At 35.2% G+C, this 72,089-nt stretch overlaps 5 protein-coding genes and 2 long non-coding RNA genes across 7 annotated transcripts; 1 reads left to right on the forward strand and 6 right to left on the reverse strand.

Annotated features, from left to right (window-relative positions):
* Positions 1–3,640: 3,640 nt before the first annotated feature.
* LOC113774378 (F-box protein At5g07610-like) lies at positions 3,641–4,707 on the forward strand. Its single transcript, XM_027318922.1, has 2 exons — positions 3,641–3,795; positions 3,897–4,707. The coding sequence occupies exons 1-2, from the start codon at positions 3,641–3,643 to the stop codon at positions 4,705–4,707; spliced, it is 966 nt and encodes a 321-aa protein (XP_027174723.1).
* A 3,913-nt stretch (positions 4,708–8,620) lies between these two features.
* Positions 8,621–10,872, reverse strand: LOC113776052 (NADPH-dependent oxidoreductase 2-alkenal reductase-like). The gene is made up of 5 exons (XM_027321122.1): positions 10,381–10,872; positions 10,059–10,257; positions 9,760–9,926; positions 9,368–9,450; positions 8,621–9,194 (listed from the first exon to the last, which is right to left on the reverse strand). The coding sequence occupies exons 1-5, from the start codon at positions 10,612–10,614 to the stop codon at positions 8,810–8,812; spliced, it is 1,068 nt and encodes a 355-aa protein (XP_027176923.1). The 5' UTR covers positions 10,615–10,872; the 3' UTR covers positions 8,621–8,809.
* A 1,062-nt stretch (positions 10,873–11,934) lies between these two features.
* Positions 11,935–20,311, reverse strand: LOC113773140. Its single transcript, XR_003468755.1, has 5 exons — positions 19,913–20,311; positions 16,513–16,627; positions 15,437–15,483; positions 13,573–13,627; positions 11,935–13,490 (listed from the first exon to the last, which is right to left on the reverse strand). It is a non-coding gene; the product is annotated as an uncharacterized LOC113773140 (long non-coding RNA).
* A 5,405-nt stretch (positions 20,312–25,716) lies between these two features.
* LOC113775294 (F-box protein At5g07610-like) lies at positions 25,717–27,362 on the reverse strand. Its single transcript, XM_027320108.1, has one exon. It carries the CDS (start codon positions 27,309–27,311, stop codon positions 25,926–25,928), a length of 1,386 nt encoding a protein of 461 aa, XP_027175909.1. The 5' UTR covers positions 27,312–27,362; the 3' UTR covers positions 25,717–25,925.
* A 9,117-nt stretch (positions 27,363–36,479) lies between these two features.
* On the reverse strand, positions 36,480–37,835 carry LOC113774379 (F-box protein At5g07610-like). The gene has a single exon (XM_027318923.1). It carries the CDS (start codon positions 37,833–37,835, stop codon positions 36,480–36,482), a length of 1,356 nt encoding a protein of 451 aa, XP_027174724.1.
* A 2,475-nt stretch (positions 37,836–40,310) lies between these two features.
* Positions 40,311–43,772, reverse strand: LOC113773085. Its single transcript, XR_003468746.1, has 3 exons — positions 43,609–43,772; positions 41,824–41,882; positions 40,311–41,715 (listed from the first exon to the last, which is right to left on the reverse strand). It is a non-coding gene; the product is annotated as an uncharacterized LOC113773085 (long non-coding RNA).
* Positions 43,773–50,310: 6,538 nt separating this feature from the next.
* On the reverse strand, positions 50,311–51,891 carry LOC113775377 (F-box protein At5g07610-like). The gene has a single exon (XM_027320220.1). It carries the CDS (start codon positions 51,868–51,870, stop codon positions 50,503–50,505), a length of 1,368 nt encoding a protein of 455 aa, XP_027176021.1. The 5' UTR covers positions 51,871–51,891; the 3' UTR covers positions 50,311–50,502.
* Between the last annotated feature and the right edge of the window lie 20,198 nt (positions 51,892–72,089).

The following is a 72,089-nucleotide window of genomic DNA, read 5'->3' on the forward strand; positions in this document are numbered from 1 at the left end:
CCATGTGTTTTTATCAAGAAAAATGGATCAAATTTTGTGATTATTGCTATATATGTTGATGATTTCAATTTGACTAGAACTCCTGAAGAGATCCAAAAGGCTGTCGAATATTTGAAGAAAGAATTTGAAATCAAAGATTTTGGAAAGACAAAATTCTGCCTTGGTTTACAAATTGAGCATTTAGAAAGTGAAATTTTTATCCACCAAACTGCTTATACCCACAAGGTATTAAAGCGGTTCTATATGGATAAAGCACATATATTAAGTACCCCAATGGTCATCAGATCATTAGACCCGAATAAGGATCCTTTTAGGCCACGAGAGAAACATGAAGAGATACTTGGTCCTGAAATACTATATCTCAGTGCAATCGGTGCGCTAATGTATCTTGGTAATTGTACAAGGCCAAATATATCATTTATTGTGAATTTATTAGCAAGATTTAGTTTCTCGCCTACAAGACGACATTGGAATAGTATTAAACACATTTTTCGCTATCTCCAAGAAACAATTGATCTTGGTTTGTTTTATTCAAATAAATATAAACCTGAGTTGCTTGGATATGTTGATACTAGATATTTATCTGACCCACATAAAGCATGATCTCGGTACAACCATTTCTTGGCGTTCTACAAAACAATTCTTAACTGCCATTTCATCAAATCATGCTGAAATAATAGCAATTCATGAGGCCAGTTGAGAATGCGTTTGGTTAAGATCAATGACCCACTACATCCGGAAGAGTTGTGGGTTATTCTCCTAGAAGAAAAATCCTCTAACAATTTTATATGAAAATAATGCAGCTTGTATAGTTCAATTAAAAGGAGGATATATTAAAGGAAATAGGACGAAACTCGATTTGTAGAAAAATAGTAAGATTAATGTGCTACAAATCCGATTAGATAATAATTTGATAGATTTATTTACCAAGGCATTGCCGACTGCTATATTTAGAAAACTGGTGAAGAATATTGGAATGCATCGGCTAAAAGATCACATATAATGTTTGCATCAGTGGGAGAAATTATTACACAAGAATAGTGTACTCTTTTTCCTTCACTAGGGTTTTTGTCCCACTGGATTTTTCTCGAGTAAGATTTTAATGAGACATATTCTTTGTCTAATGGACATCCAAAGAGGAGTGTTATAAAATAATTATAAGATGTGGATGTCCGTTTATATTCTCAAGAAGATAGATACATATATTCTCCCTAGATTCATTGGTACATTGAATGAACCCATTTATGGATGTACTTGGAGTACTAAATTCATGTATTAGTATTTAATAGGGTTCATGTACCTTTGATCTTGGATCATCTATATATAGGGGTGAATCCTAGTTGATTTGTAATCGAGAAGTATTTTGAACAGTAAATAGAATAATATTATAGTTCTTCTTTCTCTCCGCTTTTCACAATACTATTTCAATCCCTACTGTTAGTAGTTTATTTTATTAGGGGGCGTTTGGTAAGAGGGTATCGGAATGGGGTTATGGAATAAACCCCATAACTCATGTTTGGTTTACTGGTATTGGAATTGAAATATTGGAATGATATCTAAAAATATGTCATTTCTCCATTCCTGACTAAGTTCGTGGGTTTTGTCCAAAACCCAAATCTTATTCCCGGTCCCTCTTCTTCCTCTCTTTTTCATTATTTCCGTCGCCTTTCTCCCCCCAATTCTCTGCCCTAATTACCCCTTAAAAACACGACAAGCTGGAGCTTTTGCCGTGGGAAGAAGAAAAAAAACGAATGAAAACCACATCTGTGCTACTAGAGAGGTACGCAAGTTTTCTTCTGTTTGTTTTCTTGTTCCAAGTTCTCTATTCTCCAAGTCCATAAACAAGAATAATTTGTGCAATAGTGGATCTTCTTCTGCTGATTCTCAATCTTCCATTTCCCTTGTAGATTGCTCCTTAAAAGGTTTGTATCTCTAGTTTCTTTAGATTTTTTGCTCTTGGGAGCAGTACGTACTATGCTTTCTGTACGGTCCGGCAAATCTGCACACTTTTCTTATTTTGTTTTCTCTTCTGATATTAGCAGTTAGCAGATCTTCATGATTCTTGAGCTTTAGTGCTTCTTTTTTGTGGGTTCTGGCTCTTTTTTGTTTTGTCTTCCGCTATTGACTTTGTGGGGTCAAAATGAAAATCATAGTTTATTCCATCATCTTCTTGAATGCTGATCTCAAATGCAACCCAAAAAATGCAAAAGAATCCAAAACCAATAAGCATCAGATTTGTATCAATAGGATGAAGTACGGATCTGCATCATATCACCAAAGGTTCCCCACTCGCAAATCGAATTGGAATTTAGGCGTTACTCAAACCATTGATTTTGTGAGTTGAGTTATCACTTGAAACCCACCTACTTCATATTGGTGCAAGATTAGAAGTGCAGACCGTGGAATATTATAAATTTGTTAAATAGCCTGAAACCCGCTTGCGGGTTTCCCCCTTATGTAAAATGACTAAAAGCTGCGTTTCTGTTCTATTTATATCAAACACATACTCTCAAACCCTCACCTGAAGGGTGAGGATGAGAGGGGAGGTTTGCTGGGCATCCTAGGGCCCTCCGATGGGCATGTGCAACTCAACGCAGCTTGCATGTAAAATTTTTTTTTTTTTAAGTAATTTGTTAAATAGCCTGCCTGAAACCCGCTTGCGGGTTTCCCCCTTATTTTCGTCTATTCACTCAGCTCCGTCTGTTTTGACGATTTTCGTCCACTTTTCAGGTTAATTCAAACCACGGGGTATCGACTGGTATGATATGAAACCACAGGGGGTTTTTATGTATGATTGCTTAACCACAGGGGGATTTTTTGTTGTTTACCCTTAAAAATACAAAAACCTGCATAACTCTCCCCAACATATGACAAGATTATTAATAAGATTTATGTAATTTTTCTTTTGAAACTCTAAGACAAGGTTTATTGTCAATTTTACAGGTAAGGTTAAAATTGGAAATTTATTAGATTCCATTCCGAAAGAACCAACGAACCAAACATCAAGTATAGTAATGATACCCATTTCAGATACTTGAACCAAACAGATGTATTGGAATGAAAGGTCTCATTCCAAACCCAGGATATCCGATTCCAAATCCGAATCCGATTCCAAGCTGCGAACCAAACGCCCCCTTAGTTTTACTACAGGAATAACGGATGTCAAGATTGTATAAAAGGACGGAGCACTCATAGAAAGCTTATTGAATGACTGAGAAGCCCAAAGCACATTCAATAAAATGCAGAGTTTTCCTCCACCGTGGAAGTTATATAGCTGGTTACACACAGAGAGCTTTCCGGCCGGTGGCACCACCCAAAATTTCGTCGCGGCAAAACCCCAAGGCCCAATGATCAGACACACATTTAAACCCAGAGAAATCTCTCTCTCCTCCCCTGCTTCACCCACCAGCTCCACCTCCCATACACCCTCCAAACCAAACACTCCTCAAGAACAAGAACAGGAACAAGAACAAGATCAAACCCTTCCCAAGAGCCCATGTCACGGCTCCTCCTCCTCCACTTTACCATCATCTTTATCAGAAGCAGCAATTGTTATAGCCAACAATGAAGATCTCTTAACTCAAATTTTACTTTGTTTGCCCCCAAAATCCCTACTCTGTTTCCAATCTGTTTCCAAATGATGGCTCTCAACCATTTCCAACCCCCAGTTTCCGCCGTCTCCACTCGCTGGTTTACCCCACCAGCGCTGCCTCCTGCTCCCCCGCCTCGCTGCTTTTGCTTCGCCGGGATCGCTCTCCCCTTGTTTTCGATATCATTGCATTCCGCCCGGAGGAGGTAAATTCGATGGCCAGCATTGTATCTCACTTGAATGCTTTCTTATACGGTCGCATTTCAGCTTTTCATTCTTGCAATGGTTTATTAGCTATGGTGTTCAGCTTTTCTTGTTCTCGGGTTAAAGAATTTGTGGTGTATAATCCTACTACTCGGGAGTTTAAGCTTATTCCAACGATCGATACTGTAGATTGCTATAAAGTTCTGAATATTGTGTTTGACCCTGTAAAGTCTGATCACTACAAGCTTATTTGCATATGCTGGGATCGCTCTGAAAGTTCTGTTTATAGATTCTCTGTATACTCATCTGAAATTGGGGTTTGGAAGAATACTGGAGAAATGGAGATCGAAGAATTGATTTGTGAACGGGGAGTGTTATCGAATGGTGGTCTTCATTGGATTAGTCACTGGAATTACAGCGTATGCTTTGATGTTGATAATGAGTGCAGTGGGCCGCATAGGTACGCCATAAGGGAGCCCGGGAAACATGCAGATGTTGGGTATTTTGGGGAGTCAGGGGGCAGTCTGTTTTATATTGATGTAAATGAACCCCAAGGGATGCTGTTTGATGTTTTCGAGTTGGAGTTGAAGAGGAACTGCCTGTATTGGAGTGTCAAGTATCAACTTGATCTTGCGCCCTTGACTACTCTGTATCCGCAGATGTTAAACGAGAATTGTTCTCTCTCATTTGAGGAGCGATTTGAATTCTATACAACTAGTTTTCTTGTGGATGAGAAAAAAAAGAAAGCGAGCCTTGTCATATCACTTGCTGGTAAAATTATTTCTTATGATATTAACAAGCTGACTATATTGGAGCTTGCCAATGTAGAGGTGGATGCATATTATGGTCCCAGGAGAGGTTTCTACAGATGGGATTGGGCTTCCCAACATGTCAAGACATTAGTTTGTCTTTAATGGGTCTGATCTTGTTTTGATGTGAAGCGACTTAGCGGTCCCTGCATTTTCCTTCTGATCAATAGTAAGGTTGGTAAAGGTTGGGCAATCGTGTTCTTTTCTTAGACAAGGTTGGGTGGTGGTGATAGTTCTCCTACTGATCCATAGTCATGTTGCTTAGACTAATGTATCTTAGCGGCTTCTAGGTTTCATATTTTTTGGTAAATTGCTAATATGGCTCTTGAGTCTTGAAAATCTAATGATAGATGCTTCAAGCTTTATATGCCTTGTAGTAGATTTCTTAGTTTTATTTTGATTCAACTGACAGAAGCCTGTTAAGCTAAGTTGTGAAAAGCCATCTCGAAATGCCTTTGAGAATGTGGTGTTTAAAAATTAAGGGGAAAAATGTATTCATTGAGCATGTAAATAGTTTTTGGTGCTGTAGTAACTACTAACTGAGTTGCTCTATAGAACATAACTATTGTTGAGATTTCTTGAATTCTTCAATTGAAATGATTGAACATGTTAACTATTGTTGAGTCTATAACAGCTGTCAGGTTAAAAATCGATTGAACATGTTAAAATGATTCTATTTGTTGTTTCATACTCTGTAAAGCATTCTTTACAAGAGAAAGTGAATGGTGAAATTTTGCGGTGATACTTGTATGCTTGGATGACTGATCCTTGGGAGTAACAAGAGCTGTCAATACTTGAGAAAGAGAAACTAGTGTGAATTGAAGAATTTGGATGAATTTGTATTTCAAATCCGCTTTTCAAATGCTTGGCAAACTTAATAGGGAGTTCATATTGAAGTACAATCAGGAGGGATTTTGGCTGTTAAAAGTAGTGAATTTGAAATCCAGCAAATTACTTGTCATCTCAAATGACGCTTTTAGCAGCCAAATCCTCTTCATTTCCTCCCTCAACTTCCCATCTTCGCCGCCCCTACCGTATAATGCAAGAAACTAGAAAAAAACAGCCATGTTTGGTGGTTCTTTAGTTGTGCCCAACTCTTCTTTGTCAATTTTTTTCCATCTTGTGATGACCCTCAGCCAGACGAAGTAGTCCACTAAAGGAAGCTCTAGATTCTTTTCCTCCCAAATACACTTATTTCAAATCGTTCTTTCGATCCAAATATTGCACCTGATATAATTTGGAGATCGTAAGCAGATCTTAATTGCATGATCCATCAGCTGTGAGACTTCATACTCCTCCCCAGCTGATCAAGAACCCTGAAACTAAGTCAATCTTGAAATTCTGGATTTCTAGAAGCAACAACTCTCTCCCCCTATGCCGTAACCATTGATTTTCTGTTGACAAGAAGTATTACTTCTCGTCAGCATTATTATTTTATGCATTTCTTGGTGAATTTTCCATCAAATGGCAATCTTGCTTGAAGCCACATGAGCTCTTCATGGGGTTCAATTGATGAGGATCTCAATTGATTAGTAAAGATTTTTGACAATCAACTCATTTTTTCCGGGCTCAATTGATAAAGAAATAGCTTCAGTCCTGAGCTCAAAATCAGACTCTAGTGGTGCTTCATCAATATTGTGTTTGATCATTAAAATTGCAACTTAACCATTAAAACAAATTGATTCCTTATCTTTGACATTTTAACTGAAATATTGGTCACTAAGTATAAAAATGTTTCATTTGAAAGTACGCACTTCGAGCACATAAAAACTTTAGACGGCTTGATTGCTATTCTTCTATTTTTCTTTTTGGGCTATTTAAATGAATAATGTACTTTTTTTTATTGACAATTAAAAGATGTCACTATCTAGTTTTATTGGTCTTCTCAAGACAGGGAAATTTAACTTTAAAATTCAATTTGCCAAAATCAACCTCAATGAAATTTCAAATAACAAAATCATCCTGGCAAAATAACAATAGAGATGGATTCTAGAAAAAATGGAATTCAAAATTAATTTTTCAATCTTCCATGGGGCAAGCATGTGTGTGTGTGTGTGTGTGTTTTTTTTTTTTCCTCTAATGTTTTTGTTAAGGGTCTAAAGTTGGGAATTTTGGAGGGCTTTTGAGAGTATTGATATATTGCACGGTAGGATTCAGAAATCTTCCAAATTGGGGACGGATTAGGTTGGATTGTAAGGTGAAAGGGGTTATAAATATACTCAAAAAAAAGTATTGATGCAAAATATCAGCCAAAATAGTTGAGTTTACACTTTACAAAATCAGATGGATCAATCCACCAAAGAACAGAGTTAGTAATACATTTAGCATATTATGCAAATTCACGAGTTACCCTATTACAACATTTTCTAGCCCAAACAAAACAAGTCATTATTATTATTATTATTTTGTTTTAACACAATGCAACACAAAGCACAAGTAACAATAATGTTCAACAGGGACACATCTAATTTCTTCTACTGATCCTTTTTTTCCCTGGCGCTTAGAGTAAAACATTACAGTGAATAGTTGCTACAATGGTACATTCGTGTTTTGTTAATACTTCCACTGCAAAATGAGGACTTTTTTTTTTTTGTGCAAAACTAAATATGGTTAGGACCCTATGTTTTCTGGTATATTCTTGTTTTGTTAACACCTCTTCTACTGCAAAATTGAGGACATTGTTCATGAGCAAAATTAAAGATGTTTATGACCCAAATGGACAACTTTAGAATTGTTCTGGAAATTTGATGTCTATACTTATGAGAGACTTCAACTTCTGTACAAAGCTCAAGTGCAATTCTGAACTTCCCCTACTTAATGCCATTGCAAATTTGCACTTGCCACTACTTGTTTCAGACTTTAAGTTAATGTTGAATTTGATAGACTAAGCTCTAGTCATCATGCTGGACCTGCTGTACATAAACCAAATTCAAGAACAAGAACAAAATCAAACCATAAAAAATCCATGTTGTCCATCAGTTCTAAGAGTTCCCAGAGTTCAATTGTTATCAAAAATTTCTGGATGATATTTGATAATCACAAATGAAAGAATCCTCCAATTTTAACTCATTAGCATAAAGTTGAATGATTACATATTAGAAATCCAACATCTGAAACAAGTGTAAAACAAATTCAGCGAGGACGTTTAAATATTGAAACCTCTCGCTTAACCACTAGACCAAGGCCTTCTCGGCAACTCATTGTAGTTTGAGTCTAAACTATGGTTTTAATTTATTGGTGAGGAAACTCCGAATCCCACAAACGTGAAGGCCCAAAAGTAAAAGTATTTAGAATTGAACCAAAAATCACTAGTTACTTAACTAATGTCTTTTATTAGGAGTTGACTCTTGAGGACTTGTTAACTAAATAAGAACGTCGAACTGGGGCTATTTATGTGAGTTGTAAACATGAATCATTTGTCACGACTATTGGGCTTTCATAAGTGTATTTTTGGTGGTTTCCTTTGATGGGCTTTAGGAGATGCGTGAACTAATGGGCTTTTAGGAAGCATTTCCATGATATGACAGCTATGATCTCCGCTGGGTTTTCAGACCTGAAACCCAGTAAATAAATGGGTTTACCAGAACGAATTTCTTTTAATCTGTAGCCTTCAAAACCTGCAGTCCTAGCCCAAATGATAGTTGTTATTGTTCCTTTCACTATTTTGATGTTCATTTTGAGTTAGAAATAATCAGTTACATCAAAAGATATAATCAATATAATTAGAATCATCTTCTCATAGAATTATTCTACTTAAAGTTTATAACAAATTGTTGTGTACAAAAAAATTTTTATTTTGCATGGTTTTTTATCATCCCTCCACAACTATGATATTTTCGTCCAATCATTATATAAATCTACCCATAATCTTTGCATTTCTTGAGCTCTCTAATTATCTAATTATTAATTATCAAACCTTCTGCTTCCCCAATTCAAAGATTGCAACAATTGTGATGATTGTTATTTTGAAATACATCATGTGTAAGAAAGTTATACAAGATTCTACAAAATTTACAACTAATCAAAGGAAAAGATGATTGGTTCATGATCCCAAAGAGGGCATAGTGATTACGAGAATAGTTACAAGACAATGGAAGCCTTGAGATGTAGAATCCTTTTTTTTTTTTTTAATTATTTACCTCCCAACTTATTAATCTTGCTTTACTTACTTTGCTCAAATATAATGCAACCAAACTGTTTTAAGTATTTAATCATCAGCAAGCAGCTCAACCATCTTTTTCCCAACATTATCACCTCGAAAAAGTCCTGCAAAAGCAGATGGTAAGCTTTCCACACCATGTGAAATGTCTTCAAGAACATGCAACCTCCCGCCATAAAGGTGCTCAAGTGTGGTTGAAAGGAAATCCTTATAGACTTTCTTGTAATGATCAGCAGCTAGAAATCCTTGAATTGTGATCCTTTTGTACACAACATTCACCATGTTTGGAGCTGCCCTTCTCCCTTTGTCAGTATATTCGGAAATAGCACCACAAACAGCAACTCTTCCAAAAGGGTTCATGTTTTCAATTGCTGCTTCTAGCATCTCTCCTCCCACATTGTCAAAATATATGTCAATCCCATCAGGGAAGTACCTAGAGTAACAACATTCAGAAATTAGAGAATTCTATCTTATACTGGCATCTTCATTTAAAGAAATCTGAACCCATGTTTAGAAAGGTTGCACTTTAGGTGAAATTTTTGAAGTACATAGCTAAAAAGCTCACTGGTATTCTTGACATTCAAGAAAAGGGAAGGGCTGAGTTACCTTTTAAGAGCCGACTTAAGATCAGTTTCTTCTTTGTAGTTGAATGCTTCATCGAAACCAAGCTTCTCCTTGAGCAAGTCTACCTATAGTATTCTCAAGGTAACATAGAATTTTATTATTGTAACCATTACTACTATTGTTCAAGTCTGAAAGGGATAAAAAGGACCAAACAGTATAGTCAACAAGACAATATAGAACCAAAGACAACAGGAAATTGAAGTAACCTGACCCTTTTCCCAGGACAGCATATTTATTTTGTTCAATTTTAAATAATTTGTTCCAACCTTACCAAGAATCTCTAGCGTGGCTGGGCTTAATTCTTCCAAAATAATCAATTAAAACAAAATGACAGGAAAAAAAAAACTCGAAATGTATACGAGTCCATCTCTGACCTTTCTTTGGCTACCAGCACAGCCCACAACATAGCACCCAAAGAGCTTTGCATACTGCCCCACTAAACTTCCCACTGATCCTGAAGCACCAGAGACAAATAGTTTTTCTCCTTTCTTAGGTTTGCACACCTCAAAAAACCCAGCATAAGCTGTTATCCCGCTCAATGCTGCATTATTCATGAGACCAAATAAAAATAAAGGGGTGCCATGTTCAAAAAATACAATGTTAATCATGTCTTAAAAGCAAAATTATAACATATTGACATGCTTATGATGATAAAAGGATGATAAAGGCTTACATAGAAGGGCTACATGGTAAGAAAGTGGAAATTCCATCATCTCTATCTTCCTTAACTTGGCCCCTTCCATTTTGCTGGGGCTCATTTTTATGATACTGTACTCTCCCCAGCTCATGCAGTACCACGAGACCAAGTCACCCTCTTTAAATTCAGGACTGCCAGAAGCGACAACTCTCCCGATGCCATCACCATTAATTTTCTGTTAACAAGACTTAGTTAACTCTTGTCATCATTGCTGTGTTTGCATCTCTTCATAAAACTTCAATACAATCAAGATGTCATCAATCAACAATGAGTAGCCAGTTAGTAAGCTGCAACTTACCTGGCCAGGGTTTATGGCGCCTGCAAAGTTCATATCCTGCTGAAAGCAACCCGGGCTCTTCATGCGGTTCAGTTGGTAAGGATCAACTGATAAGTACAGATTCTTCACGATCACATCATATTTTCCGGGCTCAATCCATAAAGAAAGAGCTTCTGTCCTGAGCTCAAAATCAGACTCCAGTGGTGCCCCATCAATGTTATGTTTGATCACTACGTACCTGTTTGTTACTTCCATTGAAAGTTCTTATTATTAAGCCTCAAAGCTTCAGAATTCTGCAGTGAATGAAGAAGGCAATAGCTCCTCCCAGTCCCAGAGGTGGAATCGGGCCAAAAATCCTCTCTCTTACAGCCAAAGCAGCAAATGATTCTTGTTAAAGTCGTTGGACTTGTTGTTTGTTATGCCTACTAACCTTTGCTAAGAGATGCGGTGGGTAGAATAGGATTTGGGGTCCTACAACTTTGAGTTTCTTTTGTCTAGTTCAAGCGAGTTATGTAATTCTGACAAAATGTGACGTAAACATGCATAGTTTCAAAACAATCGTGATTTTTTCCGCCGACTCAGCCGGTTATGTAATTCTAAATTTTTAGACAACAACTCAACTTGTGAAGTCCTGGATCCGAATAGAGAATATGAGGACATCAAGAGGTAGTTCAATGAGGTTTATCAAAAGTACTCTTAAAGATTAATTAAAGATACAAAATGCGAATAGTCGTTTTAATTAGTTAGGGTGTTCACTAGCATACCAGAACCCAACTACCACTACCAAAGAGCAAACGTAGTTTATGTAATGTCAGGAATTAGAAGGAAAGTCACAATTTCAAGGAGGTTAGCATGACGACATGCTTTCAAGAATATGGTTTATCTGATTGGTGGTATTCAATGATCTTTTCGCAGCATTTAACAATATATAATTTATAGTCATAATCATGCTAAAACTTTCATGAAGAGTCACAAAACCATGTTAAGATTACCGAAAGTTTACCTGGCTTCATGCATCTAGTTTGAAAATGTACACCCTGGAAATGAAGGGCTGTGTGTAATGCTGAAACATATAGATGGTCTCATAATAAGGCTACTCTTGACTGAATTTTCCTTTACATCTGGACACCCATTCTTAGTATCTAGTCTGTCTTCTATTTTAAGAACAGCCAAACAGGCTTCAAATGAGGATGCTAGTTTGCTTTCAAACCTACAAGACACAATAATTCAAGAACATTCCAACTTGAATGAATGTATGTTATACTGTGCCAGACCTGTGTAGCAGTTAATAGTTTAGCACAAGCTAGGAATTCCTCATACCATCAGGTAAAAAGTGGTAAACACTAATGTGAAAACATCATAAGGAATCATTCGAATATACTCTGGTTGCTATATTTGTTGCCTAATGGAAAGGGGCACATCTGAACTCCTTGTGATGCATAGCAACAATACTTTTTACTTGTCTAATTACCAAGGAATCAAGTTTTGAAGAAAGAAAAGAATAATCCTCAAGAACATGTGCTATAATGCTAGAGTCACCAATAGAAACTATTTCACAGTTAAGAGCAATATCAATGAAACAAGGAAACGAAAGCAACCTGTAAGATGCAAGATTCAAGCAATTCACAATATTCATACTCCCCAGCATTCTGCAACCATAACTTAAATCCCACATTTAATTTTGTGAAAAATATCATGCAAATTTACAAATCTTAAAATATTCAAATGGGAGAGTGATCTTAAGTACATCAAGCCAGCCCCTTCAACATGTAGGAGCATGCTACAGGAAGGAATCAAACATTAGCAAGCATCTGCATGAACTGGTAGGCTTCTGTCCAGTCAAAATAGTTATTCCAGCCACGATCAATATCATTGGTCCCTGCTTCAACTAGCTCCTTAGCATCCTCATCCTTAATGTCGTACAAAATTACCTTACCCGGCAGAGAGATCACAAGCCTCGGTTTCTTTTCTTTCTCATCCTCAAGAAAACAACACATGTAAAATCTACATAGATCCTGATCAAACGGACCAAGGACTTCGCCCACCATTGAAGGATACAAAATCGACAGAGGATAAGGTCTATGTGGTACTTCAAAGCCCATTCAGAATATTCCCTTTTCATCTCAAAAATGTCAAACAACAGAGATTGATGATTATTAACCTCAATAAAATACAAACAGCCTCCAGACACTCCAAAGTACCAAAAATACACATCCCTATGGCGCATATGAGGAGATGGCATGGTCAAATTCAGGCATTCTTTATCTAAATCAAAGCACAGAGTGTCCCTCCAACCACTTATCTAATGAAGATTACCATTCCATAACACTCCATTCGTGAAATAAATATACACTTTCTCCCTCTCATATGTGACCTCACTGTCCCTCCAAATCCCAGTTTCAGATAAATGTATAGAAAATCCATATCTCCCTAGAGGGGCTTGACTCAATTCATACCTTTCCATGCAACATTCCTCTGACCATACACAGACAAGATTGTAGTGATGAGATTTTACAGGATCAAACACAATGTTCAAAGCAAAAAAGCGAAGGTCCCTTTCCATTAGATTTGAGCCTTGGAATACGCCTATGCTCACGGGTAGTAGGGTTATACACAAACTTTTTTTGACCATAAAGTTTTGACCCAAAGACGAGCTAATAACCCATTGCAACGATGTAATTTCTCCAAGTACACATCTTGAAAGAAACTGAAATTGCTCAAGTCGGATATAATGGTACCCAATGGACTTGCATTTTCTTGGTGGTAGAAGATGAAATTAAGCTTGCCCTGCCCATGATGGACGAAAATAAGGGTAGTGGTGCTGGGATAAAGCCGAGAATGCAGACATCTAAAAGGGGATGAAAATAATTGAGAACCATTGCTTGGAGACAGACTGAAACTGGAGGAGGGATTTTGGGGGTAGGTGAACTAAAAGATGAGTTAAGATTTCCTCATTGTTGCCTATAATACGTGCAGCAAAATCAATAAGAGGAAGAGAAGGAGAAGGTTCCATGACTAAGATTCTGAGGCTGAGTAATTTATTTTTGGGCAATCAGCTAGGTTTCAGCTACAGCAGAGGAGCTGGGTTCTGGCTGTTGATTTTACTTTTGGGGCTGAAGAATCATCAAAACCTTTAAAAAAAAAGGAGAAAAAATCACATAAGAGAAATTAGGAAATAAAGAGTTGACAGAAACTGATGAATTAGCAGCGTACCTCCTCTGACTATTTTCTAAAGACACACAGATCAAGAAATTATGGTAACCTGTACCTAAATCCAGAGAATTAAAAAAAAGATGGTGAGGCTGCTATTCCTTCTACACCATGCGTCCGGAAAAGTAGTGCAAGTAAAGTAAAGCAATGAGAACATGGATGGTCCATTATCATCCACGAAAAATAACAAGCAATGGCATTGTCATGTAAAGCACATGGTGTATTCAATAGTTTTCTCTACGTGAATTCACTATACAAACCTCCACCAACACGCAAAATGTAAACCGAAGGCAAGAATGGGCAAAAGGTTTTAATGAGGGGTATGTTAATTGCTAGTCCAATCCTAATCGACCGACTCGATAGAAAAATGTCTCCAAACCAGTCCCTGTATCACACACACTTGTTTCTGCCACTTGAATTTCCCCATATTTGCTATCAAATTTATATTGTCTCTCTCTATATGGGAAAAAAAAAGTGCATTCCATACACTATTTGATGGAGTACGATGTACATCATGAACTAATCAGGGTCTCTATGTGCATTGAAATTCTAAGGGTGAAAAAAACTGAAACACTTCAGAAGTTCCAGGAAGAGTTGAGTGAGCAAAAGCATTTTGAACCAACAAGAGATTTCCATGGTTTCTTTAAGCAAGCTGTTGAAAGCTGTTTGGTGCACAATAATTAAACATGCCAAATTGATGGTATGGATTCGACAAACATGGTACTAATAAAGTATAACTTAACAGAGAAAGTGCTGTGATACTTGAATGTATTCATATTATTGAGCCTTAGATTGAGACTGAGCTGTTGATACAGGGCAAGCACTGATAGAAATTGAAGACTGCATAATAAACTTAGATGCATCACATAGTTCTTGAGTCTTCGTTGTTCTTAATTGTTTCCTAAATCTTGATCTACACAAGAAACATGTGAACTAGTCCAGCTCCAATGATGGAGTAACATAAAGTTCAAAGATGATGCCCAGTCAAACAACTTAATCTCTTGAGAATGGCTAGATTGAGTTTTGTTTCAGTTTGGTTCAAATCATGAAGCCAAAACTCGAAGATCAAGTTTTAAGCTCATTAAAAAACTAAACCAAGCTTATAACGTACTCACTCAACTGCCCTGCTTGTTTAATATGTACATATTGGACAGAAATATAAGAGCACGAATCCACTGGATTTCTGTAAAACGATCCATGGTGAAAGGTCTCCAGAAAGGAAATTCTAACCATCGATGAGGAATATGCAAATTGCAAGCACTTCCTCTCTGAATCTATAGACTTCAAGTTATGATAAATGCTTTTTATAATTCCAAATGCATCCTATTACTTATACATGGAACGTTATAACAGTAAATTAATGAAAAAGAAATTTGAAAAAGCTGGCAAAGTTTATTTAATCATAAAATCAAAAGGGAAGTCCCTGCAATTAAAAATACTAGGCGATTTTGCCTCATGCAACCCTGGGCATAATCACATATAGATTACAGTCGCATAATTATGTTGGTTGTATGCTTTGATAGTTGACGAAAGGTTGATGTCAGAACTTAGAAAGCTTAGGCTAAAGTAATTTACCTAGAGTGATAGCAAAAGCATTTTAGTATCTGTAGGATCAGTTACAGATTACACAAGTTTGGATAGGTTAAGGGAAGACTAAGCATATTTACAAACCATAGGATATGTCAAGGAAGTACTGGCAAGTGAGGTGTCTGGAGAAGGCAAAGATGCAATGATGTTGTTCCTTGGAACTGTACTCATTTATTAATTAAGGAAAGGTCTAGCTGGAAATAGAGCCGAGTACTTTGAAATAAATATAACTCATTGATCTATGTAGACAAACAATAATTCAAGGGTTGATATTATATACCAAAGAAATGAGCAGAAGTCTAGCTGATACGCCAATACTTGGTTTCTCTGCATTAAAAACCAAATTGGAAAGTTAAATTAGACCAAAATCATTCGACAACAGGGAAGGAAAACAGAAAAATGAGCAAAGTTTTATAACCATCAGGATCGCTATGAAAAGGATAAAATATTATTAGTAAAAGTTTTGTACTAGCCTATCAATATTATAAGAATTCAATGTCCAAGTAATAGTTATTGAACCAGCGTTAAAATAAGGGAAAACCATGGCAAAATGGCCTACATATTACCGCTTGGCAATATAAACAATTGAAATGATGAGAATAAGTAAACTCTAACAACAGTAATTTCCAGGTGGAAGGAGCCAAGAAAATGCTATGAATAGCTCTTATGATTCACTTTGTCCTGCAATTCCTTTCATACAGAAGCGATTCTCTTGTGAATCCAACACTCACTCAAATAAAAAAAAAAATCCTCAACAGATAATTTCATCATTAAAAACCAATAACTATGTACAGTCAACTGAACAATAGCTTAAAATTAGCTTCTATAACTCAGAACTAATCGGACACATTTAGGTCTATAGAAAAGATGCTTCACTATTCACCTGGGTAAAAAAATCCTAATGCTGCTTGGTGCAGCATTCTAAGATCATGCAATCAGCAATACACAAAACATTGAACAGGCCTGACATCTTTAAATTTGGATAGCACATCTAAATATACTAAACCTGCATATATCAGATTAGCATGTTGTATGATTTCACGGGAGCTCCTTCAGATATGTGATTTACCCAATTACTACATCTACTGAGTGTTCGAGCCATAAAAATATGCCAACTTAAGCAAATTCAGTCAAGCCTAGCACCGCAAAAAAGCTTCTTTTAAAGCAGCACTGCAGGATAGTTCTCAAAATTTCTCTGTAGGTGAGTAGCACCATATATATTGTGATGTAACTTATCTACTTACAAACAAGTGTAGAAAAAACAAAGTATTTACTTTTGCAAGTTCATTTTTTAAAGGAAAACAATATCAAACATTATACTGGAATATTAAAATAGAATAATTAGTGGTTACATACCACTGTCATTGAAAAACCCCTCGATTGCATGCATCCCTCTTACAGCACTGTAGGGTACAGCATTTAGATTCAGAGCGACACCAGCTTTTAATCAGAGAGGTTCACACAAATTAACCTGCAACAGTCATTTAGGAAATATAAGATCAATAAACAGGAACAAAAACAAAAGCAATACAAAATTCTAGACTTGTAGAGTATGCAATAAACAGAAAGGGAAACTACATAGCCTTTAATGGAGAAGGGTATTCGTGTTTGAAGTTGTTTCATGGACCCTAGAGCAAAACATCTTGAGAGAAAAAGTTTAAATCAAATTCCTTCTGACAACAAATAATAGATAGTAGAAGTTGCAACAGAACACAAAGTTGAGGCAGTAGAAAAATTTTAACCATAGATGTCTAAATAATTCCAATATTATCTTTTCAATTACCCTTACTTTTAAGCATGCAGATAGGGTAGGATGCAGTATACCTTAACGAGCAATGGAATAGTCAAGATGATACCAAAAGCTGTAATGTACTTCACAAAGGACATGACCAAAGAAAAAGAGTACAACAAACACAATGCAACCTTAGGACCTCCTGAACTAAAGTACTATATATGAAAAGGAAACAATCTAAAAAATAATCACATTCACTAATAAGAAGAGATCCATCTGTAGGTAACAGGGATATTGTCAATTAAATGGAATTACAGTGTACATCTTACATTTAATAGCATAATGATAACCACACAGCAGCAACAAAGCTAAATTCAGAAAGAAATCATTTTATATGTAACATGCAACCAAAAACATCCAGGCGATGACTATAACAATTAAATTCTTACGTAATCCTTAAAACACTCAGGATAGAAATAGCTTGGTAGATATTTGAAAAGTTACAGCAGAACTGAGGGAAAACTTACATGCAATACATGAATTGTACAAATTCCTGCTTCTTGTTTTATTGTGTTAAAAAATAAAAATAAAATAAAATTCAGAAAGTGCTCCAAATAGAGGTGATTATCCATTTAATAAATAGCAAGAGAAGTTATTAAGGATTTCAATCAAATACACCACAATAAAACAAAATAATTCATCGCCACACCCTTTCCACCAAAACAGTAAAGAAATTCAACCAAAAAAGAGAGAAAATTTCTTAAAGACCTACAACTTCTGAGCCACATTAATTATTTAAACAATGGAAGGCACAAATGGAACATTAGAACTATAGAACAAAATAAATAGCAAAAATTTGAACCGTTAATTACCATAAAAATACCAAAGCTAAGCAAACTCAAAGGCTTGATGCACTAAATCAAGTCAGCACCTCAAAAGCTGCAAAATTTACTGCTTTCACTAGTAAGACAGAGGAAATTGGATGGTGGAGACAACGGAGGTTGAGAAGAGATAAATTGGGAGGTGTATGTAGGTGGGCTTCATGTAGATTTTTCTGTAGCAGGATGATGGGGGAGGCCAAGGAGAAATAAATTAGGGCTGCGTGGGTGAATAAGGTATTGGGAATTGAAGAGATGTTTAAATGATGGAAAGTGAAGGCGTCATTGCCTCATTGGGGTCTAATTCTCAGGTAGGCGACACCACAAGAATAAGATGAACAGACAATTATAACCCCAAAAAGTAACAAAAAGCAACAAAATTACCAAAATGCGTAGCAGACTAAAAGTACTGCAGAAAAGCATTGGCCTTTTTTATATAGTTAGGATTTAGAAAAGGTTAGTATGATGTCCTTTCAAGAATATCATTTTTTTGATTCATGGCAGCCACAGATCTTTCACAACATTTAACATTAAAATTTGGTTAGATTCATGCCATAACTTCCATTGAGAGTTGAGAACTCATACCTTAATCAACCAAAATTAGCCTGTAACCAAAATGGTAAAAATGGCTTCGCATTTCTAGTTTAAAGTTGTAAATCCTGGACATAAGCACTTTGCATAATGCTGAAACATATAGATAACCTCACAATGAGGCTAATCATGGAGATCTTGTACTTAACATCTGGACACCTATTCTTAGTATACCTATAATCTAGTGCATGTTCCGTGTGAACATGATCAATCAAACTTACTTCGGTGAACAAACACCGATGATGAAGGCAGTTTGCTTTGAAAGCTATTAATCCAGAAAAATTCAAGCAGATTCCAACTTGAACGTGTCACAGTTGTGCCAAACACATTTAGCAGTCAATGTTTAGACCCTAGATATCAAACACAGTAATGAGAGCACCAATCTACCGGATTTGTGTAAAACGATCCATGGGAAAACACTCCAGAAAAGTAAGTCAAAACATCAATAAGGAATATGCAAATTGCAAATACAAAGATACAGCAACTATGAATTTTAATGAACTTTTTTGATATTAAATCTTGGTTTTACATCAGAAGCTTATAGCCTTATTAACTAAAAATCATAGAAATGTTTATATTCAATTCTTATACTCACAGATTCAGGTCACAGATGTATTCTCTTTTGATAACTCGGCTTTTGAAACTTGTTGGACAAACAACTGATAAATTGTGAAACACATTTACATTCAATATGTAAACACTAACACCAATTTTAAATAGATTTGTTCATAAGGGCAAAGGTAAATTATGGTAATCTCCATTAACTCTGTAGTAAAAGCATTTCCTCTCTAAAGCTAGAATTTGCAGTGACTTCAAGTTACGATAAATGCTTTGTGTAATTCCAAATATGTCCTATTATTCATACGTGGAAGGTTATAACAATAACTGAATGAAAAAGAAACAATATTTCAAAAATCTGGCAGAGTTTATGTAATCTTAAGATCAAAAGGGAAGTCCCTACAATTAAAAGATATTAAGGGAGGTAGTATGATGTCCTTCCAACAATGTGGTTAATTTGATTCACTGGAATCACAAACCTTTCACAACATTTAACATTAATATTTTGTATATTTATGTTCTTTCAACCAATATTTGCGTCCAACAAAGTAGGTAAAAGTGGCTTTCACACTTCGAGCTTAAAAGTTGTAAATCCTGGACATAAAGCACTTTGCAACAATGCTGAAACGCACAGGTGATCTCACAAGACGACTAACCATATATAAGTTTTACATAACATCTGGACGCCTTTTTTAGCATCTAGTACATTCCTGGGGAACATCCAAAACATTATCCAAGTGAACGTGACTAATGAGACAAACTTCAATGAACAAATACAGAGGATGAAGGCACTTTGATTTCAGACCTATAAGAATAATTCAAGCAACTTCCAACTTGAATACGTCACAGGTGTGCCAGACCTGTTTAGCAGCCAGTAGTTTAGCAGCAAACAAAAAATCTATCGGGTCCTTTGATAATACCCATTGCTATAATTTAACCCATGAACCTGCCGACCTTCAAAGAAACTGAAATTGTTCAAGTCAGAAACACTATATACCCGCTGAACATGCATAGTCTTGGAGGAAGGAGATGAAATTCAGCCTGTCCCTTTCGAGTTCAACGAAAACGAACGCAGCATCTTTACAGGAGGAACAAGTTGCGGTGGTGGTGGTGGAGGAATAAAATCCAGAATGGAGACTGGCTGAAAATGGGGCTGCAAATGATTGAGAGCCATTGCTTGGAGACTGACCGAAATCGAAGGAGGAAGTAAAGTAAAAGATGTGTTCAGATATCTTCATTGTTGCCTATAATACTTGCTGCAAAATGATGAACAGGAGGAGAAGAAGATCGCATGACCTGAGGTTCCGAGGCTGAATCTTGATTTTCCGGCAGTCAGGTGGGTTGCTGCTGCCGCAGCAGCGGAGCAGAGGGGCATTTTTGTGGCTGTTACTTTTGATTTGGGGCTGAAGAAGTCGTCAAGGAGTAAAAGAAAAACCCAGAAAACAGAATCCAAAGCCCAGAGAATCAGCCCAAGCCTTATGCCCAAATGGGGCCATATCTTTTTATTTACTTTTTATCATTAGTATTATTATTACTCACTCGTCCCTCTTTGACGGTATTATTTTTTTTCGTCTTTCTCAAATTATAGTTCACCTTTTAATTCAAGAATATAGTTAATCTTAACTTCTCTAACATGCCTTTATTTAATATATTTCGGAATAAGTAAATATAGCCTACCTTATTTAATGTAGTCAACTTTTCTACTCAAATTGTGTTAATATATGTTTTGAATGGTGCAATATGATATCATATTATTGTTGTTGTAATTAATATAAAGATACAATAATTAGTGATACTTCTAATATTAATATAAAGGTATTTTTTGAAAGCATTAGGCTACATTTACTTTTTAAACTTATTTTTCTTAAACTATATGAGAAAGAAAAATCGAAACAAAAATTGAAACTATCAAAGTGGGACGGACAACTATTTCCTTGTTTGGTACCAATAATTTGCCCAACTATAGTGTGTTTGGATTGTAAGTTATTTGCCCAAATATATTTGCTTACATCACCATTACAATTTCCAATACACCTTTTTATCTTTTCAATTACCTTTTTATCTCACATACATCACATCACAAAAAGTGCTACAGTAAAAATATCTCAAATAACTTACAATCCAAACACAAAAATGTTCCTTTCTTACAATTACTGCTAACTTGTGGGGAAAGGGGACAAACCCAATTGCACCATTATCAAGTATCAAGTTAGGCTCAATCTTAATTTGACTTTTAATTTAAAAAAAAAAAAAGAAAAATCGTTCAAAACGTCCCTCACATTTTATAAAATGACTTTTTGCGTCCCTCATTTTTAAAAGTATAATTTTACGTCCCTTATAAATTCACATTTACCAAATTTGGTCCCTACCTAGGTTCTCAACTAATTTTTGGTCGAAATCCACCACGTGACTTGCATGTGATCATTTTTTAAGGGCAAAATTGTCAAATCAAATTTTTACATAATCTGATTCATAATCCCTCACATTTCATAAAATGAATTTTTTCGGCTTTAACATTTTACAAAATGAATTGTTTCGTTCCTCACATTTCAAAAAATGAATTTTTCCATCCCTTATTGATCATGTGTGTCAATAACTTTTTTTCTATAAACCCACGTATATGTCTATTTGATTTTACCTGAAAAGTACGAATAACATGTAATTTATCTCTATTGGATTTCATCTAAACATGCTAATCGTAGTTATACACATGCTATTCAATAGATATATATATAGGGGTTTTAACCTAATAATTTTGTTTGAAACCCATGAATATATTTATATGATTTTACCATTTGAACCTATTCAATATTTGTGACCTTTCTCTTTTGGTAATAATTTATTTATTGAGTTGTATAATAAGGTCATTTAATTAATGGGTCCTAACTTGAATTCTATAATTGTGCTAACAAATTTCAGTTTAAATCTGAATTTCTACTCGACGCTTTTAAGACCAACAGTTGAATTACTTGCTTTGTGATTGTTTTAAAATTTGAAAGTGCCAATCACTTATTTCTTTTTGTCATACTTTTCTTCTGTCCAAATTTAATTCGATATAAACACTCGATAATATTTAAGATTAAATGTCTTCTTTATTTTCAAATTTTGAGTAAAAGAAAATGAATATAAGTGAAAAACTAACAATTTTTTTAAACTCATATGTATATCTATTTGATTTCACTTGAACAGTATGAATAGTATGTAATATATCTCAATTTGATTTCACATGCTATTCGTACTGTTCAAGTGAAATCAAATATATATATACATAGATTTAAAAAAATTATTCACACACATGATCAATAAAAGATAAAAAAATTCATTTTGAAAAATGTGAAGGATGCAAAAATTCATTTTGTGAAATGTAAGGAACGAAAAAATTTATTTTATGAAATGTGAGGGATTATAAATCGAATTATATCAAATTTGATTTGATAATTTTGCCCTTAAAATATGATCACATACAAGGCATGTGGTGAATTCTGACCAAAAACTAGTCGAAAACCTAAGTAGGGACAAATTTGACCAATGCGAATTTGTAAGGGACGTAAAATTATATTTTTAAAAGCAAGAGACGAAAAAATTATTTTACAAAATGTGATGGACGTTTTGAACGATTTTCCCTTAAAAAAATGCTCAATTTGAATAGTTCTTGTTTTTCTTTTTTTATTTTTGATGAAAGGGTCAGTTCAATGTCACGTCACATCCAGTTAGGGCTGCAAACGAATCGAGCCGCTCGCGAGCGGCTCGAGTCAAACTCGAGCTAGAACTCGAGCTCAGAATATTAAGCTCGTTAGGCTCGCGAGCTTCAGTATATATATATATATATATATATATATATATTATTTTTATTTAATAATAAAATTACGTATATTATATTTTTATTTTTTATTTTTTATTTTCATAGTAAAATTACGTATATATCCTTAATATTTTATTATTTATTAAGAAAAAAATATTATTTTATTTATTTTTTAAAAAATAAAATAATTATTTTTTATTTTTTTCGAGCTCGAGCTTGAAAATTGCCGACTCGTCGAGTTCGAGCTTGGTAAAATTTAGTCGAGACTCGGCTCGATTAGCTCAAAACTCGATTCGGCTCGACTCGTTTGCAGCCCTACATCCGGTTCAGTCTGAATCATTAATTGTTCTGCAATTGAAAGGCAAAAAAAATGAGAAACAAAGTACTATGTGAAATTTATAGGGAAAAAAAGAGGAAGAAAAAAAATTTCCATTAATAAGTTGCAAATGAGAAAGAAAAAAATTTCATTAACAGCTCTGTTTGGATTTTTCAGTTTTTTAAAAATTAGTTTTTCAAATACTAAAAATTTTTAAAAAGTAATTTAAAAGGTACTCTAAAAAATAGTTTAAATTTTTTTTAATATTTAACAAATATCTCAAAACATATTCTAAAAACTCTTCTAATCTTAAATATTCCAAAATATTTTTTAAAAATATCTCAAAATATACTCTAAAAACTCTGCTACAGTAAAATTTTCCAAAAACACCCCAAAAAATAGCTAATCCAATTATGATTCCATGACTGTTCATGCCCACCATATACCTATGACTGTCTGCCATGCAGTCAGTGTACAAAAGTTTTAACCTCAATCAGGTCTGTTTGGAAAGCAACTTCTTATTTTCTTAAGCTTGGCTAACTTGAACCTTGTTTGAGTTGGATTTGAATTATAAAGCCAAAACTGAAGATCAAGTTTTGAACTCATTAAGGAATAAGGTCAATCTTGAATAATGTACTTATTCAACTGCCTTGCTAGCTTAAACCATAGACATTAAACAGAAAAGTGCAAAGCACTGAATTTGTGTGAAACAAGCCAAGAGGTAAAGATTTCCAGATTGAGAATGCAGACTATTCAAATTATATAGTCACAACATCAAATAAGGAATATGCAGATTGCAAAAACACATCACCCAAGAATTTCAGTAAACTGTTTTGACATCAATGGTTTGCTTGCTTTCCATCATAAAGCTTATGAGCCTCATGGAAGAATACATAGTCAACTCTTATCCTGGAAAATTTCATATGAGGATGTATTGTATTTTGATAACTCTGCTTCTGTAACTTGTTACAAAAACAAATATATTTTCCTCATGTTTACTGGCAAGATCGAAGGTAAAGCATAGTAACCTCCGAAAAATCTGTATTACAATCACTTCCCTCTCTAATTTAGAAGTTTCAGCAACTTCAAATCATAATTCATGCTATGTTTAATTCCAAAAAAAAAAGTCAATAATTAAATAATTATAAAGAGATGTAATCTTAACAATCAGCAGTTTGAAGAAATATTAGGGTAAAGTTTGAAACTTGTAGGTAAGTAGGTTCATGCTTCTGGTTCAAAGACATGCATCCTGGACATAATGCACTTTGTGCAGTGCAGAAACAAGTAACTGATCTCAAAAGGAGGCTAATCATGGATACTTTTTCCTCAAGATCTGGACAACTCTCTTTAGTATCTAGTACATATTCAGTGTGAACATGATCAATAAAACAAACTTCAATGAACTAAGTGGCAATTGGCATTCAGGAATATGGCAAATTACACTAACCTCTACCGAGATTTATTAGTAAAAAAGACCCCCCTTTTTGTTATTCGAGTTACAACTACTCCCTCAAGAACTTTGACACACGTACATGCTCACGTTAGCAGAGAATTTATTCACAACATAACACTAGGGATGCAACTACTCAGAATAAGTATGGGGCTGGAACAACTTGCAGCACTATCATGCAACAACTCATAGGAGAATTGTAAACTTGTGTGAAGATACAACAAATAATTTGGTTTAAGGAAATAATCAAACATCTGGTTTAAGAAACTAGTCAAGAACAACTTACTGCTTCTAGTTTAATATCCCTTATGGACATGCATACCTTCAGCATGAATTTGACACATACAGCTGATGCCAAAAGGAGGCTAACCATGAATATGTTTTCCCAAAAATCATGAAAACACCCACTAATAAGAAATAGAATTCCATTCGCGCTTATCATCCACATTCAGCTGCACTCACCGAAATTATTGAACCAAAGGCAGTTTCTTTTAAAGCTAGATTTTTAAGAACCTCAACCAGCTTAACTCAAATACATTAAAGGTGAACATTACATGTTTAAATGTAAAATGTTTGTCGAAATCTAAAACTGTGTCAAGTTATTGGTCCATAATAGGATGAGAAGGTAAAAACTTCACTAAGATCACTAATAAACTACTAGAGTGAAATATTTTCTGCCTAAATTGAATGGAGAAAACCCTCTCAAATCCTTGTAATATACACAAAATTTATAATTGTAAGGTATCTGTAGCTAAAATCCAGTTGCAAAAATTTTTCCACTCAAAAGAAGAAGCACAACAGTTGAATCTCAGAACAAGGCCACAAGACCCATTTAACTCATTATAATGATTCTTAAAGCACTTTGGAACCAAACTTACCGCCATCCAATTTATGAAAAATTGCATGCATAACTAAAATTCCTCAAGTTATTATCTGAAACAGGTGAATTATAAGGTTAAAACTTCATGAGGAAATCATCAAGAAGCTAGTAAGATGCAATACTTGTTGCCAAGACCAAAATCCATGAATGCACACTAACAGACTTTCCATATATCGAATTTCTAAACCATCCAGTGCTACACATGCTTTCAAAAATATATTTCAATCATCAGGAAGCAAAAGAAGAACATTTAATAGAAAACCAGATAAAGCTAAAGGGCACCTGTTCCAAAATTTTGGCATTCAGATGAGTAATAACTATAACAATGAAATTACAACTAAAACATCTGGAAATTAAACTGCAAGACTAATTTAGTTCACAAAATTCATCCTTAAAGCATTCTACAACCGTACCAAGTTTACATCAATCCATAATAAATGCCAACATTTGCAAACCAAGTAATGGTTCCATACTGTTAAAGTGTTCAAGTGGTAGGCAGGCAAAAAGAAAGTACATAAAGCTACTTAGTAGTTAGTACATGCAGGAACGTTTGAAAAACAAGTCAAACATAGGTGAGCATCTTCATAACAGGGTAGGCATCCTTCCACTGATACAAGTTATCTCTACCGTCATCATCAGTATCTGTTGGCCCTACTTCAGCGAGCTCCTTAACGACAATGCCATTGATGTCATACAAAATTACTTTGCCCAGAAGAGATATCACTAGCCTCGCCTTCTTTTCATTCTCATCCTCAACAAAATAAGTTAAACAAAATCTAAATCGCCAATCATCAGAGTGATCGAACTCTTCATCCACCATTGAGGGGTATAAAGTAGTTAGAGGAGCAAGATTAAGATGGTGCTTCAGAACCCACTCAGAACATCCACTTGCCAACTCAAAAATATCAAACAACATTTCTCCAGGGTTGTTAATATCAATAAAGTACATACATCCACCAGACTCGCCAAAGTACCAAATTCCAGAGTGCTCCATTGAGGCAGGAGGAGAAGGCAATGTGAAGTTAATGTCTTCTTTATCTAAATCAAAACAAACAATAGCCTTCCAATCAGTAATCCAATGGAGACAGCCATTCCATAACACACCGTTCCTGAAAAACGTATGTAAAGGAGTATAATCTATCTCAAAAATGTCCCCACTGTCCCTCCAAGTCCCAGTTTCTGATTCATATATAGAGAATCCATAACTAATATTCATGATTCCCATCGCGAATCTATCCGTGATAGCGGGGGATCCCCACCAAACACACACCAATTTATAGTGATCAGATTTTAAAGGATCAAATGCAATATTCAGAGCCACAAATGGATGCCTTTTTTCCAAAAGATTGAGCTGTGGGATAAGCCTCTGCTGACTAGTTGAGGGGTTGTACACAGAAAATTCTCGACTACCATCCCTTAATTTTAACACAACAGCTACTAACCCATTACAAGAATGTAAATCCGTAATTTCACCATCAGTAAAGAAATTACTGCTTAAGCGGGAGACGGCAGTTTCCATTGAACTTACATACTCGTCGGAGAAAGAGATGAAATTCAGCTCCGGATTTTTCCGCCATTTTTTGCGGAACAAAAAGAGGGCTCGAGTGTTGCTGCTGCAGCAGTAGAGACGGCGGAAAGAGGGGTTGGAAATGATCGAGAGCCATCCTCTGGAGACACATTGGAAGCGAATGAGGGATTTTGGGGGTAAACAAAGTAAAATTTGTGTCAAGAGATCTTCATTGTGGGCTACGACGATCCCTGCTGCTGATATATAAGAGCAATCTTGAGGTGGGTTTTTGAGGGTGTTTGAGGAATCCGGTGAGAGGCTGAATCTTGATTTACCGGCAAGCGGCCAAGCAGTAGAGGGGCGGAGGAGGGTTTCTTCAGCTTTAAATATGTGCCTAATCAACGGGCCTGTGGCGGGAGAACCGCCCCCGTCGCGAAGCATTGCTCCCAATTACTGTTTCTATCGTGCAAAGGTAGAATTGGGGATACGGAAACAAGGAAGAACTGAAATTTTGATTTAGAAACTAGCACAGCTAATGGGTTTTGGTTTACTACTATTTGAGAATGATGTGACTTGAAAAGTGATAGGGTGTTAATTGTTAGCAATTTTATTGTTAATTTTCCTTTTTATCCTTGCCAAATATTGTTTTAATTATTAATATTTACTTATATTTGGTGTTGGACCCAATTTCAGGGATTGAAGCAGAAAACTACAAAAAAGGAGGGACTTTTGGAGATAATTGAGACTTCAAATAAGCCACAGACTTGGCCCACATGGTGATATACGCGGACTGCATTTCTTCTGCTAATTGGGAGTGTCTTGAGTACTTAAGAGTCCTAAGAGCAATGAAAGACGAAAAAGAGGAGGAGACATCAAGAGGCCTTGCCTTTTGTACTTTGATTTGGAATCTGCGGCGGGGACCACAGAAAAGCATTAGTCATTGGACTTTGGAAGGAAAGAAACGTAGGAAGCTTTGAGAGTTGTTTTTGTTCCTTATTTGTGGGGACCACTGGATGGATAGCTGGGGTCATCTTCCTTTTGGCTATAAAAAGACAATTGTAAGAAAGGCTACAGGGACAGTTTTTAGCATAGTTTTAGTTTTCTTTTCTTAGCTCTTTCGCATGGTTGTTCTCCATTAATGGAGGACTAACCTCTTAATTCTAGTCAAGGGGACAACTGAAGACTTGGTTCAACAATTACTGTGAGATCTAATTTATTTTAATTGCTTCCTTAATTTATTGGTATTTATATGTTTCCTGCTTTTAACTGCTATAACTCGTGTGAGTGATTGAATAGATGCGCAATATTTAATTATTCACATAGGCTATTTTGCTAAATAGGGATAATTGAATCCGTAATTGTTCGTTATCTCTATCTTAGTAGCAACTGGCGTAATTGGGTTTATGTCAGGGGAGCATACGATCTAGTTTAAATAAACCCTCGTAGCGTGTTTGTTAGTTAGGATTGGGCCTTTCTAATTATTAATGCAATCTAGAAATTAAATCCTACGGTCGTACCTAGGGTTGTTTTTGGGTTAGAGAAATAGCTAACGGTCGTACCTTAGCTATCGAGAAATTAAGGAAGGGTTGGTTGTTTATCGCGTGCATGACAACTATAACTAATCTATTACTAAATGTTGGAATTATTTCTGCATCAATGATCAGTGCATGAACCATTTCTGAAGTGTACCCTTGGCTAGAGTTTTCCCTTAATTATTCCTCTTAATCAATTATTTTCTGCAGTTAATTTATTTAGTTAGCATTTAATCCAAAACCCCCCATACTTTGGACTCTAGAAGAAACGAATTATCCCCAGTCCCTGTGGATTCGACCCTACTCACCGCTATATACAAAATCTGTATTTTTCTCGAGTAGGTATTTATTATTGCACAGGTTCGGCACCTGTCAATTTTTGGCGCCGTTGCCGGGGACTGGTGTCAGATTAATTTGTTTCTTTTTTTAGTTCACCTTGTTTTCATTTTCAATTTATTTATTTTTTTTTATGGCTGCTAACATTCCATATTTTGATAATAGACTGGACTTTGTTCCTGAATGGGGTTATGAGACTCACGTGTTTCCTAATGATCAATGGGATAGTGCAAATTGTGGAACTTATTTTGACTCAGGTTATTCAACTGACACATGCCCCGCATTTCAAGATAATCTAAGTGCTCCAATTGATACTTTTGGAGATTTTCCACCCCAATATCAAATGCAGTATGACCCTTATTCAAACGGGTATGATCAAGGATGGTGGGATAATTCCAATTTTGATTATGCGACCGGGCCAATGGATTTTCAACAGCAAGAGTCTCAACAACCATCGTCCTTGTCAGGTATGTCTTTTCAGGAATTGGGTGAATTATTTATTAATACATACCGATTCCAACAGGAGACACAAATGAGGAATGAGATGATGAAGAATCCAATGAGTTATCTGGCAGATCAACTATGTCTATTGATATCCAAAATGAATCGATTGGCTTCTCAAATGGAAGAATTGTTCTCGGAAATCATTGTTGATTTTGAAGAAAATGAGAGTGCAATTTGCTTGACTAGTGATGAGGAGATGCAAGAGTGTCAAAATGAAAAATCTACAGATGCAGTTGAAAAAGAAGTCGAAAAGGAAGAATCCCAACCGCAACCCATTCAAGTGAATGAATCCAATGAACAATCTCCAAATGCGGTGACATCTTCTCCACTCCTTAATCAATATTTTCCTGACTCCTATTCTTCAATTCCTGTTACTGAAATTGATTTTATTATACCAGAAAATTTGAAATTTCATGACAGGAATAAATTAAGAGTGGCAATGGAAAAATATCTTGAACCGAAGAATGCATGTGATGGAGGAGTGAATGGAGAATGCAAATTATCGTTGACTTGTTTAGCACCATTTACTAGTCCATGGAAGCCCGCAATTCGTGTGCTCAAGGATTACTCCATCTATGAGGGTTACCAGGATCACATTGAAGATGAACCATTGAAGCGAGCCACAAGATTTTATCCTCCATGAACAATCATAGCATGTCTAGCCAAAGACATTAAAGAAAGACGCTTTTTGGGAGGCAACCCAAATATTGATTTTATTATTTTTCGTTGTTCATTTCTTTCGTTTTTCGTTTCTCGATTGAGTAGTAATCGGTCTTCATGTTTTTCTCCACAGTGGCAGGAAGTGCAATCTTGGCGTGCCCACGCGGTGTTTGTGTCTCTTGAGGTCAGAGGACGAAGGCTAATCTTGGCGTGCCCACGCGGTGTTTGACGACCCAAACCATGAGTTAAAAAAAATTTTTTTTTTTTCATTTCCAGTTTTGGTATTCAAAAATCGAATTTTCCAATTTCAATTCAATTTAAAAAAAAAAAAAAAAAAAAAAAAAAAAAATTCTTTCTTTTCTTCTTTCTTCCTTCCTTCTTCCCCGCTTCCCCTGCTTTCCCCTTTTCCTTCTTTTCCTCCGACCGAAGCCCTACCGCCGCTGACCCAGCTCCACCGCTGCCTCCAGTTCGCTCCTCTCTCACTCTCGCGACCACCAGCCCTTCAGCACTCCATCCGCCGCCGCCCAAACCCAACGCTGCCGCGCCCTCGCGCGCAGCCTCCCCTAGCTCTCCTCCACTCTGCCCGAGCGCCGCTCCTCCCTCGCGAGCCCTTCAGCAGCCATCGCGCAGTCCTCGCGTGCAGCCCTCTCGATCTGCTCCAGCTTGCAGCCCGCCGTCTTCATCAGCCGCACGGCCGCAGCTGCGCCACCAACTCTCCACCAGCTCGGGCGCCGCCAGGAGCTGCCGCGAGTTATCCCTACCGCTCACCAGCCTCTCTCCACTTCACCCACAGCCCATGGCCATGCCTGCCTCCCTACTGCGCGCCTCCACCTCAGGCCGTTCACCCACAGCTCGCCGAGCTCCACCTGGCGCGATCTTCTCTCTCTCCCATCCTCAGCTCACGCCGCCGCCAGATTTACTCTCTCCACCACCACACGAGAGCTCTTCCTGCTTCACTCCTGAACAGTAGCGCCGCCACAGCCCTCGGCCAGACCCTCCAGCGTGCGAACTAACTAGCTAGCAACTCCCAGCTCTTCTTCCAGCGCCGCCACAGCTGCCGACAGAGACCAAGGGTGCCGCCCCTCCAGCGCTCGACTGTCTACCCTTCGCCCGTGACTTCGCCGCTGCTGCCTGAAGCTCCAACAGCCCTTCACCTGCGCGCTCCAGCCCACCAGTTCGCCCCAGCTGCCGCCAAGAGCTCTGCCGATCTGTTCCACCTGCGCGCGCCACCACCATCCCTTCAAGTCCACGAAGCCCACAGCCCACGGCCTGCAGTCAAGCGCGTGCAACCTCAGCCTGCGCCGCCAAAGCCAGGGCCAAATCTTCACTCGCGCGGCCTTCTCCCTTTCCCTGCCTCCCCTCGCGGTCACCACCAACTCCATTGCCGCACGTCGCCACCTGTCATCAATTGACAGGTGGAGGTATTGTTTGCCCTTCCCCCTTCGCAATTTCTAGAAACTAATTGCTAGAATTGATTCGCAATTGGGATAATTTTCTTGATTTATCATCTGCTGATTTATTTGGGGTTTCTCCTGCACATTTTGGGGTTGGTTTTCTGTGAGGGCGTTTCGAGCAGTTAAGTTCATTGGGTAATTTATGCGGAATCAGTTTGGACGGAATTAAGTTTGATTGTTGCTATCTGTGGGGGTGTTTTCTGCTATTTATTGAATTGATGGGCTGACTTGTTGTTGTGCTTGACTACGTTGGGACCCTAATTGCTTAGTGCCTATAATTGATGCTTTGTTGAGACGTTTGTCTCAACCTTGGGTGCCTACAGTGTGCATTTTGATTGGTTGGGTTTGTTATTGAATTTAATTTTTTCCCTGTGACTCACCAGTGGTACTGGTTGAGATCTTTTACCCATTGTTATTGCTGCTGTTGCTGGCCGTTTGATTTCATCCCTTCTTGTATATGCACCAGTGGTACTGGTCGCGGTGATTGCTTGAAATTCTTGAAATTTGATCAAATAATGTTCGGTTGTTGCTAGAATTTAAATTGGGTCATTGGCTGTCAATTTGAAACCAGTTGTTGAGATCTTGGCTGAATTTGTGTCCAATTGGTGCAATTTGTTATTTTAATTAGCACTAGCACCACTCTTAGTTGTTCGGTTTGTTGTTTTGGTGCATTGTTGGGAGCTGTGTTCTGGTATTGTGGGGTACCTACATCTTTGGAGCAGTTGTTGCACTTTGGACGGCCTTAATTCTGAATTTGACTACATGGGGTCCTTAAGTACTAATTGATTGCATTTGCTATAAGTGTTGGGGTCTGATTTAATCTGTGGGTGATTGAATTGTGCATTTTGTTCATGGGGTTGGCTTTTCAATTCTTATTGCTTTGAATTTCCTGTTTCCATTATTTGTTGGCCATTGTTCTCTCTTGTCAAGTGGAGTGATCTTTAGAACCAATGGTGAGGCCATGGTCATCTTCTAGGTCTAGGACACCTAGAACCTCACATGGCGCAGAATTTGGTAGCATCTATGCACCATGCAGGTCTTGCTCCTCAGTTCCCGCCCGATCCGCCCCTATTTTGACGACTTCAGGGAAGTTCCGTTGCCCTTCGCCTTGCTATTACTATTTATTTATCACATTGAGGGCAATGAGTGAATTAGGTGTGGGGGGGGATCGTTGTGGTGCTAGTATTTTTGTTTTTAGTTTCTAGGGGCTTTTCCTTTATTTTTAGTTAGTTTTTGCCTATCTTTCATTTATTTTCTTTTCTTTTTCTTTCTAGTGATTAGTTTCATATGAATACCAAGTTTTGATGCCGGATTGTTGTCTCTAATTCTACTATTGCCCAATTTGTTAATAAAAAGGTATCAAGTTGATGTGGTTGAGTTTAGGAACATCTCTTTGGTGAATATCAATAATTGCTTAACTTTTCCAATTTTTGGTTAACTTTTCTAGGGGAATGATTGTTGGCATTTTTCATGTGAATTGGTCCATTTATTAATTTTAGTTCTCTATGTCTGGAAATTTGAGGCTGGCTGCTGTTAATCTTGTGTTGCTTTTAGATATCGTGCTATATGGTTGTAAATAAGAGTTGACTGTACTCCGCTAGTAGTTACTATTGAGTAACCGGGGATCTTCACCTAAAGTGTTGATTTTCGCGTCAAAAGATAGTAATTGCTATGAGTGCGTGGTCCCGTAGCAATTAGAGCTGAGTAACCGGGCTCCTCCATCTATCAAATGTTGGAGTTCGCGTCAAAAGGCTCTAAGGGCTATAGACTAAGTCTTTTGTTACTCAAAAAAAAAAAATGAAAAAAATGAAAAAAAATAAAGATTGTGTTAGTATGTGAATAAGTCAGCTTGCCGGTTTGTGATCTTAATGTCGAGATTTTGGTTAATAGTTGGACCATTTGCTGATAAATGTGAGCAACCATTCCTTTTTCTTAGATTAGTTTGCTTTAAATTGGAGAAGTTGGTGGTTGAGAAGCTAACCGGAGTGGATTTTTCTTGGATCTTAACTGTGATGCTTGATATATGTTTTTCTGGGTATCTTGGCAATATGATAGTTAGAGCAATAGCCATTGTCAAAATTTTGGTGTTCAATTGCTGTTCTTATGCTTGAGGGCAAGCATGATTTAGGTGTGGGGGGAATTGATAGGGTGTTAATTGTTAGCAATTTTATTGTTAATTTTCCTTTTTATCCTTGCCAAATATTGTTTTAATTATTAATATTTACTTATATTTGGTATTGGACCCAATTTCAGGGATTGAAGCAGAAAACTACAAAAAAGGAGGGACTTTTGGAGATAATTGAGACTTCAAATAAGCCACAGACTTGGCCCACATGGTGATATACGCGGACTGCATTTCTTCTGCTAATTGGGAGTGTCTTGAGTACTTAAGAGTCCTAAGAGCAATGAAAGACGAAAAAGAGGAGGAGACATCAAGAGGCCTTGCCTTTTGTACTTTGATTTGGAATCTGCGGCGGGGACCACAGAAAAGCATTAGTCATTGGACTTTGGAAGGAAAGAAACGTAGGAAGCTTTGAGAGTTGTTTTTGTTCCTTATTTGTGGGGACCACTGGATGGATAGCTGGGGTCATCTTCCTTTTGGCTATAAAAAGACAATTGTAAGAAAGGCTACAGGGACAGTTTTTAGCATAGTTTTAGTTTTCTTTTCTTAGCTCTTTCGCATGGTTGTTCTCCATTAATGGAGGACTAACCTCTTAATTCTAGTCAAGGGGACAACTGAAGACTTGGTTCAACAATTACTGTGAGATCTAATTTATTTTAATTGCTTCCTTAATTTATTGGTATTTATATGTTTCCTGCTTTTAACTGCTATAACTCGTGTGAGTGATTGAATAGATGCGCAATATTTAATTATTCACATAGGCTATTTTGCTAAATAGGGATAATTGAATCCGTAATTGTTCGTTATCTCTATCTTAGTAGCAACTGGCGTAATTGGGTTTATGTCAGGGGAGCATACGATCTAGTTTAAATAAACCCTCGTAGCGTGTTTGTTAGTTAGGATTGGGCCTTTCTAATTATTAATGCAATCTAGAAATTAAATCCTACGGTCGTACCTAGGATTGTTTTTGGGTTAGAGAAATAGCTAACGGTCGTACCTTAGCTATCGAGAAATTAAGGAAGGGTTGGTTGTTTATCGCGTGCATGACAACTATAACTAATCTATTAATAAATGTGGAATTATCTGTGAATCAATGATCAGTGCCTGAACCATTTCTGAAGTGTACCCTTGGTTAGAGTTTTCCCCAATCATTTCTTTTAATTAATTATTTTCTGCAGTTAATTTATTTAGTTAGCATTTAATCCAAAACGCCCCCATACTTTGGACTCTAGAAGAAACAAATTATCCCCAGTCCCTGTGGATTCGACCCTACTCACCGCTATATACAAAATCTGTATTTTTCTCGAGTAGGTATTTATTATTGTACAGGTTCGGCACCTGTCAAAAGCTTCTTGAGAAGCATTCAAATGTAATATTCTAAGGGTATACATTTTAAAATTTTTATTGGATTGATATTTTTGACAATGATAATTAGCATGCATTGCACAAATGACAATTATAAAAAATTTAATTTTGAATTCATATTTGATAATGGATATACTGTCAGTTTATGTAAAATTTACTTATTTTTAATTAGTTCAAAAAGTAACACAAATTCATAAATAGTTTTGGTATCACCATATGCAAATGTTTATGGTATCATCTAATTGGGAAGTTCTGCGAAATTTTTTTTTTTTCGATGAATAGTATTTAGATGATTTTAGAAATTTAAATTATTGAACGATGTGGTAAGAGTTTATTGAATTATTATAATGACTAGAGTATAATATTAAAAGAGATGGTAAAATTTACCTAAATTATATTGTCAAAAATTACAAAAATAACAATAACAATTCATTGTTACAATCTCGATACATAAGGTCTGTATCAGTATGGGGAGAAAGATGAATTGGATAGTTCTGACGGAGGAAGTATAAGTGAGAGATGTTATATTCGAGTTCTCCTACTTACTTACACACAAAAAAAAAGAGTCGTGTATTAGTAAATGAAATTATATTAATCTGGCCATTTATTTTGAGCCACTAAGAAAATTGAATGTGATTTGCATATTCCAATTTTCCCATCCTAAGTTGTATAAGAAAAACAATATAATTGTAGTATATTGTTAATCAATACCAAAAATCAGCACTCATTACCATTCCTTTTTTTCTTTTCTCCTTTGGGTGAATGCTATATTGCTTTAATATGTTCGTGTCGATCCTTGGAAGCACAGACAAAACTTGGAGCATAACCTTTGAACCAGCAAACAAGCAAGAATCTGACAGTTTCAACCATAAAACTGATAATCGCAGATTAAAAAAACTGAAATTCTTGCGAACGTTGTTTGGATAAGAATTTATTTGGATGATTTATTTGATCCAGTTACTGTAGCACTTTTTGTGATGTGGTGTATGTAAGATAAAAAGATGATTGAAAATTGTGTATATGATACAAGCAAAACAAAATCTGAAATTTTTATTCCAAATTCTTGTTGTCCAAACAACTATTGGGTTTCAAAAAATTTGAACGTTCCGGTTCCAAGCTTGAATAGTATAGTGTTTCGCTTGCCTTCGACATTTTTGCAGCCCTGATACAAAACGCAAATTCACAGCATTCATCCACTGGATGTTGGCAACACAATCCATGGTACAAAGCTTCATAAACTCACAAATGAGAATTTCATCAAGGGAAAATCAGAAACTTGATAAGGAATATGCAAGTTCTGTAAAGATGGCTTAATTAAGAACTCAGCGAATTGTTTTGACATCAATTCTTGACTACTGTCAGAAACCTGTTATCATCAGAAAGTCTTTTCAACTATAAAGCAGAAAAAGGAGAAATCCCCAAGTTCACAAGCTAATAAAGCTTGATGACACTAAGAATATTTCCACAGACAAAAATAATAAAACAACGAAATCACAAAACAAAAACAGGCCTGCAAGATTCCCGTAATTGGCAATATCCATCCTCCAAGCGTTCTGCCACTGTTACCTGAAGAGCAACACGAGCATATATGTCGACCTGGTCCCCAATGCATGTAAGAGCATGCTAGGGAGAGCAATTAAACGCAAGCACGAGTCTCCATGAATTGATAGACTTTCCTCCGGTCATAAGAACTACCCCTCCAGCCACGATCAGTATCCTTCGGCTCTTCTTCTTCAAGCTTCAAAAGAGTCATATCCTCAATGTCGTACAAAATCACCTCACCCTCCTCCGGAGATAATACAAGCATCGGTTTTTCTTCTGTCCCATCCCAGAGAAGACGAGAAATACAAAATGGAGGATAAAACCGATTCAAGACTTCATCCTTCGATGAGGGACACAGACTTTGTAGTAGAGCAAGGTCTACACGATACTTGAATACCCATTGAGAACAGTCCCTTGCCAGCTCAAGAATGTCGAGCAGTGGCGCTTGAGAGACAACAACCTCCATGAGGTACAAACTGCCGCCAGATTCTCCAAATTCCCAAAGCATCCCCGGTATTCGAGGTATAGGAGACCTTGTGAAGTTGAGGCACTGTTTATCTAGATCAAAGCACAAAATACGGCTTGAATCACCTATCCAATAAAGATCACCATTCCATAAAACCCCATTATTGAAAGACGTCCAAGACCACGTGCCTGAAGAAGAGATGTCCTCAGTGTCCCTCCAAATCCTAGTTTCAGATGAATACACGGAAAATCTATATCTACACATATGTGGGTAATTAGCTTCCATCCACACACACACAAGTTTGTAATGATCAGATTTTAAAGGATCAAACACAATATTCAGAGCCTGAAAACACCGGCTTCCACGATCTAGATATAAAGATTTCAAACGGGGAATAAGCCTATACCCACAAGTAGTAGGGTTGTACACAACAAAGTAGTGTGGTCCAAATCCATACTCATGTTCAGTCTTAAACACCAGAGCTAATAACCCATTGCAATAATGTAAACCCTCTGGCTCTGGATTCAAATTGAGATTCTCGCACAAGTCGGGAACTGTGTCACCCTTTGAACGTGCATACTTTTGTTGGTGGATGGAGATGAAATTAAGCCTGTCACCCACGAGGAGGAAGAAAACCAATGTTCCAGAGGCAACAACAGAACGGAGACGCCTGAAGTCTGGGCTGCATATGGTTGAAAGCCACTGCTTGGACACGGACCGGAAACGATGGAGGGATTTTCTGGGTAAGTAAAGTAAAATCTGTATTAAGAGGTCTCCATTGTTGCCTATAACATTTGCTGCTGCTGATGCTGATGCTGATGAATAGGAGGAGAAAGAGGAGGTTTCATCATCATCTGAGGCTTTGTTTTTGAGGGTTTGATTTGGTTTTCCGCTTTCAAATTTTGATGTTTTGGCAGTTGACTTGGCAGTTGCAGAGAAGCCGCCGGAGATTTTTGTGGGATCTTTTAGGCCTGAAGATTTCATCGTGACCGGCTGGGAAAGATGGAAATTTCGTAGGTTGGTTTTGTAAGGAGATCGCTGTTGGGCTGGTTGTGTTGCATGCATCAACAATCTCCTCCTACTCACGCTAAACCCTACCTTACCCTATTTGTACTTGCAGGTTGCAATTTCAAAAGCCTTGCTTAACAAAAGAAAACACCCTAAACTTATCTGCTTTTGTTGCTAAACTCCAGCATCAAGATGTTGCTAAATTCTAGGGATCAATATGTTTATCTCAAAATTAAAATTTAGATAAGTAAATCTTATACATAGTAACAGTTTATTCATTAATCATTGGATTCATGACAAATGTACGAAAGTTAAATTTCAAATTTAAATCTTACATAATTATCATTTATCACTATGAGTATATGCATAATTGCATAAAAGTGTATATACATTGTCAGAATAGTAAAAATTAATCTAAGATTAATCCTTCAGATATTATTAGTTGATAAGTTAAGCATAGAACAGTGGTAAAGAAGTAAAAAGTCTTTATCTAAAAATATTAGCCAATTAGACGTGTCATATACTCTCAAGTCTTCCTTTTCTTCCTTCTAACATTCCTTCGAAAAATAGTAAAAAGCAGTATAGAATTTCATTGGACTGAAAGTGCATTGATATGAATTAGGCCTTCAAAAAATAATAATAAAACATTATCCATTAGCCACACCATTCAACTCTTATCTACCATCTAACATTTGATCCCCAAAATAAATGATTTGAACGTCTATTAAAAATTATTGTCTTGAAACTATAGAGAAGAGCACTAAACTAGGAATAACAATAATTGAAAGAAGACAAAAGTTCATGTAAGGCTAATAGATTTTAAGTAAGGAACATGGCCAGGGATTAAATCTTTCCCAGATCCAAAGCTTGATGGCACCCCTCACTTTAACTTTCACAATCAGAACAATCATCTAACCAAAACCATAAATTTAGAGCCATAGTGTCTGGCATATAAATTGCAAGCTTCATTTCATTCTCAATCAAACCAACCTACAACTTTAACTGCAATTGAGAATTACATTTATCCTAGCCAAACTAAGTGATACTTCCGCACCCCAAAAAAATTCCAGTGTAGCTAAATAGAAGTAAACCAAGCCATTTTTTTTTCTGATGAGTGAAAGATTTTGAATGCAGAACCTCTGAATTATAATTTCTCCCATTTATACTTTCTTTTACCGTATCATCCAACTCAACCCTCCCCAAGTCAAGCGACTTAACTATCCAACCATAAGCCAGCATCGTTCTCTGTTGGTAGGCATGGATCCACTAACCAAAGTTATCCCTCTAGCCATCACCAGTACCCACTGGTGCTACTTTAGCAAGCTCCTTTTCAACCATATCATTGATATCAAACAAAATTATTACATACTAAACAACCAAATTTCATGAGTTTGACTTAGCTTGAATCCTGTTTAGGTTTGGTTGTAATTATCAAGCCAAACTTAAAGATCAAGTCTTAAGCTTATTAGGTATACCAAAATTGTATTCAACTTCCCTTTGTCCGTCTAGGCCCTACATTTTAAACCAAAAAAAAAAAAAGAGATAAGTTTAGAAATCTCCCCTGAGGTTTCTAACTATTTCACTGGTCTCCCTCCAGGTTTTCAAAATTACACTAACCTCCCTTAAGGTTAATTATCTTGTAAAATTTAAGTCCAATCAATAATTAAAAGTGATATTAGGGGAGAGAAGATAATATGATTCCATCAATACCCACATTTACTACATTATTTAATTAATTTAATATCAACTCACACATTAAAGAAAAACATTAAAATTTGTCATTTATCATTAGGGATCAGATCACATATAGTATCAAAAAATAGTGTATCATTCTATATTTTTCACTTAATATAAGATCCAAATAACTCTTTTAAGTTACACACCCATTGTCAAACATGGTGAACAATAAATAATCAAAAAATTAGCAACCAAAATATTATAGAAAACAAACTTTAACATCATAAATATTCTTGTCAACATATTAAGGTTAGTTGCTGAGATTTTTATGGTTAAAGTTCACTTTTTGTAATATTTTGGTTACAAATTTTTTTGATTATTTGTTGCTGATCATGTTTGATAATGAGTTTATAACTAAAAAGAGCAATTTGAATCTTACATTAAGTGAAATATATAAAATGATATACTATTTTTGATGCTTTATGTGAATTAATTCTCGATGATAAACAACAAATTCTAGAGTTTTCTTTTAATGTTTAGGCAGGTATTAGATTTATTAAACAATTTAGTAGATGCGAGACAATGATGGAATCATATTATCTTCTCTTTCATAATATTACTTTTTTAATTATTGATTGGACCTAAATGTTATAAGATAATAAATCTCATGAGAGGTTGGTATAATTTTCAGAATTTGAAGGGAGGCTAGTGAAATAGTCAGAAACCTCGAAAACATGAGGTTTCTGAAATTATCCCAAAAAAGTACCAAGCACCAACCCCAACTAGCCACTAGATTCGTGTAAAAGAAATTAACAACTGATAAAGATTTCCAAATCGGAAATTAAAAATTTGCAAAAACTAAAATCAGAACATCAATTAGGGATGGGGATATGCAAATTGCAATGCAAAGGCACATCACCAAAGAATTTGGAAAATTGAGGTTATGGGTTGACTTTTCATCAAAAAGCTTGTGAGGATTTTAACTAGAGTCCATGGAGAAATCAGAAGCCTCGGCTTTTTCTCATCATTCTCACGAAAACAAGTTATACAAAATCTGCATCGACCATCACCAAACGGACCAGAAACTTCATCCACCACTGAAGGATACGAAGTTGTAACAGGAGTGAGGTCTGTTTGACACTTCAAAACCCATTCAGAATAGTCCCCTTTCAACTCAAAAATGTCGAACAACAGCGCTTGTGGGCAATTGACCTCAATAAGATACAAACAGCTTCAAGACACTCCAAAGTACCAAATATCCGACTCACTATGATGCATACGAGGAGAAGGCACTGTTAAGTTAAGGCATTCTTTATCTAAATCAAAGCATAAAGTCTCCCTCCTACCACTTACCCAATGAAGATCACCATTACACAACATTCCATTCATGAAATAAATATACACAAAGTCCCTCCCATTTATGGCCTTAGTGTCCTTCCAAGTCCCAGTTTCAGATGAATATATAGAGAATCCATATCTCCTTAAAGGGGTTCGACTCATGTCATTCCTTGGCATGTAACGTTCTGACCATACACAGACAACTTTGTAGCCATCAGATTCTATGGGATGAAACACAATGTTCAGAGCCACAAAGCAACGTTCCCTTTCCAATAGATTGATCCTTGGAATATGCCTCTGCTGACTGCTAGTAGGGTTATACACAAGAAAGTCTTTGTGACCATCATCTTTTGATTGAAACACAAGAACTAATAACCCATTGCAATAATGAAATCCTGAAACTGCCCATCTTGAAAGGAAATGAAATTGCTCAAGTTGGAAACTGTGGTACCCACTGAACTTGCATTTTCTTGGTGGAAGGAAATGAAATTAAGCCTGTCCCCCGCTTGTGGTGGATGAAAACAAAGGCTCCAGAGTCTGCAGCAGTGCCAGAGGAGGAAGTTGTCTTTGTGGTGGTGGGATAAAATCGAGAATGCCATTGCTTGGAGACGGGTTGAAATCGAATGAGGGATTTTGGGGCTAAGTGAAGTAAAAGATGCTTTAAGATTTCCTCGTTGTTGCCTATAATAATTGCTGCAAAATGATTAAGAGGAGCAGAAGGAGAATCAGAAGGTTCCATGACTTGGCGTTTCAAGGCTGAGTTATTTATTTTGGGCAATTGGCTAGTTTGTTGCTGCAGCAGAGTAGCTGGGGTTCTGGCTTTTGCTTATTGGTTTTGGAGCTGAAAAATTCATCAAAACCTTAAAAAGTGAAAAAGAAAAAAAGAAAACTGCAAAACAGAAACTAAGAAATAAAGAGTTAACAAAATTTGAAGATTTAGTGGGCGTACCTCCTCTGATCATTTGACATATGAGGCCACACAGATCAAGAAAATATGGAACTTCATACCTAAATCCAGAGAATTAAAAGAAGCGAGTGTGACTACTATTTCCACAACAGCAATGTAGTCAAAGGAAGAAGTGCAAGCAAAGTAATGAATACAAGAAAAAGTAGATGGTCCCTTTGATGAACATTGCCATGCAGATGGTCCATGTGACATTGCAGGTGGATGGTCCATGATCATCCACGAATATTAACAAGAATGGTGGTGGGTTTAAATAAGGAATAGCCCACCACTATTATTTGTGATCCATGCTTAATGTTAGTACATGACACAGCATTGTCATGCAACATGTATGGTGTATCTAATAGTTTTCACTATGTAAACTCCCTACCACATTTTCCACCGACAGGTTGTAGAATGTAAATCCAAGAAGCAAATGGGCAAAAAGTTCAATTGAGGGTAAGATAGAAATGTTAGTCCAACCCTGATGGAGGCAAAAGTACCCCCAAAAGGGTGCCCTGTATTACACACACTCTTATTTCTGCAACCTTGATTTTACCATCATTTGCTGTCTCTCTATATGGGGAGAAAAATATGTTGCTTATCTTATTTGATCAACCATAATGTACTTTATGAGCTAATCAGGGTCTATGTGTAATGAATTTCAGAAAAAGAAAAAACAAAAATACAGTGTCTACCTCAGAAGTTCGAGGAAGTTGAGCGAGCAAAAATGCATTTAACCAACAATACATTTCCATGGTTTCTTTGGAAAGCCATTGAAAGCTGTCTGGTGCACAATGAATAAACATGCCGAATTGATGATATTTAGATTAACCAAAAATGCTACAAATAACATAAAACTTAAAAGAAAAAATGCTGATATACTTGAATATGTTTGTATTACCAAGCCTGAGACACAAGACCAAGCTGTTAATACAGCGCAAGCACTGTAAAAATTGGAGAATGTATGCAAAACTCAATTGCATTATATGGTTCTGAGTTTTCCTAGCATTTAATGTTTCCTACATTCTGACAAACACAAAATTTGAATAACTACACGAGACATTTCAATTACACCAGCTTAAATCATGAAGCATCACAAACCATAAAATATGCTCCTAATTAAACAACCAGATCTTGACCGGGCTAGATTAGGTCTTGTTTGAGTTTGGCTCGAATCATGAAGCCAAACTTGAAGATCAAGATGTAAGCTCAATAGGAAATCAAACCTAGTGTGAACAACAGACTTATTCAACTGCCTTGCCAACCTAGTTATCAAACAGAAAATAAAGAGTACTAATCCACTGCATTTCTGCAAAAAGATCCAGGGGAAAAGATTTTCAAAAAGATAAGTCAAAAACATCAGTAAGGAATATGCAACTTACAAATGCAAAGGTACATCAACAAAAAATTTCAAAAAACTGTCTTGATATTAAGGGTCTGCTTGATAAAACTGAATCTTAATTCTGAAATCTGAATACTCAGACAATTAATGCGCTGAATTTTAGGATTTAGAAATTTATGCCACAAAATCTTGTTGGCTAAAGACAGCTTGAGAAGTCATACAAAATACGGTACTTGTGGCTATCAAGTTCAAGCTGATATTCAAAGCTTTTTGACCAACTCTGCATCATTTGCTAAGGGGGATTGCTTGATAGGAAATAATTAAATTAATTTTTTATTAGAGTGAAAACAACCCCTGATGCAGTTTTCACAAAACTATAATATAAATCAAATGATTCAGTGCGAATACATTACAAAAAGAAGGCATCAATTAAACAAAGTACTTACTTTGAGCAAAAAAGGACCATGAATCTGTGAGACTCAATAAATGAGTTGTTGGAGATAAAGAAAAGTCAGACGGAGAAAAGAAGCAAGAAGATCAGTGATGATGACAAGTAGAGAGGAAAGAGACATTAGGCAGAAGAAGAAAGAGGCAATGATGAAAAGGAATAGGAGAGGCGTTAAATAGATAGAATTTAGATGGAGAAGGAGTCTGAACGTGCTTAACAGAGCGACTTTAGATATGGTTTTTGCGGTTGTTAAAAGTATTCTGTTGAAACGTATAGATGATCTCACAAGGACGCTAATCACGGATGCGTTTTGCTTAACATCTGGACACGTAACTTTTGTATCTTATACATTTTCTGAGGCAAATTATTAGTGTGTAGTACATATTACAGGTGAACATGATCAATTAAACAAACTTCAATGAATAAATACCAATGACAAAATCAGTTTGCTTTCAAACCTATGGTCCAGAATAGTTCAAGCAGATTCCAAACTTGAAGATGCCACAGTTGTGCTAGAACTGTTTAGCATTCAATATTTTAGCAGTAAACTAAAAATCTCTCATCTCAATAGTTCACAACAGGCAAACAATCATGTGAAATCATAGTTAGGAATTGATTATAATCTATGTAGGTGCCATAATTGTTGCCCAAATCACTAGGGGAAACCTTTGAACTCTTTGTAATGCATAGTAGCAAATCTTTAGCTAGCCTATTTTCCCAGTTATCTATAGCTGAAACATGTTTCCAAAGTAGTCTTCTCAATTATATAGAAGGAAAGAACAATCCTTTATTGCGCATTAAAATATGACTTGAGGCATGTAAACAATAATTTCCACAGTCAAGAAATGAAATCACAAAGCAAAATTTCAGCAAGCTACAAGACTCACGTAATTGAAAATATTCATATATCCAAGCATTTTGCAACCATAACTTAAATAACACATTTACTGTCTTAAACAATATCACAAAAAATTCCAAACTTACAATGTAATGATACCGTTGAATATTCAACCAGGAGGATATTATTTAGTACATCAAGGCAGCCCCTTGATACATATAATAGCATGTTATAGATAACAATCAAACACTAGCAAGAGTCTCCACAAACCGGCAAGCATCTGTCCAGTGATAAGAGTTACATTTCCACTCATGATCAACATCCACAGGCCCTACTTCAACAAGCTCCTTAAAAACCATATCCTTGATCTCATATAAAATTACCTTACCCAGCGGAGCAATCACAAGTCTCGGTTTCCTTTCTTTCTCATCCTCAACCAAGCAAGGTATACAAAATCTACATTGATCTTCATCAAATGAAATAAGGCCTTCGTCCACCATTGAAGGATATAAAATTGAAAGAGGATTGAGGTCTATATGATACTTCAAAACCCATTCAGAATGGTCCCTTTTCATCTCAAAAATGTCAAAGAATAGCCGTTGTGGGTCATTAACCTCAATAAGATACAAACAGCCTCCAGACACTCCAAAGTACCAAATATCCCACTTACTGTAATGCATATGAAGAAAAAAAATTGTCAAGGCATTCTTTGTCTGGATCAACACAGAGGGTCCCTCCATCCACTTAGCCATTGAAGATCACCATCACACAGCACTCCATTCACAAAATAAATATACATCAAATCCTTCCCAGGGATTTCGGGGTTAAGTAAGTAAAAGACATTTTAAGATTTCTTCATTGTTGCCTATAACACTCGCTGCTGCAAAATGATGAACAGGAGGAGAAGGAGAAGGGTCCATGACCTGGAGCTCCGAGGATGAGTTTTGATTTTCCGGCAATTGACTGGGCTGCTGCAGCAGCAAAGAAGTTGGGTTTCCGGCTGCTGCTTTTGGCTTTTTTTGGTCTCAAGAACCCATCCAAAACCTAAAGAACAGAGGAAAAAATGAAAAACAGAAATTAGGAAACAAAAGAGTTGTCAGAAGGTGAAGAATCAGTGGCTTACCTCCTGTGCTTATTTGGTTTCTGAAGATACAAATGTGACAAGAATATGGTACTTCTTACCTGAAACCAGCAGAGAACAGGTAAAGGGTAGATGCAATTACAGAGACAAGAAGTACTCCACTCAAGTGTGGAGTGTACACTAGACTGCACATTGATGGCGGCAAGTACCGTACCTTGTTTGGACCCTGATTTTCCATGAAAATTTTTTTAGATTTTTGTTAACACTTTTTTAATTTACGTATATCAAATCTCTACCGCATATTACTTTACAAAGACTTTTGAAAATTGCAATCCACATGGGAGAGCCCGTTCGGATTGCATTTTTTGAATGGTTTTTGAAGAAAACTTAAGAGCCCGTTTGGATTGTATTTTCTGCATAGTTTTTGAAGAAAATTTTAGCTTTAGATTTGTTATTTCTGTGACATGTTTGATGATATTTTTTGCATTATCTAAATAAAGAAAATTCATCTTAAGATTTGTTGTTTCTATGACGTGTGATGATATATATAATTTTTTTCGCGTATAAAATGATGATTTCTATCCAAAATAATTAATGAAGTCGATAGTGTTGTTCAAATTAGAAAGGTATTCTAGTTCAATTTCGGGTTTAATTTCATTAGATACTTAAGCATACAGACTAATTGGGTTTAAGAGACCTATTATCTATAATAATGGGTAGATTTTACATTTTGGTAAAGAGTATTTGGTGTTATATAAGACAATTAAAGAATTTCCCTACATTTACATAATGTTGGTTTGTCTAACTTTTGGTTTGAAGAGAGTTCATTTAATGTCCTGTCTCTAAGCCAAAAAAAAAAAAAATCTGTTTTGAATATTTTGTAGTGCTTATAAAACTATGCAGCCATTGAGTCTTGTAGCTAAGATGGTATATTTTAGTAATGCCATTAACTATTCAGAGAAGGTTATGGTGTTAACAGGAAACAGAGTTCATGTAATCTATTCTGTTGATGATGTTTTAGGCTTTAGGAAATCAGAATTTTGGACTACTCTGCTTCTGGGGCTGCAGCTTCTACAAGACATATGGGTAATTCAAGAGACACATCAAATCCCATCACATAAAAACCACTCATCAACTTCAAAACATGGCAGCCCCCAAGCGGGTAGTTCGCTGGTTGGCTCTCTAAGTTCTACTTGGAGGTCACCGTTTCGATTCTTGCTTGTCCATCGTGTGGTGCATCTTTGGGGCGAACTTTGCACCACCGCAGGGGATTAGTCTGGTGTAAGTCAGGATACCCTTATGTCAACCAAAAAAAAAAAAAAACCTTCAAAACAGGGCATCACCAACTTCTGTTGAGCATTGTCAATGGGGATTGAAAAATTACCTCAGTAATAAAATTTCAGTTGTCATCCTTTCAAATGAGAGTTAAAAAATGAAAACTCAGGAAAAGGCAAAAGCAGACTTGCTAGTCAAAAGCAGCACAAAGTAATTGCTGCTTCAAGTGACAAATATATCCTGGACACAGTAATGCCCTGATGCACTATGAGCATTGTCAATGAGGAGCCCAATCATGAATGGTTTTTCCATAAAAACATGTGAATAGCTACTTTTGAGTAACTTGTATTGCATGCCAATAAAATCATCGAACCCAACTTCTATCAATGAAGCTATTTGTGATTGAGGCAGTTCGCTCATCAGGCCACAATCAAGTTTAACTTCAACCTATTCCTGACTCAAATACATTATATGTGTATATTACAGGTTTAAAGGTAATCCATTTGGCCACCAAACTAGAAGTGAACCCTGTTATCAGCCCAAAGCAGGTGAAAAGTAAGGTGAAAACTTGATGGCAATTGATGAAAAACTACTGAGGTAGCATAGAATAGAAGGGGCTGTGGCACAGCAGGCTGAAATGCATGAACTGTGGCAAAATCTCACATTCAAGAGATTCTTATCCATTTTGGAAAAGCAAAAGATGAATCCATGTAAACAAATTCTTGCAAGACTCACAAGCAACAATTCCTACGATTTGCATCCTCATGAACAATTAGAAATATTCCAGCCGAATCCGGATTAATCTCACTGAAGGTGGAAATATCGAGTGCTCAAAGCAAAAAGAAAATTTATAAAGGAACATATTTGTTGTATATTTATTTCAAAGCATATATTATTTTATCTTATAAGCCATAGTTGTAACTATTTATAATTCAAAGGATCATATTGATTAAGGTAAAATATAAAAAAAACCCCCTTATAATTTGGGATTTGGCCATGATACCTCCTCATTATTTAAAAACCCTCCCAGATAACCCCTTTATGTTTTAAAATTATTTGGAAATTGGATGAAAATCATCCCAATTAACGGAGAGAATTGTAATGTCCATGCTACCCTCTTTATTTTTTTCATTTCTGCCTTTTATTTTCATTTTTATAAAAATAAGCATTTTGTGGTTTACCAAAGCTTAAGCGGCCAAAATCATGTTCTTAAAATTTGTATGGTTTAACAAAAAACTTTATAGGTCAAAATAAATTTTAATAAAAATATCATCTTCCCCTAAATCCTGATTTCACAACTTCACGTGCAGTCCCGGATGCAAAATTTTCCACGAAAAATATACAAGTTAGGCACGTCAAGTATAGCTCAAGCCTACCACTTTAACACCAAACAATGCAGTATACATCGCTTAGACCATGGAGGCACCATCACACCCATCAATTGCCTCTCCCCAAAGCCCGAAGAAAGCCATGCATCAGCATCACTACTAGTCTTCCGCAGCCAAGGATCTACATTTTTTTTTTCCTTTTTGCCAAATGGAAACTGATAGTCCACAAAGCATCACAAATAATTTGTTCTAACTTGAGAACATTCTTACACACCCCACAGTATACTTGAGAACAGTCTTGCCGTTCTTCATCACCGGAGCCACCCTATTGCTAATACTCTCACGAGTCTTCTTGGTTTTTCTGGTGGTGACTATTTTGGATGAATTGACGAATGGAAGGCTGGCTGGCATTGAGAAAGAGAGATCAGAGGTGGAAGACAAGCACCCACCCCTCCCCTCCCTCCTCTCCCCCTCTTCCCTCTCCTCCCCTCCCCCTCTCCCTCTCCTATTCGCCGGCTGAGGGAGGGGGAGGAGGAAAAAGGGGGGGGGGGGGAAGGAGAGGGGGAGAGGAGAAGGGAGGAAGGAAGAGGGGGAGGGTGGTGGCGCTAGAGGAGGGGGAAGAGAATGAGGGGGGTGGCAGATGACGGGAGGTGGTGGTGGAAGGGGTAGGGTGGCAGGGGTGGAGGGAGAGGGAAGTGGTGGGAGTGATGGATGAAGGAAGGAGATGATGGAAGAAATAAAAATGAAGAATAAAAAAGGAAGCTAATCATGGATACTTGTAGGTAAGTAGGTTCATGCTTCTGGTTCAAAGACATACATCCTGGACATAAAGCACTTTGTGCAGTGCAGAAACATGTAACTGATCTCAAAAGGAGGCTAATCATGGATACTTTTTCCTTAAGATCCGGACACCTCTCCTTAGTATCTAGTACATATTCAATGTGAACATGATCAATAAAACAAACTTCAATGAACTAAGTGGATATTGGCATTCAGGAATATGGCAAATTACACTAACCTCTACCTAGATTCATTAGTTAAAAAGACCTCTCTTTTTGTTATTCCAGTTACAACTACTCCCTATGCTCACGTTAGCAGAGAATTTATTCACAACATAACACTGGGGATGCAACTACTCAGAATATGTATGGGTTTGGAACAACTTGTGTGAAGATACAACAAATAATTGGGTTGAAGGAAATAATCAAACATCTGGTTTAAGAAACTAGTGAAGAATAACTTACAGCTTCTAGTTTGATATGCCTTATGGACACGCATACCTTCAGCATAAATCTGATACATACAGGTGATGCCAGAAGGAGCCTAACCATGAATATGCTTTCCCGAAAATCATGAAAACACCCACTAATAAGAAATGGAATTCCACTTGAGCTTATCATCCACATTCAGCTGCACTCGCCGAATTATTGAAACAAAGGTAGTTTCTTTTAAAGCTAGAATTATAAGAACCTCAACCAGCTTAACTCAAGTACATTAAAGGTGAACATTACATGTTTAAATGTAAAATGTCTGTCAAAATCTAAAAATGTATCAAGGAATTGGTCTACAATATGATGATAAGCTAAAAACTTCACTGAGATCATTAATAAACTACTAGAGTGAAATATTTTCTGCCTAAATTGAATGGAGAAAACCCTCTCAAATCCTTGTGATGTAGAAAAAATTTATAATTGTAAGGTATCTATAGCTAGAATCCAGTTGAAAAATTTTTCCACGAAAAGAAGAAGCATAACAGTTGAATCTCACAAGAAGGCCACAAGATCCATTCAAATCATTTTATTGATTCTTAGAGTACTTTTGAACCATACTTACTGCTATCCAATTTATGAAAACTAGCATGTGTAACTAAATTTCCTTAAATTATTATCTCAAACAGGTGAATTATAAGGTTAAAGCTGCAGGAGGAAATCATCAAGAAGCTAGTAAGATGCAATACTTGTTGCCACGCTAACAGACTTTCTATGTATTCTAAACCATCCAGCGCTACACATGCTTTCAAAAATGTATTTTCAATTATCAGGAAGCAAAAGAAGAACTTTAATAGAAAACCAGATAAAGCTAGAGGGCACCTATTCCAAAATTTTGGCAATCAGAGGAATAATAAATATAACAATGAAATTACAACTAAAACATCTGGGAATTAAGCTGCAAGACTAATTTAGTTCACAAAATTCATCCTTAAAGCATTCCACAACTATTCCAAGTTTACATTAATCCATAATAAACACCACCATTTAAAACCAAGTAATGGTTCCATACTGTTAAAAGTGTTCAAGTGGTAGGCAGGCAAAAAGAAAGTACATAACGCTACTTAGTAGTTAGTACATGCAGGAACGTTTGAGAAACAAGTCAAACATAGGCCAGCGTCTTCATAAAAGGGTAGGCATCCTTCCACTGATAAATGTAATCTCTACAGCCATCATCAGTATCTGTTGGCCCTACTTCAGCGAGCACCTTAACGACCGTGTCATTGATGTCATACAAAATTACTTTGCCTGGAAGAGATATCACTAGCCTCGCCTTCTTTTCATTCTCATCCTCAACAAAATAAGTTAACCAAAATCTACATAGCCAATCATCAGAGTGATCGAACTCTTCATCCACCATTGAGGGGTATAAAATAGTTAGAGGAGCAAGATTAAGATGGTACTTCAGAACCCACTCAGAACATCCACTTGCCAACTCAAAAATATCAAACAACATTTCTCCAGGGTTGTTAATATCAATAAAGTACATACATCCACCAGACTCACCAAAGTACCAAATTTCAGAGTGCTCCATTGAGACAGGAGGAGAAGGCAATGTGAAGTTAGCGTCTTCTTTATCTAAATCAAAACAAACGATAGCCTTCCAATGAGTAATCCAATGAAGACAGCCATTCCATAACACACCGTTCCTGAAATGCGTAGGTGAATGAGCATAATCTATCTCAAAAATGTCCCCACTGTCCCTCCAAGTCCCAGTTTCTGATTCATATATAGAGAATCCATAATTAACATTCATGATTCTCATCGTGGGGGGTCCCAACCAAACACACACCAATTTATAGTGATCAGATTTTAAAGGATCAAATGCAATATTCAGAGCCACAAAGGGATGCCTATCTTCCAAAAGATTGAGCTGTGGGATAAGCCTATGCTGACTAGTTGTGGGGTTGTACACAGCAAATTCTCGACTACCATGGCTCAATTTTAACACAACAGCTACTAACCCATTACAAGAATGTAAATCCGTAATTTCACCATCAGTAAAGAAATTACTACTTAAGTGGGAGATGGCAGTTTCCATTGAACTTGCATACTCGTCGGAGAAAGAGATGAATTTGAGCTCCGGGCAGCTCCGCCATATTTTGCGGAACAAAATGAGGGCTCGAGTGTTGCTGCTGCCACAGTAGAGACGGCGGAAAGAGGGGTTGGAAATGATCGAGAGCCATCCTCTGGAGACACATTGGAAGCGGATGAGGGATTTTAGAGGTAAACAAAGTAAAATTTGTGTCAAGAGATCTTCATTGTGGGCTACGACGATCCCTGCTGCTGATATATGAGAGCAATCTTGAGGTGGGTTTTTGAGGGTGTTTGAGGAATCAGGTGAGAGGCTGAATCTTGATTTACCAGCAAGCGGCCAAGCAGTAGAGGAGCGGAGGAGGGTTTCTTCGGCTTCAAATAGGTGCCCAGTCAACGGGTCTGTGGCGGGAGAACCGCCGTCGTCGGGAAACATTGCTCCAAATTTCTGTTTCTATTATTGTGTAAAGGCAGAATTGGGGATTTTGATTTAGAAACCAGTACATCTAATGGGTTTTGGCATATACTAGAAGCATTCAAATGTAATATTCTAAGTATAAATTTTTAAAATTTTTAACGGATTAATTTTTTTCACGTTGATAGTTAGTGTGCTTTAGATGAATAACAATTATAAAAATTTTAATTTTGAAATTCAATCTATGTAAAATTTAAATTTAAAATTTAATTTTGATAATGTATAAACTATCAGTTTCTATAAAATTTACTCAATTTTAATTACTTCAAAAAGCGACTTAAATTCATAAATAGTTTCGATTGTGCATGTGCAAATGTTTATAGTAGTATCATATAAGTGGGGAGTTCTGCAATACTTTTTTTTTTACTGATGAATTGTATTTAGATGACTTTAAAAATTTAAATTATTGAACGCTGTGGTAAGAGTTTATTGAATTACAATTATGATAAAATATAATATTAAAAGAAATGATATAATTAACCTAAATTATGTCGTCAAAAGATATGAAATAACATTCATTGTTACAATCTCATACATGAGATGAGGTGTGTATTAGTAAATGGAGTTATATTAATCCCGACATTTTTTTTGAGCCAATAAGAAAATTAACTTGGATACTAATAATACTTCTGGAAGCTTCTTAAAAGTCATATCCGTGTCGTACAAAATCACCTCACCCAATAGTACAGGCAACGAGAGGTAATACAAGCGTTGGTTTTTCTTCTATTGTCCCATCCCAAAGAAGTACAGAAGTGGCTATAAAACGGATTTGGGGCAGGGACGGTCATCAGTATGACCGTCCTTGCACGGTGATCTTGGCCCTCAAAATTTTGTGCGGCTGAGATTACACCATGTAACTCGATTTTCGCGCTAAGTGTGGGACCCATCACTATCTGTTGTGAAAATATATCCTGTAAAAAAAAAGATACACGATGTACAAAAAAAGTTACATGGTGTTGATAATGACCAAAATTGGCAGGGACGGTTGCAGGACGGTTGCACCTGCAACCGTCCGTGCCCCGAGTCCCTATAAAACCGATTGAAGTGGCTCAGTGACCACCTACTTAGGTGAGGATTCAAATCTCATCTGTAACAAAAAAAATTTAAAAATTGTAACACTCCCTTGATTTAGTTGGGTCTGTATATCTCAACTGGCACGAATTACCTATCCAATAAAGATCACCATTCCATAAAACCCCATTATTGAAAGACCACCAAGACCACGTATAGAACAGATGTCCTTAGTATCCCTCCAAATCCTAGGGTCCTGTTTGGTAAATGAATTTTTTGGATGTATTCTGTTAAAAACTCTCCTATAATATGTGTGATTTTTTTAAAAACTTTACCATAGCAAAAATAAAAAAAATTTCTCAACTGGGAACAATAATTTGCAATCCCAAAATATTGTGAAAATTATTTGTTTTGCCAAAATAATTTAGGAAACCTGTACCCAAGTTGATTTTGAATTAGGTACGCACAGAAGTGGCAAATCGAGCTCTATCTTTTTGAGCTTTCATTTGTTTAATTAATGTCGACTGGCAAATGTAATTAGGACTTGGAAGTTGAAGTATTTAATTAGGATTCTCTTGTGTGTGTTAATTTGATCAGGTGTATTAGAAAGTGCAATGGTAATTGAAAGGTATATTAAGTATCACAAAAAAGGAAAGAAACACCATTATATATAGGGATAATTTCACAAACCTCCCCTGAGGTTTCTGACACTTGCACTGAGATCCCTCCAGGTTTTAAAAATTTCACCTAGCTCCCTTGCTTTTCAAATTTGGTAACAATTCAGTCCAATTAAGATTAAAATATTACTATCATGATAGAGATGGCATTTTATATTTCACGAATACCCTCTTCCTCCCTATATTAGTACAAGATTGCTTGTTAATAAAAAGGTAGAGATGATTATGGGTATTTTATTCTGAATCATTTAATTTATGTTAAATACATAAATATTTGCAAATAAAATTCAAAAGCCGTTACACAAATATTTTTGCGAAAGGAAAATTAGCATGTTTTGTATTTAATATAAATGAAGTATTTGAAAGTAAAAAAAAAAATTGTCCATAACATACCAGTTCTTTACGAATTTCTTCCATTATATGAATAAAGTACTAGCTATTTATGAGATTTTACTTTGAATCATTTAATTTATATTAAATACATAAATGTTTATAAGTGAAATTCAAAAAGTGTTACACTAATATTATTACGAAAGGGAAACTAGTAGGTTTTGTATTTAACATAAATTAAATACGTGAAAAGTAAAAAAAGAAATTACCCACTTTTTACCAGCTCTTTACGGGTTTCTTCTATTATATGAATAAAGTACTAGCTATTTATAGGCATTTTATTCTGAATCATATAATTTATATTAAATACATAAATGTTTGTAAGTAAAATTTAAAAAGCGATATACTAATATTTTTACGAAAGGAAAACTAGTAGGTTTTGTATTTAACATAAATTAAATATGTAAAAGTAAAAAAAAAAGAAATTGCTCATAAAATATCAGTTCTTTATGGGTTTCCTCTATTACGCGAACAAAGTAATAGCTATTTATGAGCAAAAAGAAATATCCCATAAAGTACCAACTCTTTATGGCATTTGTTTATTATATGAACCAAGTACTAGATTCTTTTGGACATTTTATTCTGAATCATTTAATTTATGTTAAATACATAAATATTTGCAAATAAAATTCAAAAGCCGTTACACAAATATTTTTACGAAAGAAAAACTAGTATGTTTTGTATTTAATATAAATGAAGTATTTGAAAGTAGAAAAAAAATTGTCCATAACATACCAGTTCTTTACGAGTTTCTTCCATTATATGAATAAAGTACTAGTTATTTATGAGTATTTTACTTTGAATCATTTAATTTATATTAAATACATAAATGTTTATAAGTGAAATTCAAAAAGCGTTACACTAATATTATTACGAAAGGAAAACTAGTAGGTTTTTATTAACAAGCAATCTTGTACTAATATAGGGAGGAAGAGGGTATTCATGGAATATAAATGTCATCTCTATCATGATAGTAATATTTTAATCCTAATTGGACTGAATTGTTACCAAATTTGAAAAGCAAGGGAGCTAGGTGAAAATTTTAAAACCTAGAGGGATCTCAGTGCAAGTGTCAGAAACCTCAAGGGAGGTTTGTGAAATTATCCCTTATATATAGGGAGAATTTCAGAAACCTCCCCTAAGGCTTTTGATAATTACAGCCACGTCTCTTGATGTTTGAAAAATTATAGAAACATCCCTTAAAAGTATATTTTGGTGACAAATAGTGATGTAAGCACAAAACATCTAATGAATATCCTATATTACCCCTATTTGATTTATAAAACAAATTGAATGATAAAAGAAATCAAATATTAGCATTATTTGCTAAGTAAAAAATTTTAATGTAGCTCTTTGTAGTAAAATTTAGGCCATATTTTAAGGCATTATTTTTTAATGTTTGGATTTCTTTTCTTTCTTTTACTAAGTTGTGAAGAAACTATTTTTAACAAATGAATCTATTTATAAAACTAAACAAGAAATCTATTTAAATGACCTAAGAATTGAATATCATGTATTAACTGAGATGAGCTTACAGATTTTGGATAAAAAAATATTTGCAGAATGTGATTTTCTTTTTTCTTTATACCCATATTCATTTAGAATTTATAAAGTTTTCAAGGTTATTATAGTATTTTCATAACACCAAGGGAGGTAAGTGTAATTTTTTAAATCTTAAGAGAAGTGGCTACAATTGTTAGAAATCTTAAACTTCTTTTTTTAATTATGTTCTGCTTATTTAGTTATTTTACCTTATAAGTTACAAACATATGTAATAATATTAAGACCTGTTACATAAAACTATATAAAAAAAAAGGTTCATCAATGCATATAATTATTACATTTTAATTATTATTCAAAGACAACTTTAAATGTGATGGAGGTAAATGAAAATGTATTTTATTTAAAGAGATAAGACACTTATAAAGACAAATTCCAATGGTTCTTCAAATATGAATTATCTTCTCAAAACCTTAGTAAAACTAAATAGTTCATTCTTATTATCTACCTTAAGCTTCACATTGATATATAACCCCTTTGCCTATCTTACTCTTTATTATTGGCTAAAAATTTATTTTGTCACATTCCTAAGTATTACAGGGTAACCTTGAAAACTAATTTAGTTGCTAATTGTGCTCTATATGTAATACCTTAAGAGTTTTAACTAATAACTAATAAGTCGAGACTTAGCAAATGAAAAGAACTCATTAATTGAAGTAATTAGCACTTAAAAAAAATGCTACCACTCATACTCCCATAATAGTTATTTTCAAGTCCAATATAAAAAACTTTAATAGCTACTAATGCATATAATTTTTTTAAAATAAAGCATATATTGTTTATTTCTTCAATACTATAGAAAGACATGAAAATATCATAAGGAAAATGAACATTTAGTGGAAAGAATATCTCAAAGTAATAGGTTTAAATATGTTAAATATCCAATGTCGCAATATCATTTAATTTTCCTACCTCCACAATTGAGTGGTTAATCATACTTAATTATTACCATAAAAAAGCTAATAAAAATGATCCATGGATTAAAATATTTGCTGAAAGGATTTCAATAGATATATTCGAATTATTGAGTTTCATGCCTCCAACTCCTATATACAACTGTGATAATATGACATCAACAAAGAAATTCTAATATTACAGGTTCCGCTAAATTCTACTTTTATGCTCAGGAGGTATTAACAATACATTAAGTTCAAATTGGAACATGCACCAAGTGTCCACCCTACATAATTTTTTTCTACTTCATTTAGTGTCATCATCTATTTTCTTCCTTCCTTTTATAGAATATCCAATCACATGGTTGAGTTTAAAAAAGGTATGAACCAAATAAAGGTTCTCGAGAGTATTTCTTAGTCTATTCTTGAATTATTAATTAGTTTAAAACTAAATTAGTAATTAGATTAAGCTTATATCCTAATTGTTTTAGAATTATTTTGGTTCCAACTTTTTGATCTTGTTGTTCTATGTACTATTATCAGTTATCAATACTATTTTCCTCTCTTCATTGTTTACCATGTAAATCTTAAGACACCTTTTAAGTTCACCTAAGAGTAGTGACACTTAAAAAAAAGAGAGAGAGAAATTAAGATCAATAACAATTTGTTGCTTGATATTTTGTATTTTAGCTTTTCACATTTTCTTGGCTTTCTATGGTAATTGATTGTATATTTTTTTCTTCTATTGAGAGAAAAATAAGTGCTTTCCATACTAATTTTTGTTAAGTTGAAAACCATCAAAATCTTTTAACTTATGATTACAACTTCTTAATTAGTTGCAAAATCACTGAAATAGATATTAGAAGTTGCAATATAGATAATATATATTAATATGCAAATTTACTAAAAAAATCATTTGAAAATCTAGTTTAAGAAGTAAAACCTAGACAAGATAATATAGAACCAAGTTCCTTGCCACATAAAATGATACAGCTTAAATAGTACCACATTAGTCTCCTTGCTTTTCCTCTGTGGAAACCCCATGCAAAACGGTGTTTCTATTAATTTGGTCAGATGTTCAAATCTTAATTGCTAATCACAAACAAATTCCCCTTATTTTGCGTCACTAGCTACCATTAAGGGACAACTCTATTGAAAGATTGCAGTAATTGTATCTCATTACTCTCCGATTAGGCTTTTTAGCCCTTGAAGATGATTTCCTTTGAGAGTTAAAGTTAACACAATATACAAATATTTACATAATAGAGAGCGAATTCAGGGGCAAAAAATCAAGCTTATTATGAAGGGACAAATTTTTAATAGAAACATTCATTAAGTTCGTTACACATTATGTATATGAAGCATATCTAATACAAACTCAACAATGGAAATTTAAACACTTCATATGGCTTAAAATTTGAAAGTTTAGACATATCTCATAATAGAATATGAGAAGCTAGTTACTGCTATTGCTCCAATTGATAGTGTGACAACAGTTGAAATATTGCAAAGACTGTTCCTAAGATGGTAATGTTAACAGGTTTACAATCTTTATGTCTTGATAAATTTTTTCACTTAAAAAATATGCAGGTAAAATTAAAAAAATGGTGTGTTCCATAGTACACCATTTATAAAACGTCATTTAGTGCATAAAATTTACCCAATTAATATTTTTTATCCAAAAGTAAGTAAAGGCTACTCAAACAAAAGTAACAATTTTCAATATAATCCAGCTATAGCCATTGAAGCTATTAAAGCTCATTTAAGGATTAGTCAAAACTTGTATGGTATCCAACCTTAAGTGAATATATGCATGAAGTCTATTAATATGTTGCGTTCGATATTATACCATGTACAAATGTTTATCTGGAGAGCAAAAATTGTCCATTTTTAATTTTGGAAAAAATTCTTTATATTTGAAAGTAAGTAAGGCCATAAAACCCCTGTTTTGTTATCCAACCTCTAATGAATATATGTATGAAGTACATTGCAGAATTCTATTTTTTCTGAACTATAATTTTAAATTATTTTCTCTAGCAAATGTAGTTGGATCAACAAAGTAGAACAATAAGAATTAAATTATTTTCTTTAGCAAATGTAATTGGTTTCTTTTTGAGAGATGAATTAAATGAAAGTGAAACAATATGCTTAGTCATAGAAAAAAAGACCAAAATCTGAAATAAAGATCGTAAATTAACTCATAAACGGTCACATATAAATTATACATAATGTATGGTTTGAAGTATGAAGTATTTACTCATCAAGAAAATCTACGTCTTCTCAAACAATGATAATCAAAAAATAAGAAAAAAACTATTAAATGATAATCAAAAAGCTGAAAAGATGCATCTTTGCTTATTGAAAGCCATGGATATAACACTCGAGCTTGGAATGATTATATAATAATCATTGTCACAATTTTGCAACATAAACATTATAAGAATCACTTCAATCTTTAACCATCATCGGAGTTATCTTCAATTTTAAATCCTAAAAGCCATATTGTTATCCAAGAACTTTAGTTCACAAAAACTATGTGCTTTGTTCTTAAAGTAAAGCCTAAAAATAAAGGAAAAAAACCTGTGGGTTATTCTTCTTCTTGTTGCTCTCTACTAGTTTTTTCTTCTCTGGTTGCTTGCTTTAAGAACGAAGGTAAAAGAATCATTATTTTGAAGCAACTGAATAAATGAAGTCTTGATCTTGTAGGAATCTAAGAGATGCTGGTTGTATAAAGTGATGATCGGATGAAGAAAAAATTTTCAATTAGGACCCTCTTTTATGTAGGATATCTATGAGTGTTTAATGCAACAACGCAGCAAGAGTATTTTAGAAAACTCCACAATAAGTGAGGATATATTAATCATCACAAAAAAGAGAAGGAATACCATTATATTATATAATAAATTAGGATAAAATGCACATTATTCCCTTGTGATTAGCAATTTTTCACATAACCCGATATAGTTTCAAAAATTATATTAAAACCCCTCATAATTTAAACTAAAGTGTTAAAGTGGCGGAAATGATCCTATGTAATAGAACTCATGAAAATGTCGAAATTATCCTTATTTAAAAATAAAAATGGTTGAAGTGAGCAAAATATATAAATATAATATGTACGACATTTTAACCCCGTATGATTCAATGTTTTACCATATAACTCTTTTATAATTTAGTGGTTTACCACATAGTCCCGTTATGATTTTCAAAATATATACATAACCCTCCTTAGTAAATAGTTTTCAACTTTACATAGATGTATTTTTGACATTTTAGTTGACTCTATTATGGAATGCAAATTTCATCGTTTTGATACTTTAGTTCAAATCATAAGAGAATTATGTATAGTTTTTGAAATCATAGAGAAGTTACGTGAAAAAACACTAAATCACAGGAGATAAAGTGTATTTTACCCTAATAATTAATAATAGATAGATGACATATATGAGTGTGTCTATATATATATATATATCCTTACATTCTTATATATATATATATATATATCCTTATACCCTAGACTGTGATTCCAGTGCATTTTGTTGTCTTATACGTGTAAGAAAAGCATAGATTTTTAAGCTTATATTACATTTTTGTCCTTTGCTTATTCATTGTTTCCTTGTATACTCTCAAAAGATCCCTTTGTATGGTCCTTTAGCTCTTATGAAGTGGGCTTTTTGATCAATTAGTTTGACAAGATTGCTATTTTAAATCACTAAACAGTAATTTGAGGCCCCAATTTACTAATTCCTCCTCAAAGATGCTTTTCTTATGGGTTATGATATTTTTTATTGAGGGTAAAATTGGAAAGTTAGTTTTTTTGTATCCACTTGCATGTTTCTACTGTTTCCAATGCCATTTTTAGTAGAATCACAATCATATACGTGTAAAAACTCAATACGGAGATAGAGATGTACTGTGCCTGTTCTTTTAGCATTTACGTTTTGGGTGCTCTGTTGCTTCTGGTTACTTTCAACTTAAATTCATCTGCCTGTCTGCATTTTCGTTGCTCGTAATGATTTTTTTTTTTGTTTTTCTTTGCTATAGATGTTAAGATTTTATTTTCGCTTCAATCTCATCCACTTTTTTTGATGATTTTTCTGTTGTATGCATATTATTCAATAAATAACTACTAATCAGTTATTTTCCTCTTGCTTTGGATGCATGGTTCCGGTCACTGTGAATTTATGGTTTGCATGCATGTGTTTTTGACGTTTTTATTCTTTTTTCCAGCAGCTACTCAATACTTGTGCATATCTTTTGGGGATAATATCAGAAACCTCCCTTGAGGTTTCTCTTAATATCACTTGGCACCCCTGAGGTTTTAGAAATATCACGTACCTCCCCTGGTAATTGTAAAACGACAATATTAACCCTCACTTGACACAAAACTCACAACATATCAAATAAATGAAGCTCAAAATTTTTTAAAAAAGAAACGAAAGTCACATTCTTCTTTTTCCCTTTTCTCCATCATTCTTTCTTACTCATATTTTTTGGATGACTATGCAATATTTTATTGTAAATTATAATAAATTAAATTTTGTTTATCTTTTACTTTTTGTGATTGTGATAAAGTGGGGTATGATTTATTTGCTTATTTTGGGTTGATTTTTATAATGATTGGTATAGTTTAATGGTTTGAGTAAAGGGTTGAGAAGATGTTGGAAAAAATGTAAATTTATAGGAAATCGGTTTTGAGCATACAGAATTAAATTAATGCAAGTGTATTTCTTTTCAAATATCATTTTTATTTTTCAAATTTATATTTTTATAGGGTATAGAATTGTGATGTAGTGGTACTACAAGAGATTGTTTTTGAGGTGATGGTTTTCTTGAAATGAACAAAGTGGTTTAGGAACATTTTTATTTAGCAAGTGAAAGGGTAGTTTAGGGTTTTTAAAAATTTTGTTACACAAATAACAAAAGTAAGGGAGGTAAGTGATATTTTTAAAACCTTAGAGGTGCCAGGTGATATTAAGAGAAACCTCAGGGGAGGTTTCTGATATTATCCCTATCTTTTGATCGGTAATGTTTCCTCACCTATATTTGGTAACTTTTGCTCTGATTTTCTCCATCTGCATGGTTGCATGAAATTTGATTAATATTCTTGTCCATCTTTTCAAAAAAGCATTAACTAAATATATTCCTGTAATATTAAAGTGCTTGTACTCACTGTTAATTATATGTATAAAGCAAAGCATAGTTAACTATATCATAGAATTAGTAGTTATAGTGATAGCGATAAGGTAGCTGCATCGAAAGCTATTCGTAATCAGAAGTTGAGGGAGAAATGTGCTATGTTATCATCTGAGGAGAAAGAATTGAGCCGTCTCAAGCAGAGAGAGGCATATCAAAAAAGGAAAGCAAAAAAAAAAAAAAAAGCTATTCATTTAAGTTATCGAAGAGAAACCAGCAGTAAAGCTGTGATGTTACTTTGCCCTGACATGCAAGTTACTCCTGATGAAGGTACAAACATTATTCGTTGTAATGACTCGTTGAAATTTAGTATTGATCACAATTCTCATCTGTATGAATGATAATTATTCAGTGTGATTGTTTTTCTGTTAGGAGTGGTGGATAACCAACCTAACAAATGCTGATAAAAATCCATTAGTGCTCAGAATTTATCAGCTGGCAACAATTTTGATCACCAACTGCAGGCTAAGATGCCTTTATGTACTGATGAGACTATTTTTAATTGGAAAAAAGGTAGATTTAATGTTACTGCATTGCCATTTCATTTCTGCTATTGTTTAAGAATTTTAGTTGGGAATAAGGGAAACTTCATCTAATGATGTCTAGACTGTTGGACAATTAATGTCTCCCAATTTTGGGTGTACAAATCGTAATTACCTGCAATTTTCTCTTTCTTTAGGTGCATTGCAACCTGCTGATAAGCAGTCTTGCAAAGAAAGTATCCATTCTCAGAACTGCATCAGGTCCAACTACGTGCAAAGACAATTACAGTCTGATGAAGTTTCTGCAGAATGAAGTTTTGCAGGCCACTGAAGTCCAGTTTGCAGCAAATGAAGGTTTATCCATACTGTTACATGCACAAAAACACACACACAGAGGCTTAGTTATTTGTTTTTTGTTCAGTTATTTATTCGTTTCATCATGCATTGTATAGTTTTTATAAGCAGTTCGTAAGTGTACTTAGCCATTGCATAACAATCAGATGATTGATTATATACTTATTAACTTGTGGTTATTGCAACCATTCCTGAGCAGTCTAAAGGAAATCTCAACATTTCTTTTTTTGACTCTTTACTACATGAGCAAGGTCATATTACTTTCAATTAATATACCATGTCTTACTTGCTTAAAGCCCATGCTTCTTCGCTATGAATTTGATTTGCTCATGTTTATCTTCTCTAGGTTCTTCTTCAAAACTGCAATGTCTCCATCTAGCCTTTGCAATCCAATACACTGCAAAATTCAGGTTCATTTGCCTAACTGTGTAACACTGTTTCTATCTTCTAAGTGTCATTACTTACTAACTACTCTTATCCAGCAGGTCAATCTCCAATCTGCAACAATTGTTATAATTATCTTTCAGATGCAATACAAAGTACACCAGGTTTGCCATGAACACATTCATTGTTGGTACTGTTAGCCAATGTTACTTTAGCAATTGTTTTAAAATATTGCCTCAAATACATTCATTTGTACTCTTATAGGAATTGCTGTAGTGCCTTCTCTGAATAATGTGAGACAATAAAATGTCAATGACAGTTAATTATATTGCCATTAAAGGTTTATTATACACCTATTCTGAGTTTCTATTATATTACCTCTTTTGCATTAATAAGTTCCTTTTAACTGATCTCATTGATCTTACAGCTAAATGTAGTTCTGTATGAATAACTTTCTTTTAACTAGTATGATTTTTGTTACAACTAAATGTACCGCTCAGTAACGCTTTACAAGATCTCAAAATAAAAAGGTTATGAGGAAAAAAGGTTCTTAACATATGATTAGGCTTTCAATTTCACTGCTTTTACTTTATGCATGGCTTTTTTTTTCTTTTTTTCTTTTTTTCTTTTTTTCGACGGAGTGGGGTGTCCGGGTCAAGTCCGTAAAGGCGGCCCGACTAATCCCCACTCCTAATTTAACTAAAATTTAACTAAATATACCATTACTTACCTTGACCTTTCAATTTATAATTACATTACAGCTCAAGTAACTAAGGGAACAGAGGCTCTCAGATTTATTACTGACGAATCAAATAAGCTACCTCAGGTTCCTGACTGCCATTTTGAATAGGTAAGCTACCTCAATTGTTAAGACAATCGCATGAGGATTTGCCTCTGTGTCACTTTTCAACTTTTGGTTAGTTCACTCTCAAACCCTTATTGTCTTAGCAACTTCAAACCATTATTTTCTAAAACTTCCATGTGGAAAAACTTTATCAATATTAAAATCCAGAAACACTTTATGCAACATTAAAAGACAAATTTAATAAAAGTATTAAAAATTCAAAGAACTAAAACGAAATAAAGACAAGTTTAAAATTTTGTAAGCCTTTAAACTATTCAATTTTGCCCCTCAATTGTTTCAAATATTTCATTTTACTATTCAATTGATCCTCAAATTTTTTTCTAATACATGCAACAAAACACAACTCACAGGCACCAAAGGGCGGGAAGACCAATCTATCAGTAGCTCTTTACTGATGGCTATCTTTCTTTACTTATTATGATGTTGGTAGTGTAGATCTACAAGTTTATATCTTCCTGATGAAATTTATTAACTTCGTGATTACCATCTTTCTTATTTATGCTACTGATAGTGTAGATCTACAAGTTTAGATCTTATTAGATGAGACTGGTTAACTTCGTGATTACCATCTAATGTATTCAAGCTTGTTACAATTTTGATAGTTCTGATTTCATGACTTTGGATCTGATTGAATGACATGGATCCAGTAAGTGCCAACGTCCGGTCCAGGTAAGACCATGAGATTTGGCTCTGTAGGGGCGTTGAGGTTCTTGGGACGTACTCCAAGACGGGGAAGTGTCACAAGATCAGATCCAGGGAAAATGGGTTTTTACTAATCAATCTTATGACTTAGTTTGGAAATATGGTCGTCATGTATAGTTAATCTTTCTCAAAAGATTTAGATCTATTCTCGTAGGTTTATTTTTACTATCTTTAATATGATGGAAATATGGTCGTCATGCATAGTTAATTCTTCTCAAAAGGCTAGATCTTTTCTTGTAGGTTTCACACTATCCTTTATAATCTGATTAAGAAAAATGGTTTATCCTCCATGGATCCCGAAGGATTCTGTGCCAAAGGGAAGAGGATTATAAGTCTTCAAAATCATTTAAGTGTTTGTTTATTTTATTTATTTTCTTGTTTTAATTTTCAATGACTTCTCCAGTTAAAGCATATTTCATAAATTCTAGTTCTTCTTCAAACAATAAATCTTTGAATAAACTTCAAACTAGAATTGCTCAAATTGAGCAGTCAATTCTTATTCAAAGAAAACTTGAAAATAACCCTTCTGAATTCCAGATTAATGAACAACACATTAAATCTGAATTCTTTGCAAACCACAACCATTTTAAAAGAAAACAATTTTTTGACAAATATAAGGGAGAAGCCCGAAAGATTATTCAAGAAAACTTTTATGACTTTTTGACAAAAATAAAACAAAATATTCATTTCTTTGACTGGTATGAGTCTCAAACAACTAAAGAGTCTGCACCAGAACTCAAAAATCCAGTTCAAAACATTTCAAAACCTGCATCCTCTATGTCAAAACCTCAGGGTTCTACTTTAGATCCCGTAAATCCAATTCAAACTAAGCCAAAAGTTATAGATCTATCTCAAACAGATTCTACACAAGAACCTTTAGATCTATCCATAGATCTGTTTCAAACAACCCAGACACTACAATCCTCTCATAAACTCTCAGAATCCATAGATCCATCAAAATCAAACTATATAAACCCAGTAGATATAGATCTACCAGATACTCCCGAAGATCTATCAAACCCAGTAGATTTACCAAACCAAGGGTCTGTTGAAACTTCTAAACTTTTGATTTCCGCACAATCATTTGATAATTCTGTTAATTCTACTAGTATTGGTATTAAAAAAGACATAGGAAATTCCTTAGACGTAGGATATTCCTCAATAAATGTCTTAACTAAGAATCAACCTAGTACGAAACCTATAACTGATAAAAATGATTTGTTCAAATCAATTATTAAACAAGAAACTGCTAAAATTCCCTCTCAACCTTTTTCCAAACCAATGGTTATTAGAAATTCACCAACAAAGATTGTTTCATTTAAACAAGAAAACCAGTTAGTTGAAACCCAGTCAACTAAAGATATAATTCAAAATTCTTTACAAATATTTATTTCAAACTTATTTCGTGATTTTAATATCTCTTCCAATAATAAACATATTTATCGGAAAAATTCAAAAGAAATTCCTGCAAACAATGATCAGGGAGAAATTCCTAAATTGTCTATATATTCTTTCATAACTTACAAACAGTTGCAGCTTGATAAGCTAAAGTTACTTAATATCGAGTACCCAAGCCTCAAGGTGGAATCATGTACAGAAAAAACATGGTTATCCAGCAAATACAAGGGACAAACTGAGGAGACATGGATCTTCAACAAATTAAAGAGACAGCCTCATATACAAGAAGTATCTGGAAAATCAAATCTGACAAATCTGGCTAGATCTCGAATCAATATTCCAAGATCTATCAGATCCAGCAAATGGAGTCAGAAAATCCAGAGATTCAAATACATCCAATATTTATATTCTTGGAAGAATAGAATTGATCATTCTTCTATTCAAACAAGAAATAAATGTCAAGCTATCAGACACATCCGGTGGAAAACCAGACGCATCGGGCAAAAACCTCAAACAAGATCTTCTCCGAACAAATTAGTCACCAAACAAGAGATTCAGGCAGAGTCTGCTTCAACAAAATTGGTCATTCATGAAATTGAAATCAGAATTGACCAAGAGGCAGCCTATACCCATGCCAAGAAGATTCTTACAATCTATCCAGAAAAATACCTTTTCAATCTTTTTACCCAATTCATCCCAAAACCTCCTCTTCCAGAAACCTATTTCTCAAACTTGCTTTTCAAACCTTTAGAAGACAAAAAATTTTGGATTGAACAATACTTTCCAATTCCTTTACCCAAACAAGAGTTCGAAATTCAAAGAACTTCCTTGATCAATACCATACAAAATTATATTCCCAACCAAGAAAACATCCAAAATCTATACCACCCTCAAATGATTCATTCTGATATTTTCAGAATAGAATCCAATATCCTTCAACACTCATACAATAAGGAAGACATCTATGAAAGGAGCATAGATGAAATGTTCAGACACAATCTTCCTATGGCATCTCAACAGATGACAACCACAGTTATGTTTAAACAAACATTACATGGCTGCAATCAACTGATTGCTCATATCCTATTCATAGGATTTATTGGGCAATTCAAAGGATGGTGGGAGGAACATCTCATCATTGAAGACAAAAATATTATTCACGATATTCTAGTCACAACCAACAGGGATGAATCTGATCTACAAGATGGGAACATCCTGCCAGGAACAATGTTATTCAATATCACATCTGATGATGATTCTGGAATCATCCAAGAGGATTCATCAAAACTATTCCCAGGCTCCAGAAGATATCAATACATATTCCTGATGAAATCAGATAGAAACAAAGATTTCTTCAAAGGCCTTCTTAAAACCCAATACAAGAAGATTAAGTCTTGGAAAGAAACAACTGGTGAACAGAACCAACAAGCTGATTGGTTTCCCAATCCGACGGAAGATCAGCCCCAAGGAAGAAATCTTGGATCTTTTTACAAACAGTTTGGGCCATTGGGTTACCATACAAGGCCCCATAAACAACCCCAACCTATGGGTTTCAAAACCCTTTTTCCTTCTACAAAACAGCTAGCCTTATCCATTTTCAAAACCCATCTACTCAAATACACAAGCCAACATTTCCAATACAACCAAAAATTCAATATTTTGAGACTAGCAGCCCAATCGTCAAATCCTCTAATCAAATCAGATATCAAATCTGAACGAAAGGAAGATTATGACAAATCTATTTCAACATCTTCTTTCCCCATCATCAGTGATGAAGATGAAAAAGAAGGACAAATGATAACCAAAAATCAGAACCTTCTTTTCAACATCATTGAAGATATCCTTGAAACAAGACAACCATACTTAAACCAAATTTCGGATCCCTCAAAAGGTCCTCTCTTTGACATTCTAGGAAAAATCCCTAGACAAAATTCTTGTATACCAAAAACTCATGGTATCCAGGAAAATCTTGACAGATATCCTATTCAACCTATGACCTTACAAAAAGAAACCATTAACCCTGAGAACCTGAATAACAATTCTCAGTTATTTCAGGAATATTCGATCCAAATACGATCACTAATTATTGGTAATTATGTAATCGAAACAAAAGCCCTAGTTGATACAGGGTCAGACCAAAACTATATTCCTGAAAACCTTATTCCAATCCAATTTTTAGAATTCCTCAGAAAGATCAATAATCCTATACTTGATATTGAGTTCAAATTTTCAAAAATACAAAACCAATTCTCAGATACCTTCTTCTCGACTGAATATTTGACTAACCATATCATCGTAGGGGCATTATTTCTCAATCAATTGGCTCCTTTCCAAATTATCTATAAAGGGATAATATCCCAACTTTTTAAACTAACTAATTCTTTGTGCAGAAACATGGCAGGTGAAGGAAGTTCATCATCATACAATTCAGAAGAGAAAAATACTCTCTTTGATGGATACTCTACTTGGGAACAGACATCCCACGAAGAAATATCCACCATTCAAATTAATGAGTGCCAAACATCATCAAATCAGAATCAAACTAATTGGGAATGGATACCCGAGGAATCATCTTCAAACTGGATACCTACGGATTCTACTTCAAACTGGGTACCCAATGAAATAGTCTCAAATCAATTTCAAGCAATTGATGAGACTTCAACAATAAAATGGACTCAGGAGACTGAAGAGGAAGAAAATCCATTTCTAATTCCTGAAGACCCTACTACTCAATCCTTCCAAATCAAACTCAGAGACGATACATTCTCACGTCTCTGGACAGAATATCACTACTTGGAAAACAAGCACAAAGAATCCAGAATCAGAAACTTTGATAGTATATTCTTTAACCAAGACACCGGTGAAAGAATTCCTATCTATCATATACACAAATACAATCACGTTGGAGTAAGAGAATCAAATTACTCCATACAAACTTTGAAGGAACAATGCTTCATGCAGAGAAGATACATACAAAGGATGGTTCTCAACAAGTATTTACTTGAGAAACAAGGAGTAAATACACGACACTACAAACAATGGATCAAAGAAGCATTAAAAGAATTATCAGCAATGATTTGCTGAACAAATGCTTCTAGGGACATTCAAGCTGGCTCAAATCGGAACAAAATTCAGAAAAAACGGTTTTACTATAGCACCGGAAGTACTGTAGCGGTTCGGCAGGTTACTGTGCATGCACGGCAACAAAAAGACAAACAATGGACTGTAGCGCGACTGTAGCAGTACTGTAGCACTACGGAAATTTTGCTATAAATACCCCTTAAACCCAACACATTCCACACACAATTCTTACACCAATTCTTCAAGACTACTTCTTTCTCTAGCTTGAAGAATCCTCCTCCCTCTCTCTACAAACTAGTTTTTAGATTTTAGTTTTTAGTTTTCATCAAACAAAGGAGCAAGCCCTTGTGCAAGCTTCATATCTGTAAGCTCTCTTTTATTTTCTTGTATTCCTATCATTCAATCAAATGGTCGGCTGAGCCGCCTTATATCCATTTACTTATTCTTCTTTTATTTGTTTTGATTATACTAACCATATATGGCTGGTTATACCGCCTGAACTAACATTCTAACTTGTCTTTAAATATTTTTATATTTTGTTTATACATGGCTGGTCTAACCGCCTATACTAACTAGTGGCAGTCTGGCTGCGACCCACTTCCTAACTTTTATGCTTTCCTCCTCTATTCTTTACTTGTTCCTGGTTTAAGGGGCTAACCCCTCGTCCCGTCTGGTATCAGAGCCAACCCCTCGTCTGGTACCAACCCCTACAGAGCCAAATCCCATGGTCTTACCTGGACCGGACGTTGGCACTTACTGGATCCATGTCATTCAATCAGATCCAAAGTCATGAAATCAGAACTATCAAAATTATAACAAGTTTGAATAATTAGATGGTAATCACGAAGTTAACCAGTCTCATCTAATAAGATCTAAACTTGTAGATCTACACTATCAGTAGCATAAATAAGAAAGATGGTAATCACGAAGTTAATAAATTTCATCAGGAAGATATAAGCTCTGGCTCTGATACCAGACGGGACGAGGGGTTAGCCCCTTAAACCAGGAACAAGTAAAGAATAGAGGAGGAAAGCATAAAAGTTAGGAAGTGGGTCGCAACCGGACTGCCACTAGTTAGTATAGGCGGTTAGACCAGCCATGTATAAATAAAATATAAAAATATTTAAAGACAAGTTAGAATGTTAGTTCAGGCGGTATAACCAGCCATATATGGTTAGTATAATCAAAACAAATAAAAGAAGAATAAGTAAATGGATATAAGGCGGCTCAGCCGACCATTTGATTGAATGATAGGAATACAAGAAAATAAAAGAGAGCTTACAGATATGAAGCTTGCACAAGGGCTTGCTCCTTTGTTTGATGAAAACTAAAAACTAAAATCTAAAAACTAGTTTGTAGAGAGAGGGAGGAGGATTCTTCAAGCTAGAGAGAGAAGTAGTCTTGAAGAATTGGTGTAAGAATTGTGTGTGGAATGTGTTGGGTTTGAGGTGTATTTATAGCAATTTTTTCGTAGTGCTACAGTACCCGCTACAGTGTTTGCTACAGTACCGCTACAGTGCGTGCTACAGTGTATTGTTTGTCTTTTGTTGCCGTGCATGCACAGTAACTTGCCGGATCGCTACAGTACCTCCGGTGCTACAGTAAAACGATTTTTTCTGAATTTTCGTCTTGATTGAGCCAGCTTGAATATTTCTAGAAGCATTTGTTCAGCAAATCATTGCTGATAATTCTTCTAATGCTTCTTTGATCCATTGTTTGTAATGTCGTGTATTTACTCCTCGTTTCTCAAGTAAATACTTGTTGAGAACCATTCTTTGTATGTATCTTCTCTGCATGAAGCATTGTTCCTTCAAAGTTTGTATGGAATAATTTGATTCTCTTACCCCAACGTGATTGTATTTGTGTATATGATAGATCGGAATCCTTTCACCGGTGTCTTGGTTAAAGAATACACTATCAAAGTTTCTGATTCTGGACTCTTTGTGCTCATTTTCCAAGTAGTGATATTCTGTCCAGAGGCGCGAGAATGCATCATCTCTGAGTTTGACTTGGAAGGATTGAGTAATAGTGTCTTCAGGAATTAAAAATGGATTTTCATCTCTTTTCGTTTCCTGAATCCAGTTTATTGTTGAAAGCTCGTCAATTGCATGGAATTGATTTGAGATTGTTTCATTGGGCATCCAATTTGAAGTGGATTCCGCAGGCATCCAGTTTGAGGATGATTCCTCAGGGATCCATTCCCAATTAGCTTGATTCTGATTGGATGATGTTTGGCACTCATTAGTTTGAATGTCGGATATTTCTCCATGAGAGGTTTGTTGCCAAGTAGAATATCCATCGAAGAGACAGTTTTTCTCTTCTGGATTATATGATGATGAACTTCCTTCACCTGCCATGTTTCTTCAAAAAGAATTAGTTAGTTTAAAAAGTTGGGATATTATTTCTTTATAGATAATTTGGAAAGGAGCCAGTTGATTGAGAAATGATGCGCCTAAGATGATATGGTTTGTCAAATACTCAGTCAAGAAGAAAGTATCTGAGAATTGGTTTTGTATATTTAAAAATTTGAATTCAATATCAAGTATAGGATTTTTGGTCTTTTTAAGGAATTCTAAAAATTGGGTTGGGATAAGGTTTTTAGGAATATAGTTTTGGTCTAACCCTGTATCAACTAAGGCTTTTGTTTTGATTACATAATTATCAATAATTAGTAATCGTATACGAATCAAGTCTTCCTGAAACAACTGAGAATTGTTATTCAGGTTCCAAGGTTTAATTGTTTTTTGTAGGGACATAGGTTGAATAAGAAATCTGTCAAGAATTTCCTGGAAACCATGAGTTTTTGGTATACAAGAATTTTGTCTAGGGATTTTTCCTAGAATGTCAAAGAGAGGACCTTTTGAGGGATCCGAAATTTGGTTTAAGTATGGTTGTCTTGTTTCAAGGATATCTTCAATGATGTTGAAAAGAAGGTTCTGATTTTTGGTTATCATTTGTCCTTCTTTTTCATCTTCATCACTGATGATTGGGAAAGAAGATGTTGAAACAGATTTGTCATAATCTTCCTTTCGTTCAGATTTGATATCTGATTCGATTAGAGGATTTGACGATTGGGCTGCTAGTCTCAAAATATTGAATTTTTGGTTGTATTGGAAATGTTGGATTGTGTATCTGAGTAGATGGATTTTGAAAATAGACAGGGCTAGCTGTTTTGTCGAAGGAAAGA

Source organism: Coffea eugenioides, chromosome 6 (genome assembly GCF_003713205.1).
Source record: "Coffea eugenioides isolate CCC68of chromosome 6, Ceug_1.0, whole genome shotgun sequence".
NCBI classification, from domain to species: Eukaryota; Viridiplantae; Streptophyta; class Magnoliopsida; order Gentianales; family Rubiaceae; genus Coffea; species Coffea eugenioides.

What these genes read in the sequence shown, in the direction of transcription:
- LOC113776052 (XM_027321122.1), bottom strand. Translation starts at nt 10,614, where the DNA reads ATGGAAGTAACAAACAGGTACGTAGTGATCAAACATAACATTGATGGG. An exon ending in TTACCATGTAGCCCTTCTAT is followed by an intron (nt 9,927 to 10,058) that starts GTAAGCCTTTAT and finishes TGAATAATGCAG; the next exon opens with CATTGAGCGGGATAACAGCT. An exon ending in GTGCTGGTAGCCAAAGAAAG is followed by an intron (nt 9,451 to 9,759) that starts GTCAGAGATGGA and finishes AGAATACTATAG; the next exon opens with GTAGACTTGCTCAAGGAGAA.
- LOC113774379 (XM_027318923.1), bottom strand. Translation starts at nt 37,835, where the DNA reads ATGAAATCTTCAGGCCTAAAAGATCCCACAAAAATCTCCGGCGGCTTC.
- LOC113775294 (XM_027320108.1), bottom strand. Translation starts at nt 27,311, where the DNA reads ATGCTTCGCGACGGGGGCGGTTCTCCCGCCACAGGCCCGTTGATTAGG.
- LOC113775377 (XM_027320220.1), bottom strand. Translation starts at nt 51,870, where the DNA reads ATGTTTCCCGACGACGGCGGTTCTCCCGCCACAGACCCGTTGACTGGG.
- LOC113774378 (XM_027318922.1), top strand. Translation starts at nt 3,641, where the DNA reads ATGGCTCTCAACCATTTCCAACCCCCAGTTTCCGCCGTCTCCACTCGC. An exon ending in TTGCATTCCGCCCGGAGGAG is followed by an intron (nt 3,796 to 3,896) that starts GTAAATTCGATG and finishes TATGGTGTTCAG; the next exon opens with CTTTTCTTGTTCTCGGGTTA.